Source organism: Sardina pilchardus, chromosome 6 (assembly GCF_963854185.1).
Source record: "Sardina pilchardus chromosome 6, fSarPil1.1, whole genome shotgun sequence".
NCBI classification, from domain to species: Eukaryota; Metazoa; Chordata; class Actinopteri; order Clupeiformes; family Clupeidae; genus Sardina; species Sardina pilchardus.
In genome coordinates, this window is record NC_084999.1 from 33,071,166 (window position 1) to 33,143,254 (window position 72,089).

At 42.8% G+C, this 72,089-nt stretch overlaps 2 protein-coding genes across 3 annotated transcripts; one reads left to right on the forward strand and one right to left on the reverse strand.

Annotated features, from left to right (window-relative positions):
* The first annotated feature begins 2,550 nt into the window (after positions 1–2,550).
* On the forward strand, positions 2,551–12,076 carry LOC134082194 (uncharacterized). 2 transcript variants are annotated; one of them, XM_062537839.1, is made up of 9 exons: positions 2,551–3,143; positions 3,615–3,707; positions 9,906–10,086; positions 10,204–10,280; positions 10,375–10,555; positions 10,640–10,888; positions 10,995–11,166; positions 11,263–11,411; positions 11,510–12,076. In XM_062537839.1, the coding sequence occupies exons 1-9, from the start codon at positions 2,874–2,876 to the stop codon at positions 11,677–11,679; spliced, it is 1,542 nt and encodes a 513-aa protein (XP_062393823.1). In that variant the 5' UTR covers positions 2,551–2,873; the 3' UTR covers positions 11,680–12,076. The 2 variants fall into 2 exon arrangements, with proteins under 2 accessions (XP_062393823.1, XP_062393824.1); XM_062537840.1 differs by lacking the exons at positions 2,551–3,143; positions 3,615–3,707 and adding an exon at positions 9,555–9,816.
* A 108-nt stretch (positions 12,077–12,184) lies between these two features.
* On the reverse strand, positions 12,185–13,835 carry LOC134083469 (P2X purinoceptor 7-like). Its single transcript, XM_062539794.1, has 4 exons — positions 13,499–13,835; positions 13,217–13,286; positions 12,630–12,784; positions 12,185–12,341 (listed from the first exon to the last, which is right to left on the reverse strand). Exons 1-4 carry the CDS (start codon positions 13,618–13,620, stop codon positions 12,185–12,187), a joined length of 504 nt encoding a protein of 167 aa, XP_062395778.1. The 5' UTR covers positions 13,621–13,835.
* Positions 13,836–72,089: the final 58,254 nt, after the last annotated feature.

A 72,089-nucleotide genomic window follows, 5' to 3' on the forward strand; every position in this document is an offset into this window, starting at 1 on the left:
AAAAGGCCTGCAGCCAGAGATGGCAGAACATGATCCTGCATGGGACACCAGCCACCCAGGACAAAACAGAGACACGTAAGTGAAATAGTGGACCAGAATCAACACATTTGAATTTCAGGATGGTTAGGTTAATGTTTGGGCTGAGACACTTGTTCATTTCTGAGACACTCAGTAAATGACTTGGTCTTAGAGCCTCAATCATGAAGCATGTTTTATATTGGAATACTGAAAAACTGGACCTGGAATAGAATTGGAATTGGAACCCAAGCTGTACCATGTAACTGATACGTTTTTGGAATGAATGCATTTTGATAGGCACCGAGTCCAACAGCCCGACTGTTCCTGAACTGGGCAATGATGACTTGGAGGACAAAGTGCAAATTGAAAACAAAGAGAAGGGAGATGTGCAAGGTATGAAGCTGCTCGAAACTCAAATGAATAACTTTGTAACAGAGTAAAACAGAAATATTACAATATTATATTTAGAAATGAATAGCTATTAGGAAGCCCTATAACCCAGGATACAGCAAAGTTGAATTAATGCATGTCCTCTTTACATTATGGCACAGGATCTGTTGCAGAGGATGAGCACCTGCCTCCATTTGCAAGACTTGATGCTCGCAATGATGCATCAGAAGACTCCATCTCTGTCTATTATTGTTTGATTAGCTCTTTTATTATCATTTGGTTTATAATTGGCCTTTCTTCCCCTAACTACTAAATCAAATAAAGTATTTTGCCCATTAAAGATGTTGCTGAATCACTCAAACAAAATGACTCCGGTCCAGTGTTTTCTATAATTTAGGACTTTTATATAACAGTCCGCTAAGGCCCATATAAAACAACTGAGAAATATTATTTTATACATTAAATATGAATTGGAAATACAGTAATGCCCGTCCCTGTGTGTATGTGTGTGTGTGTGTGTGTGTGTGTGTCTGTGTTCAAAAATGCAACAAATGCATTTCCAAAGTAACTTGACCTGCAAATTATTGTGAATGTGGCCGCACATCTGGGCATTGAGCCAAAAAGTAAGTTGCCTATATGTAAGCAAGTAAGTAAGTAAAGCAACAAAAAATGCACATGGTGGGACCAAGTTATTGTAAAGAATTATTTATTTTTTTGGTCAATCCATCTTGATGCTGCTTTAGGTAGAGCTTGTATTTATCAGGTTGGTAAGGGATAGTTGTAATCTATCTACCAAATTAATCTGGTAGCTAGCACATCAGCTAGCTCTGCTATCAGTATGGATGGTTAATGTCGGTTACTTTCCAATGAGCAATAAAATGCCAGGTATGTAGATATTATGTTTATATAGTGGATCAATACAAATAACATTTGTTTGAGCTCCACATTCATTTGACTATATTGGGCGTCTAGTTCAAAAACATTTTTCTACACGGGAGGGCTACCCCTCCTCTGACCGGTATTTTGGCAACTAGTGCCCTGAATGAGTTTGACTCAACCATAATGGCAGCATATCCTCCACTACATACCTGGTTTACAGTTAGTTCAGTTTTGGTCTTAGACTAAATGTGTGGTGGGGACAAGCTTCAGTTGTTTAGGTTTTGTGGCACTGTCTCCTTTTCCTTTGGTGATCTTGGCCACTAATTTCGTGGAAGCATGTATACTTTTTAAAGATGTTTAAGTACCCTAAGTGCTTGGCACCGTCGTGGATAGGCACTTTTGCCCAGGGTATAGTGTGCACATCACGGTTGCATTTGAGCCAAAGACCTTCCTTTACTTTCTTGGAGGGAAAAGTAATGGCTATACTTCCATTTACAGAAAGCTACTTTTGGGTTATTTGGGATCGCCTTCCTGTCTCTCATTGATTGACTGGCTTGTGTTGCTCGTTGTGTGTAATCACAAATTCCTTGCAATGTTTCAGCTTGTAACACAAACTGCTCCTTACCTCGAAATCAGAACACATCTTAGCCCTGAGGACTAAGGACTAAAGACTCAAACACTTAATTGATCAAAGGTGCTGAGTGAGTGAGTGTGTGCGGCCACATAGGTTCAGATATGAATGCGTTTGAAGAGATCACATGTTACCTTGGTGGCTGTTCCAGAATAAATAACCAATCTTTTCCAGTTAGGGCTCCGAAACCCTGGAACAGCCCTTACAGCATTAATTCTGTGCCGTCAGCATCAGGCTTTATATCTGCCCTTAAGACACACTTGCCAAATAGCGTTCCTGGATTTTTTATTTTAGGAATATGTAATTTACTACATATTGTTTTTCACTACTACTGTCTATTCTTTGTGCACAGTACATAAATGACACAGGGTACTGTACAATGTATTTAAATCATTTTAAACCTATTTAAATTAGTGTCTCTGAATGTTTTGCTGTTTTTAGCACTGTGTGGAAATAAAATCTTGAAAAATACTATGTAAATAAATAAATAAATAATAATAATAATAATAATAATAAAAATAAAGTATGGTATCCTAATAATTATTATAGTAAAAATAATAATAATAATAATAATTATTATTATCATCATTAGGCTATCATAGTCTACAGAGCTGATTAAAGGGGCACTATTATGCTTTTTCGTTTTTTCCTTGTCCTATTGTGGATTACACAGCTTTTGGTGTATGTAAATGGTCGGCAAAGACACAATAACAAAAGTAACCACTAGGGGGGAGTAAATGAATACCGCAAACAGACATTACTGCGCTGCCTAGAAACGGCTCGTTGCGAATTTCAGCCGCGGCTTTATTTTAGTTCCGGTACGAGGTGACGTAACCATGTACTTTTGCTGGGAGTAAATGGGACAGCGTCATCAGATGATTTCACAATCAGTCAGAGTAGCCGTTCGATTTCGTGTCTTGTAGCAAGCTAGTTTAGCAAGTTTAGGTTTTCAGCAATGGGTCGAAGATGTTTTCTGCGTTGTGAAGGGGTGTCTCCCTTGTATGCCTTGCCAAAGGCAGAGCCTTCACGTACCCGTTGGCTTGATTTTATTTTTAATTATATTCCTCTAACTTTACCGATCATTTTCCTGTGTCCCCGTCATTTTACGGATGACTGCTTCACCAACCTGCGTTTGTTCAGCACTGGATTTGCAAAGATGCTAGCTCTGAGGGAAAATGCTGTACCAACTTTATGTGGCCCCATGGGTGAAGATGTCCCTCGACATGTAAGTTAACCTATTGTGATATTAACAAAAGTTGTTGTGTTGTGTGTAAAGTTAACGTTAGTTAGGGTAATTAACCCTACAAGTTTGCAAGCTTAGATTAGCTAACTAACGTTAGTGTTCGCGAGGCTGACCCGAGTTGGCGGTCTGATTTGAACTTGCCTCAGCTAAATCTCAAAAGCAAGTTATGTGTTTTAATTAACTAAGGTGTAGTTAGCTCTGATCGTAAGGCTACCATGGTGAAGTAGAGAGAATTATGTCTGTAGTCTTGATGACTAATCTTTCACTGGTGTAGATCAATAAATTAGTTTTTTCGCGGGGATCCGTCAAGTTCTAAACGGTCTCATGAATTAACGTTAGCTATGCGAGGGGAACTATTTGGTTAAATGGCTAACGTTAGCGTTCCTGTTTAAGATGTTAACTGTTAGGTTGTATACAATTATTTTCGTAACATATTTGGTCTAATAATTACAGGACTCCAGTGCCCCATCTCTCCCCTTCCGACACGTCGGATGTCAGACCGACTCGCCTCAGCTTAATTCGGCGGGAACCCAGACGAGCCACACTGTGGGAATGCATTCTGTGGCTGTACAAAGTGCGCCATTGAAGACGACTTCAGTCGGCACACAGTTGTCCATGGGATCGCTGAAAACGGCACACGAGAAGCAAAGGTATATAGCCACTGAACGTTGTTAGTGTCAGAAACAAATGTGGATATTTATATATTTGAAAATGTCTTGTATTGTGTGATGTACTAGTTGTTAACCGAGGTCTACTCTTTTTGTAATAAGTTTGTTTATATTATTCGTAGGTATCCAGACAAAGGTGCCTCTTTTCAGTTTAACAGACTCACTACTGGCGTCTACGCCAGTAAAGGGCCCAGGCTGCCGACCTAGCAAGCGACCACGGCTTGAGCTGGAGGATGAGGAGATGGAGGAGAGTGACTCTTCAACTGAATTTCTTAAGGAGCCTCTGGACTCGACTTACAACCCTGGAGATTCTGTACTTACAGAGGAATCTGACATCTCGTAAGTTTATAGTATTGACTGTAAAGCAATATTGGCTATGATTCATCATACACGGGACATGATGGTACAATGTCCATTGTGCCATTGGATGGTAACAACATGAGTTGCCTTGATGTTGAGAGTGGCGTGGGGTCATGGGGAAGATGTTAATTTTGGGACACATCATCAGTAGTGTACCTTTGAATCAGGGGGTGTTTCGGCCTTTCAACACTAGACACCCTCATCAAAGGTGGCCAGCTACAGGTGGATCAAGCCTGAGCTTGTGTCCCATGCCCAATCGCTGGCCCACGGGACTATGCATGGCAGGGACGTCCTCTCCCCTGAGTCAGGCCTAGATCTGACCGCATACCTTGTTCTCTCCCTTCCTGGAGAGTTCTGGAACTGCAGGTGGGAGGTGATGCTGGGGTGGGGGTGGGATGGGGGATTAGTGAATGGGTTCTGAAGATGGGAGATGATGTTGGGGTGGGGGGTGGAGTGGGGGATCAGTGAATGGGTTCTGAAGTTCTTTGAGCCCAGCACTGGTCCCTCCTCTTCAACCATATCCACTGGCTGCTTCTTTCGGCTGTTTCAGAGACTGATTTAATTGTCTGTCGCAAAGTCAGACCTTGGATGCCCAGGTGTTTGAGCAGCCTAATGGTGGATGATGCCACAAACCCTCTGCATCCCACCTCAACTGGATAGACATTTGTATGCCACCCTCGTTGTTGCGCATCTGCAGCTAATTCCGTGTAGCGCAGTTTCTTACGCTCATAGGCCTCCTCAGTTGAACTCTCCCATGGGACTGTGAGTTCAATGATGTTAACAGCTTTGATTGAGGGGGACCAGAGCACCAAGTCTGGCCTAAGGGTGGTAGCTGCTATCTCTGGTGGAAAAACTAGTTGCTTCCCAATATCAACCAGCATCTTCCAATCCCGGGCCCTTGCTAGCTTTCCGACTTCTGGCTTGGCTGGGGGGTGGTTAGGCTTAGTTTGTCCCTCACGGATAAAGGTTGGCGCTGTGATGGAGTTGACTAACCTTATGGGCAAGGAGTTGATAGCTTTCCTCTTGGTCTCAAGAGCCGCTGCCAAATCCTTGAGAACCTGATTGTGCCTCCAGGTGTAGCGGCCCTGTGTGAGGCTGGTCTTACAGCCAGTTAGGATATGTTTGAGTGTTGCCGGAGTTGGGCAGAGGGTACAAGTTGGGTCTTCACCATACCACACGTGGAGGTTCTTTGGAGATGGGAGCACATCATAAGTAGCTCTGATAATGAAGCTGATACTGCTTGCCTCCATTTCCCAGAGCTGCCTCCAGCTGAGCACCCTTCTCTCCAGGCCTTCCCACCTCATCCATTGTCCCTGTTTGGCTAGGGAGACGGCTTTTGCGTTTCTTTCTGCTTCCTCCTGACGGCGAACCTCCTCCACCACCATTTTCCTCCTTTCTGCCGATGACGCCTTCTGCCAAGTTGGTTTACTTGGCACAAGGCCAAAGCCTCCTCTCCCCAGTTGGACATGGCCCACAATGTCACTGTGCTTCAGGGCTGACATGGCCTGCTGTGCCGCAGCGGATGGTGTCCATTTCCGTCCAGTCACCAAGGCTGGTGCAGCATTGCTGATGGTCTGATCCCTGGAGTCCCTCAATGTCATCAGGAGCCTCACTTTAGAGCACTTGTACTCTTCAGTGAGGCCCGTGATGGGCAATTCAAGGACCCCCTTTCCATAAAGGCTGATGTTGGTCAGACAGCGTGGGACACCAAGCCATTTTTTCACATATGAAGACACAGTTCGCTCCATCTTCTCCACAGTTGTTATTGGGACCTCATAGATGGTAAGTGGCCACATCACTCGAGGTAGAAGCCCAAATTGCAAGCACCAGAGTTTGAGCTTCCCTGGCAGAAGAGTCTTGTTGATGTTTTCCAGACTGTTAGTCATGTCCTGTTTTATTTGTTTCACTTGGTCTTTGTCCCTGAGGCTTGCGTTGTACCATCTGCCCAGGCTCTTGACAGGTTGCTCGGACACCGTTGGTATGGGGTCATCACCAATACAGAATCTCACGTTTTTTAGCTCTCCCTTGACTATTGAGATGCTCCGTGACTTGCTTGGTTTGATTTTCATCCGGGCCCACTTGATGTTCTCCTGCAGTTTACCAAGTAGCCGCCTGGTGCACGCTGCAGTAGTGGTCAGAGTGGTCATATCATCCATATACGCTCGGATGGGTGGCAGGCGGATCCCGTTCTTGGTTCGTTCGCCCCCCACCACCCATTTTGAGGCCCTGATGATAACCTCCATTGCCATAGTAAAGGCCAGGGGCGAGATTGTACAGCCTGCCATGATGCCTATCTCTAGGCGAAGCCAAGATGTTGTGAAGTCCGCTGTTGTGAAGCACAATTGCAGGTCTTCAAAATAGGCCTTCACCAGTGTAGTGATGGGTGATGGAATATGGAAAAAGTTGAAAGATTCCCAGAGCAGGTTGTGGGGGACGGATCCAAAGGCATTGGCCAGGTCAAGAAAGGTGACATGGAGGTCTCGTTTGTCCTTCTTTGCCGCTTGAATCTGGTGCCAGATCATACTAGTATGCTCCAAGCAACCAGAGAACCCAGGAATGCCGGCCTTCTGTATAGATGTATCAACATATTTATTCTTCTCTAGGTAAGCGGAAAGCCTCTGTGCAATCATGCTAAAGAAGATTTTCCCCTCAACGTTCAGAAGACAGATTGGCCGGAATTGACTGATGTCTGATGCATCCTTCTCCTTGGGAATTAACACCCCTCCAGCCCTTCGCCATGCCTTAGGTATTATCCCCTTCTGCCACACTATTCTCATGAGCTTCCACAGATGCCGGAGAACATCTGGTGCATTCTTGTAGAGCTTATACGGCACCCCATTCGGCCCAGGGGCTGATGCTGATCTTGTACGCCGTATTGTGTTCTCCACTTCCTTCCACTTTGGGGGGCCAGTCTCCAGGTTGTATTCAGGAGGCTGAATAGGTGGGATATCATGAGGGATCACGAGCTGCTCGTGCCTTCTTGAGTCATGATGGACCGTTTCCAGATGTTTTTCCAGCTCCTGTTTCGAACTTTTCAGGATTCCGCTTTTGTCCTTATCGAAAAGGCCTTTAACGAACTTGAAGGGGTTTTTATAGAACTGTGCTCTTGTGTGTTCCTTCCTCTTGCGAAGTTTCCGCAAGTTCTCCGCTCTACGCAAGGTTGCAAGTCGGGATTTGATGTCCCCCTGGAGTAGCATAAGACCATCCCTAGCTGTATCAGAGGCCTTCTTCCACTGCTTCCTCAGCTGTCTTCTCTCCCTGACCAGTCTTTCGATCTCTTGCTGCCTCCTAGATTTGACTGGTGTTGAAGTTGCCTTGCTGTTTCTCTGTTCCTTCACTCCGAATCGCTCCTCTCCATACTGATAGATGATGTCACCCATCCTTTCCAACTTTTTCTCTGCAGTGCCCACCTGTTGTTCCAGGATTTTTATCAGGTCATGGTTGACCGTTTCCCACTCTCTTTTTTCAACAGCTTTGGGCCACTTCACTCTTGGTCTGTGCCCTTTGATCTTCTCCTCCTTAGGAGGCCTCTGTGGCTGGGTAGGCTCCTCCATCAGCATTTCTGTGCTTGTATCCTCCTCAGTGGCAGGGGTGTTGATGCTCTGCGAACTTTGGTTTTTGTCCGGTCGCTGTGCTTCAATCGACTGACTTGACTGGGTACTCCGTAAGAAGTACTGGTCAACGGGAGGCCCTTGTCTCTGCCCCCTCAAGCACCCTCTCTTTCCTTGATGGGTCCTTAGCCCTCTGAATGATGTTACTTTCGCCCAGCCACAGGGGCACACCTGAAGTGAGAGTCCTGTTGCTGTTGTGGTCATCTCATGTGCTGTGTTCTTACTCGTAGTCATGTCCATTCCAGGGTCTGTGGCCATATTGTCAGTCATTGAGCCATCTTGCGCCCCCGCTCTCGCAGGCTCTAGGGGTATTTTTTCCTGTTCACTTTCTGTAGCACTTGGCGGGTGCCTCCAACAAGCTGAAACAGCGTTGGAGACTGCCGTCATGGGTAGCTGGCCCATGACAGCCCCAGTGGGGTCTATTCCCTCCAGTCAGCTGTCTCTCCATGCTGTCACATAGACTTTCCTATGTTGTCAGCTGTCCTTTCACAGCGGTCACTGGACGGGTCCAGATATTCAGATTCATCATACACGGGACATGATGGTACAATGTCCATTGTGCCATTGGATGGTAACAACATGAGTTGCCTTGATGTTGAGAGTGGCGTGGGGTCATGGGGAAGATGTTAATTTTGGGACACATCATCAGTAGTGTACCTTTGAATCAGGGGGTGTTTCGGCCTTTCAACACTAGACACCCTCATCAAAGGTGGCCAGCTACAGGTGGATCAAGCCTGAGCTTGTGTCCCATGCCCAATCGCTGGCCCACGGGACTATGCATGGCAGGGACGTCCTCTCCCCTGAGTCAGGCCTAGATCTGACCGCATACCTTGTTCTCTCCCTTCCTGGAGAGTTCTGGAACTGCAGGTGGGAGGTGATGCTGGGGTGGGGGTGGGATGGGGGATTAGTGAATGGGTTCTGAAGATGGGAGATGATGTTGGGGTGGGGGGTGGAGTGGGGGATCAGTGAATGGGTTCTGAAGTTCTTTGAGCCCAGCACTGGTCCCTCCTCTTCAACCATATCCACTGGCTGCTTCTTTCGGCTGTTTCAGAGACTGATTTAATTGTCTGTCGCAAAGTCAGACCTTGGATGCCCAGGTGTTTGAGCAGCCTAATGGTGGATGATGCCACAAACCCTCTGCATCCCACCTCAACTGGATAGACATTTGTATGCCACCCTCGTTGTTGCGCATCTGCAGCTAATTCCGTGTAGCGCAGTTTCTTACGCTCATAGGCCTCCTCAGTTGAACTCTCCCATGGGACTGTGAGTGCAATGATGTTAACAGCTTTGATTGAGGGGGACCAGAGCACCAAGTCTGGCCTAAGGGTGGTAGCTGCTATCTCTGGTGGAAAAACTAGTTGCTTCCCAATATCAACCAGCATCTTCCAATCCCGGGCCCTTGCTAGCTTTCCGACTTCTGGCTTGGCTGGGGGGTGGTTAGGCTTAGTTTGTCCCTCACGGATAAAGGTTGGCGCTGTGATGGAGTTGACTAACCTTATGGGCAAGGAGTTGATAGCTTTCCTCTTGGTCTCAAGAGCCGCTGCCAAATCCTTGAGAACCTGATTGTGCCTCCAGGTGTAGCGGCCCTGTGTGAGGCTGGTCTTACAGCCAGTTAGGATATGTTTGAGTGTTGCCGGAGTTGGGCAGAGGGTACTATGGTTACCAGCTATACAATACTGTTGCTATTATTCTAGAAAACCCAATTTGAAAGCTAATATTATGTTTTGTTTCTGCTCTGTTAGGTTTGAGACACAGTCCATACATGATGAGGAAAAGTATATTGTTTTTGAAAGCTGCCTCAAACAGCTGTTTGAAAACTGTCCCGTGTGTAAGAAGGGTTGTAATCTCCAACGTCGAAGGATGGGAACTTATGTGGCTTTCAGTCAGCGGTGTCCACACTGCAGTTACTTCAGAGACTGGGAGAGTCAGCCCATGGTTGGAAGTACCCCAGTCGGCAACTTACAACTTTCGGCTGCGACCTACTTTACTGGGACCTCCTTCATCCAACTGGAAAAGGTAAAAATGTAACCATTTCAAACATGCAAATCTCACTATTGATAGACTAAACCGGTCTTCAGCGCCTCTTATTTGCCTTTTCTTTAAAGCTCTGCAAGGCCATGCAACTGCAGATATTTCGGTATGACACCTTCAGAAGGCATGCAAGGAATTACATGGAACCGGCCATTGTTCACAAGTGGAAAATGGATCAGCATGATAATTTCCAGCATCAATTGCGCCTTGGTGGCGTGGTTGCAGTGGGAGGAGACATGAGGGCTGATTCTCCAGGTTTGTAGAAATTTGAAATAGTCTTGCAAGTAAATAATTAGTTTGCATTCTGAATCATATGACATTCCTTGGAGGTGTGCTGAAAAGCTTCATGCATTCCAATACATATATTTTTAGGGCACTCAGCAAAGTTTGGCAGCTACTCACTGATGAATCTGGAGAGCAACACTATTATGGACATCCAACTGGTTCAGGTATGTTTCTCTCTTTAGATTTGTTTGAATTTAAATCTTTAAAATCTGTGATTTTGTCTCATGTTTTTTGTTTGTAATGACCTGTAATTACCAGAGCAATGAAGTAGGTGGCAGCTATCACATGGAGAAGGAGGGACTGAAAAGATGCTTAGATCACCTGGAGTTGAATGGATTGAAGGTGGAGTACATTGTAACAGACCGTCATCCACAGATCCAGAAATTTCTGAGGGAACGCAGCTTAACTCAGTTCTATGACGTTTGGCACTTTGAGAAAGGTAAATTGTCTTTCTAATTCATATCCTAAACTTTGAAGTAATGAATTAACAGATCGTCATATAATTAGTGTGTGTGGTAAATAGGTTTGTCCAAAAAGCTTGAGAAAGCTTCGCACAACGAAGACTGTGATGTCCTGAAGAAGTGGCTGCAGAGCATAAAAAACCATGTCTACTGGTGTGCCACATCATCAAGCACTGGACCAGAAAAGGTGGCAAAGTGGACATCACTGCTAAACCACCTACAAAATGTTCATGTCCATGAAGACCCCATTTTCCCCAAATGTCTGCATCCTGACCACGCCTCAAGGGATCCCAATAAATGGCTGCAACCTGGTATGTGCAAAATTAACATTACTCAGAAAATCAAGTGTTACATTTTTCACACATTGTTATGATTCAAGGGGTTAATATTTCATTGTGTGTTCTTATTTTACTGAAGGGTCAGTTGCACTTCACAAAGCTGAGAAAATATTGCTCAACAAGAGAGTCCTGAAGGATGTAGAGAAACTCAGCCACCATCACCAGACCTCATCACTGGAGTCTTTCCACAGCCTGATACTGCGTTTCGCACCAAAGAATGTAGTTTTCCCCTTCATGGGAATGTTGTGCAGGTAATACACAATGTCATGATTTTAAAAGTTAGGGATTGACATAACTGTCAGTCATTTCATGTATTTAATAATGTTGCTGTGTTGTTGTTCCCATAGGTTGTATTTAGCAGCAATGCACCACAACGAAAATGCTACACGGGAACAAGCCACAACGTCTACTGGACAGGCAGTTTTCAAGGTTGTTTTTCCAAAGTCGAAGAAAGGGGAAGGCACTGTGAAGCCCGTGAAAACAAAACCAACCTTCAGTAAGTTTGTAAAAGATTTTTTTAAAACACACATAAAACAGTTTACAGATTGTTATGGACACATTTTTTGGATTTGAATGCTATACTGTGTGTTCTAGACTATGTACGTGAACTCATGAGGCTGCTCATGCAAGAAGTTTTTGAAGACCCCACATCATTTGCAGAGGAAATGAACGCCATCCCCATCCCTCCAGACCTCTCAGCAGAATTTCCCAAAACCCCAAAGGCTGAGCTGATTGCCCGTCATGTCTCCCGCTTCAAACAATAGGTAGTCTGAAGCCTGTGTAATTACCAGACGGGAACGGCTGACGTATTCACTGCATCACTCTTAAATAACTTTACTTTTTTAATGTTTTAGTTTTATACTCTATGGAAGTTATACACTATTGTCAACAATGTTTACATACCTACAAATGACATAAGAATAATGCTTTTGTTTTGTTTAGTAAGAGCTTATTACAGCTAAAGTAACTTACTATTCCTCTGTTCTGTGCCAAACAGGTCAATAATCATATTTTGTAAATGTTGTAGATAATATTTTATAGACTGCATGGGTTTAGACACACAGGCTCTAGGCCTGAATCTTCTGACATGCACATTACAGTTACTGGCACATGTCTCATTTGTCTTTGTACCTAATAAAGAACATAAGACAAAATAACGAACTACTGTTTAACAAGTGACCTTGGCATCATTGTTGAGTGCTGCATGGACAATACTGATTCAGGAAGCGATATGTGTTATCCAGTCAGACTTTTATTTACGAAACCGATTCAGTCAATAGGTGGTCTGAAGCCTGTGTAGTCACCAGACTGGAACTTCTGCCGTATCCGCTGCACCACACATGATGGGATGACAACCCGACGACTACGTCCTAAATAACCCCAGCACCAGCTTACAAAGCTGCGGTAGGCAAGATGCCTGAAACCCCTGAGAGACAAGGAACAGAACTCTCAGTTCAACGATTTTCAAATGAAGTGTTTAGTTCCAAAATGCTGTATCCACCATTTTAATGAAATTTCGTCACTCACATTTTGTTTTGGCATATAATTTCACTAGAACTGTAAATGGACATTGTTATTGGATTTGTCTTCACTCAATCAAAACAAATTGACTTATTACCTGAAATACTTAACTAACATGCCTTTTTAATATTTTAGTTTAATTTTCATACTCCAACTTTGTTTTGATAAGAGTTTTATAGTCAAAATAACTTACTCTTCCTCTGTTCTGTGTCTAACAGGTCCAAAATCATATTTATAAATGTTGTAGACATTTTGCAGACTGTATGGGTTCAGACATACAGGCTCTAGGCCTGGATGCTCTGTCATGCAGATCATTGGTACTGGCACTTGGCCCATTCGTCTTAGCACCTAACAAGCAACAAGATATAAGAATGTGGAGACTATTGATTCAAGAAGCAACATACGTTTTCCAGTCAGACTTTTATTTACAAATAAATGTTATCACTGATTCGTTTTTTACATAATTAGTACAACACAGTATGCAGCTGGCTGAGACTACAGTGAATTGTATCATTACAACAGAGATATTTTATTAGCTTTTTGAACATAACGATGACTTAAGTATGCAGCTGGCTGAGACTACAGTGAACTTGTGAGATCATCTTACCATTACTGTAGCATGGTAGCGATGTTATAAACATGCGTGATTAACTAAACGTTTTTTGTAGTAGTACGTAAGGGGATGTTATGCTAGGCTAGGGTGACGAGATCATTCTCAACAAACGGTGTAGTAGCTTAGCCCATAGATAGATGGCTAGCCTGAAGTTGCGTCAGCTTTACCTTTGCGATTTCCCTGCAGCAGATGTTCTCCGCTTCAGTGGGCATAGTGGTACAATTCCCACAGGTGCACCTAAGTAACAAAGATGTTATAAGTTATAACTGGACAAACAAACGCAGTTTGACACACTTATATTCCCTGTCAGGGAGGCAAATAAAGCTTGTTGTCGAGGCTTGAACAGTAGGCTACGAGTATGGGCTAAGACAGACGCTAGAGATACATTTCGTAAATCAGGTGTGGGTAATACATTACTTAATTACATAAATAAATAAACAAAAACTTACCACAGTGAAACGTCCTGGCCCAATCGACGACCAGCATCGTCCTCGTCAATGAGTTCATCAGCTCCATTGTCGCTTTCGGGGTCGGATTCTGGCTCAAATTGATAAGGTAGCACTGACGCCATAATAGCCTACTGTGTAAAATGTGTGACGGGACGTCTTTGTCAGCACCAAGATTCTAAGTGCCTCAAAATTCTCAGCAACTGAGCGTTTCACATAGGGGTTGCATACTGATAGACATAAGAGGAAAAATAATTTGGCCGACGACACTTCAACGCTGTAAATCAATTCCATTAGACCTAACAGATTAAATAATAAACAGTAAATAATAGCATAATAGTGCCCCTTTAAGCAAAACCAGAGCCATATATAGATGGCTCTGAGCAAAACCTCATCAGGCATCATCAATTATGACATCATGCTAATGCCTATGACATCATCGGCTGAGAGTTCATCTTTGAACATTCAAAGAAAACATTTTGTCACTTTGACACAGACTGATGAAGAGACAGCACTGAGGAAAGCATTCTTCCTGCTATTGCTTCTTTTTTATACAATTACTTCACAGTTTCCAATTAAAGCAAAACGTAAGAAAGGGCCTCAAATGGAGTCCCGTGGATGCTTCAGGGATGCCCTGAGGTCTGTCTGGGCCAGCATCAGGAGCATGGTCAGGCAAAGAGGCACAAAACAACGCCGCAGGAACTTGCGCATTAGCAAACTACAGGCCATGGAGAAGATGGACCAGAAGTGGAACACGGGACTGAACAGAAAAGTTCCCAAGTCTGGATCCAACACCTCCAACCAGGAAAGGGGAAGAGAGCAACTTGTGGCCGCTGGATGGAAGCCGAAGAGGGGAGAAAGCAAACTGGTGAGGTGCAAAGTCCAGGAGAAAATGGACGTCACCCTGCAGGCTTTCCAGGACTCAAGGAAACCCCTGAAGGTCCAGCTGAGAGCCCAGAGGTCCCACTGTCGGGGTGACATGGAGGACGTAGAGAAGGAAAAGTCCAACCAGGACCACAAGACTGGTGAGACCAATCCCCTGAGTAAAAACAGGAAGAGTATGAGAGACTAAAGTAGTGTAATTCAGCAGTGTTTGAAGTGACGGCTGACCGAATATTTCCATTACCATTTCAGTAGCCTGCTTGCCCCTGAGGGGAAAAAAGGCCTGCAGCCCGAAATGGCAGGATGTGATCCTGGGATGGACACCACCAGTCGTCCAGGAAAACATGGAGAAGTGTAAGTGAACTTGAGAAAAACAGTAAAAATAGAATAAACGATCACGTGGAATGCTTTAGCGTAATTCAGCAACTCTGTCTGATCTTTTCTACAGGCTGTGTACTCCTGTCAGGCAAAAAGGCCTGCAGCCAGAGATGGCAGAACATGATCCTGCATGGGACACCAGCCATCCAGGACAAAACAGAGACACGTAAGTGAAATAGTGGACCGGAATCAACACATTTGAATTTCAGGATGGTTAGGTTAATGTTTGGGCTGAGACACTTGTTCATTTGTGAGACAGTCAGTAAATGACTTGGTCTTAGAGCCTCAATCATGAAGCATGTTTTATATTAGAATACTGAAAAACTGGACCTGGAATAGAATTGGAATTGGAACCCAAGCTGTACCATGTAACTGATAAGTTTTTGGAATGAATGCATTTTGATAGGCACCGAGTCCAACAGCCCGACTGTTCCTGAACTGGGCAATGATGACTTGGAGGACAAAGTGCAAATTGAGAACAAAGAGAAGGGAGATGTGCAAGGTATGTAGCTGCTCGAAACTCAAATGAATAACTTTGTAACAGAGTAAAACAGAAATATTACAAAATTACATTTAGAAATTAATAGCTATTAGGAAGCCCTATAACCCAGGATACAGCAAAGTTGAATTAATGCATGTCCTCTTTACATTATGGCACAGGATCTGTTGCAGAGGATGAGCACCTGCCTCCATTTGCAAGACTTGATGCTCGCAATGATGCATCAGAGGACTCCATCTCTGTCTATTATTGTTTGATTAGCTCTTTTATTATCATTTGGTTTATAATTGGTCTTTCTTCCCCTAACTACTAAATCAAATAAAGTATTTTGCCCATTAAAGATGTTGCTGAATCACTCAAACAAAATAACCCCGGTCCAGTGTTTTCTGTAATTTAGGACTTTTATATAACAGTTCGCTAAGGCCCATATAAAACTACTGAGAAATATTATTTTATACATTAAATATGAATTGGAAATAATGCCCGTCCCTGTGTATGTGTGTGCGTGTGTTCAAAAATACAACAAATGCATTTCAAAAGTATTTGACCTGCAAATTATTGTGAATGTGGCCGCACATCTGGGCATTGAGCCAAAAAGTAAGTTGCCTATATGTAAGCAAGTAAAGCAACAAAAAAGGCACATGGTGGGACCAAGTTATTGTAAAGAATTATTTATTTTGTTGGTCCACAATCCATCTTGATGCTGCTTTAGGTAGAGCTTGTATTTATCAGGTTGGTAAGGGATAGTTGTAATCTATCTACCAAATTAATCTGGTAGCTAGCGCATCAGCTAGCTCTGCTATCAGTATGGATGGTTAATGTCAGTTACTTTCCAATGAGCAATAAAATGCCAGGTAATGTACAGTATGTGTTCAATCACATCGTCCTGCCCGTCTACATTTTTAGATCTGATGGACAATGATGATCAGGAGAAGAGAGAGAAGAAGGAGAAGATAAACAGAGAATGGAAAGAAGAGGAGGAGGGAGAGAATGAGATGGGAAAAGAGAAAGAGAGAGAGCTAAAAGAGAAAGAAGAGAGAAAGGAGCTAGAAAATGAACAGCTGAAGTTGGACAAGAAGGAATTCAAGAAAGGCATAGAGGAGAAGGAGGAGAGAGAAGAATGTGTGGTGGAGGTAGAGGACGAGAGAAAGGAGGAAAATGCGGATGAGACCATCACTTTGGTGAGATCACTGGTAGTCTCCTATGGTGAGTGTTAAGATAAAGCGCAGCAACATTGAATGGGTACTGTAGATCATTCTTCCAGTTTTACAGTATATTATATAGGTAGCCATGGAGGTTAATCCTAGCTAATGTCAGATGTACAGAATCCTAACATGTACTGTAGATGTACATGTTACCTCATTTATTACTGGATACAAATGATCACCCTTCTGATCTAAATACAGACTTGACCCAGAATATAGAGGATCAAGAGGAGAAACCAGATGTGATGATAGTGGAAAGGGAGATGATGGAAGATGATGGTACAGAGGAGAGGATGGAGGATGAGAGACAGAATGAGATGGAAGAGGGAAAATGGGTTGAATTGAAAGAAGGGGAGAGAAAGGAAACGGAGGACAAAGAGAAGAAAGAGAAAGAAAACATGAAGAAGGAGCAAGAGGAGGTGAAGGAGTGTGTGGTGGAGATAGAAGAGAAGGAGGTGCAAGATAATGAGACTGTGGACATGGAGAGCGCATTGGGTAAGTATTATGCATATGGCACAGAAGAGTTGATCATTCATTTACTAACTTTGCATGACCCTACCAAACTCTTGAGGATTCATAGAGATTTTTGTCTGTTAACTGTATCCCCATTTTTTCAAGTCTATAATGACAGAATAAAATGTGCTACAAATGATCTTGTCTTACTATCTGAATGAATAGATCTGACACAGAATGGGAGTCAAGGGAAGAGAAAGGAGACAGCTGTGGCAGAGAAGGCCATGATGAACAAAGACAAGAAAGAAGAGAGGAAAGAGGATGATGATGAAGAGGTAGTGATTAAAGAAAAGGGAGAGGATCCGGAGGAGGTGCAGGGGGAGCAGAAAGCAGAGGACATGAAGGTGAAGGAGGAGCAGGAGTGTACAGTATGGTGGAGAAGGAGCAGAAAAAGGAGGATGCAACTGATGGGACTGTGCCATGGAGATAAGACCAGACATTTCCCTGAGTGAGTTTTAAGACCAGAGTGAGTTTTAAAGGAACACTTTTTCATATTAAACTACGTTATTCCCCTAATTAAGACGAGTTGATACATACCTCTCACGTTTCAATGCGTTCACTCACTGGCTCTGGCGCGCGGCACAACTTTGATAGCACTTAGCTAGCCCAATGTATTCATTAGGATCCAAAAAGAGATAAAGTTAGAGGCAACCAAACACCTCCATGTTTTCCCTATTAAAATACAGTTACACGAGTAGTCACACGACCAAGTAAGGTGAGACAAAATAAAATGTGGTGCATTTCTAAGCAGATAAGAGGGATAACTATATTGTGTGGCGCAGTAATATCCTCACTCTTGCACTTTCAGTTTCACTTTGGAGTGAGGATATTACTGTGCAGAGTCTAAGTGCTCCCAATATTATTCCGCCACACAATATAGTGTGGTGGAATAACGTTAGCATCAGTTACACATAGTATCTAGATGGTAGTGATGCGCGGGTGGGCTTTTTTTTAAAACCCGCCCCAACCCGACTCCTCAGGAGATCCAAACCGCCCCGCCCAATCCGCAAAAATATGTTCGAATTGTGACCCAAATCCGACCCGACCCGCGGAAAGGAAAAACGCACATAACGTCTTTCGTAGCCTATATAATTAGCCTAATTCTCCCACATGAGGACAACAACGGGTTACAATAATCGGTCATTTTGACAATCTGCGCTCTTCCACGCCATAATCTGCAGCCTAGACATAGGCTACATAGCCAGTGTTAAATCTCATCTTCATGGACATAACAAGTTTCCATTCATATTTCCCCTTCCAACTTCATAGCCTACTTTTGCGTGAAACACTAGCATTTAGGCTAACAAGCACAGCTGTTTATTCGTGTACATGACAGAAGCAAGGTGTTCTCGCATTGTGCACAACCCTCGATATCCCAGATCATAGGCTCCATGTCCATAAAGTAGCGAATGCGTGATTGACTCAGTCACGCATGGCGCAATTGGGTGCTGAATTTAGGAGAAATTATGTTTTGCGCTCGACCGCACCTCCTGTGTATTGCAGGCGCATCGCCACCAAATATGTCCGAAGTTAACAAGTGAGAAATGTGCATTTTTACTTTTTTGACCCGACCCACCCGCAATATTTAGAAAAAACTACTAGGCCTACCCAAATCCGCCCGACCCGCGGGTAAACCCGCGGATATCCGCGGGTAACGGGCTGATCCGCCCATCACTACTAGATGGTAAGAAGGGCCCAATCCCAATGTCAGGACTCACAGACTCGCGGATTTTGGTGCGCGTTCTCGCGAAATTCGTAAGGGCTAGGGCTGTCCCAATGTGGAATTACAACGAGCGTGAGGGCTCGAGTACACACTTACAGAGCCCTTTCCGTGAGTCCGCATCGGTGCAGACTTCACCTAAGGGAATTACCCACAGTTCAAAGCGTTGTGACGTTTACAGCGGAGGCCATAGGGAAATCCGGAAACTACAAAGTAAACAACAGCACGAGGAAATATAGCATACACAACAACAGAACGGAACGAGCGCATCATGCAGCAACCGCAACCAATGAGCCAACAGAAGAAGAAGAAAATTTCTTTTAATGTACATGTAAGTAGCCTCCCCCTAATGTTTAGCTGTCATTTAAAGAGACCCTATGCAACTTTTCATAGTCATAAAATCGCTCAGAAATCGTTGTTTTGCTTGACTGACCAGTTTCATCGAAAACAGTAAGTGTCCCTATCCGCTATTGCAACCTTGCAGTTTCTGCAGGAGACGTATCGTCTCCTGTTTACATCTGGAAGTCTGAGACGCGTAAAGAACAAGAAGAACCACGCTTGCAATTTATATATAGCCTATATATGTATAAATATACGCGCTAAAGCTGTCGGGGAAGATCTGCAGAGAAATATGCAAGCATAAAACGAGCGAAAACGAAAAACGAAACCGAAACCAGAGATGAAATAGCCAATCCTGCCTAGTTCCTCTTTAACATGTCACATTCCAACAATTGTCATTATTTTCCAACAGGGACTGATCAACAAACCATGCAGTTTATTCAATCACGACAGGATCACGAGCACAGACATGTTCACCGGACACAGACATGCGTCTGCGGATGGTTTCGTGTAAGTACAGTAGGCTAGTTTGGGCTGGCTCTAAATCAGAATTAATGTCTTTCCATGGCTATCTTAATAGCATAAATGAAAATATCAAATTGTCCCTGGAATTTGACCAGCAAAGAATCTGTTTCTTAGATTTAGAAATATACAAGGACAAGGAAGGTTTTTTACATTCTACTATCTATAGAAAACCTACACGCCAAAAGTTTTCATCCTAGACATTTAAAAGATAACATACCCTATATGGTCAATTCCAGAGACTTAAAGGATAATTCTGGTGTGAAATTGAGCTTAACTGTACCGAAACATGTTAAGGTGTACTCACACGTGTTTTAGACGCACCTTTGGTCACCCCCAGCATTCCGAACTCCTCCGTTTTCAGCCTAGCTTGCAGTAGGCTTGAATCTATTAGATTGGGCATCACATAGCCTGTGCAGCTAAATCGCTATTTTTAAACCATTAAAAAGGTTCCAAGTAACTCCACACTGCATTGGTTGACGTCTGAGGGTCCTGACATTTAAAACGAGATACTTAGAACTTTGGAAGTGCACAGGAAGTTTATTAAAAAAAGACTGTTTATTCAAGCAGTACTTTCATAGAATCTCTCCGCTGTGAGTACACCTTAACATGTTTCGGTACAGTTAAGCTCAATTTCACACCGGAATTCTCCTTTAAAAGAATCTGCGACGAAACAGATGAATTTGAGAACAAAGCTATAGAAATGGAAAATAGATTTATTCAAAGAGGTTATGGAAAAGAAGTTCTCAGTAATGCCAAAGATAAAGCAAAAAACTTACATCGACAATCACTGCTGAAAAATGGCAACTCTAAACAAAACTCCGAAAGGGTTTTCTTCTCCACAAAATTTAGTACAGAAGCACACCAAATCAAAATATTATTAAAAAAAACTGGAACTTACTACAATGTGATGTCTCTTTGAGCAATACATTTCAGGACCTCCCTATATTCAGCTTTAAACGCTCACCCACTATGAGTGATAAACTTGTCCATAGTTATCTGCCAGCACCTCCTAAAAACACATGGCTGGCAGTAAGACCACAAGGCTGTTTTAAATGTGGAGTATGTAATCACTGTTCCAGTGTAATGAAATGTAAGAGCTTTGTTGATACACATGAAAAAAGAACATATGAAATACAACATTTTATCAACTGTAAAACAACACATGTGATTTATAAACTGGAATGTCCACTCTGCAATGTATTTTACATTGGCAGAACTAAACGCCGTTTTTAATCAATGAATTGCCAAGTAGAATAAAGGCTTTTTAACATTTCTACTAGATGAGTGCCTTGGTATCTTTAAATTTTTTGGAGGCTAGTTTGTTTGTTTATTTTTTGAACTATTCCGGAAACAATTTGGCAATGGATAACTCGCCAAGCCAGAGGCACATGCACTAGGCACGTATGTGTGTGTGGCTTCGCTACTGTGCTTGTGTAACAACATCCCTCTGTAGGCTACCTTTGTTTTTAAATTGTCATACAATGGTTGGCCAAGTTATCCGTTTTTAATCCAACAGAGAGATCTTAAAACAAACAGGAATGGAGGACATAGTCACACCATACCAAGCGAAAAGAAAATGGGAAAATGTAAAGAAGTACAGGGTGAATTGTTATCATTAGCTTACTGTATATGAATGGGCTACTGGAACACATGGGCTTTTTGGGGGTGTTTGTTTACTCCACACTGATGGTGTCTTTCACAATATCCAAGTAATAAGTATTATCAAAACGTTTAATGTGATAACATAAGCTTGTGTGAAACTGAAACAACTTCAACTGCTTTACATAGAACCTGATCCTACCACAAACTGGTGCAGGAACAGAGGGAGGCAAGGCAACACCTGGTACCTGGCCTTTCTTTGCAGCAATGCACCAGGTTCTTGGCCAGAGAGACTCCACCAGGCCCCTGAATTTCCACAGCAGTGGAATCCGAGGCTGATGACGACGACACACCAAACACTGATGTACAGCCATCCACCTCTACTGTAGAGCCTGCACAGCCATCCACCTCTACTGTAGGCCTACAGCCTGCACAGCCATCCACCTCTACTGTAGAGCCTGCACAGCCATCCACTACTCCAAAGACCAGGAAAAGAAAAAATGAGGTTGTGGAGTATTTAAAAGAATACACAGACAGACAGGAAAGGAGACAGATGGAGCTGGATGAAAGAGAGCGTGAGAGGAGAAGGGAAAATCAAATTGATACTTTGATAGGTATATTTGGGGAATTGGTGAAAAAGAAAACCTGATTTGTTTTGGATGTCATCTTTTAGTTGTTACAGTATATGAACCCTAGGGGTTGTTTTATTTACATTTTTGAATGGCAACTTTGAGTTGGCCCTCATCTGCATGTGTGGTGTTTAAATTGTGAATTGTCAGGTCCCTTTCCACAGATGTATAAAATCAAGCACCTTGATTATCAATGCAGACGGCATGGTGCTTGATTAATACACCTGTGGAAAGGGATCTGACGAAACCCATGAATTCTGTGACAAAACAAAGTACTGGAATGGAGTGTGTTAACATTAATGACTTGGTAGATTTTTATCCATTAACTTTGTACATAATTGGACACGGGTCATTCCACTGAAACAGTGTTTTGTCAAAGTGATCTTGGCCATGTTTGAATAGTTAAAAAAAATATATAAAAAGTTGTAGTTGTCCAGAAATGGTGAATGGAATGATAATTTTAGCCCGATAGTGGAAAAAGCACTTGCCCAATAAAACATGTATTTGAGCGTATTATATTATTTTACACTCATATTTACTGCGAGCATGTGTGATATTATCTCTGCTCGCGCACGCATCAGGAAACTGGAAAGTGAGGAAAAAGATTCTCTGAGCAAGGAGAAATCTGATCGGTGCGCCAAACAGTCACTCGAAAATTACTCTGCTCTCTCGAAGTTAAAGTGTAACTGCACCCTAAAACATGTTTTTTGAGCTGTTGATTGATTGAAATTACTCGTAAGTGGTGAACTACACTTACCAGGGTTAATATTGACAAAAATCGCGTTTCCCGAGAAAAGTAACATTTTCGTATGATTTTGCATTGGAGATAGCTCTCTGTGCCTTCTACAGGTTGAAACATGCCATGGCATTTTGGTCCAAAATTCTATTGGAATTCTGGCGTAGTCCTGCACTTCTCTGGCGAGCCTACGTCACCGGGACGTTACAAATTAGGAATGAATGCCCCAACACCTGCTGCCCTGATTAGCCTACCTGTGATAAGCCATGATGGAGGAACTGGAAAAAGAGAAATGTATGAGAAGAACAGCAGAGAGGGCTGTTGCACAGCAGAAAAAGAAATATGCAGCATTAAGGCAGAGGAACAGTTTGACAGAAAAACAACTTCAAGCAATGTTCACAAAAGATCAAATTCAAGCTATAGGACAAAAGCACAAAGGTGGAATACGTTGGGGGAATGAAACAATACAAAAACCCCATACACGTCAGATTCACTGCAGGCACAACAGGAGACCATTACAAGACCTGCACATACCCTTACCAAACATCAGAACAATTCAAAGGCGGATGCAGCGAGGAGTCTTACAGGAGGTGTTTGAAATGTTAAAGCTGAAGACAGATGGCATGAACCACATGGAGCATGACTGTGTACTCACCTTAGATGGCCATCACACCAAGTGTGGAGCTGTACATGGGGACAGGGAAGCTCGTTGGTGACGTCACACTGCCTGGTCGCAAAGGCCGTGCAACTCATGCATGGGTATTCATGTTGGCAGGAGTTACCACACGAGAAAATGAAGGTAAGCTCTGCCATGCATGTCTTTAGCAAAGCGACTAGTGCTGGCCTCAAGTACCTGGTTCAGGAGGAGCAACGTCCTGGTTCCTTGAGAAGGTAGACCACTGGTTCGACGTTATGTCCTCCCTCCATGTCATAATGGCCCTGAGCCATTATGCCCATTTTTATTGTAGATTTGAGTTGCATGATTTTAATAAAGAAAGAGCCGGCTTAAAAAAACCCTTGTCAGGCTTCAGTGACTCGTGGGTTCTTCTAATGTTCACACAGAGGCGATTGCTCATTGAGTGCAGGGGAGGCTTAGCCTGGGTTTCCCCATACTGCCTTGCGCGGTGATTTCTTTCACACTGCTAAGGCTGGAAACTAACGCCCCCATTTTCGCCTGATGTTGGAGGCCAATCACAGAACAGGGGAGAAAGCAAGACCATGATGAGCTATGCCATGCATGGAGGTATTATAAGAACTGGAGAGAGGGACTAAGTCCCGCCCCCATTCATTTCAATGGCCGATGCTAGGCTAGCTACTTCAGCCAAAAAAGTTTGAAATTGGCCGCAGCCATCTTTGAGAAAATGGCGTTCCATGGGTGTCCATTTCCGTCACCAGCTAGAATGAGCCAATTAGGTTCCACGTTACAACGAGACTACATAGGTACATCGTTGATGAAGATTGGAGAGTGAGAGAAGGTGTTCGTGAACGCGCTCCTATCGTTACAGGCGCAAATGTATTTAATTATTTGAGTTGGGATGGTGGTGGAGAAGTTAGTATACACATAAATATGATCCCCACAGTAAATGCTTTGAACTGACTGTAGCCGTTATGTGCGCAATAGGCTGTCTACCCGACGAAAATGACTCTTAATAAGTAGACATGGGATGTAAGAAACGTGGATACCAGATATGCTATTTGTGCTGCACCCAGTGTGAATTTGCAGTTTAAACCCACATTTGTAGACAGACGAAATGAAGCCAACGCATATTATGCTTACCGGTAGAAGCGCGCATCCATGTGTTATGTTTCGAGCAGCATGCATTTTAAGTCTGCTGTCACTGTCGGAAACTTTTGCCGTTATCTACTGTAGGCTGTGACCCCCAACGCTGCGTTGTTATGAACTAGGCTACAGGTCTGCAGCTGAGCGTTTTAAAATAGTTTTCATAGCCTAGCCTACACGACAGCGAGTAGGTTAATAATTGGGTTTAGTTAGATAATTTCTTCGCATTTCCTAGAATGTCTTATCATACCTTGCCAACTCATACATAGTCTAATGCAAATAATAGTAACCTATTAGAACAACGTTTGCTTTTTTATTTAATTCACAAAGCCTGGTATAATGATAATCCACAGGCATCAAGTATCGGTAACTTAATCCTAGTCGTCAGTCATTTTATTTATGTCTTCAAGAATGCGTTATCAACATGGACGCGCGAGGACGCTCGTGCCGAAATCGAAACTCGTTCATGAGCTGAGACAGCTTGTGCAAGAGCTGTCTCGTGCATGCGCTGGTGCCGGATATGGTACAACCATGGAACGCCATTTTTTCAAAGATGTCGGCGGCCAAATGACATGCTAACTGGCTGAAGCTAACCCTCCAAATCCTGACCCCCTGATGCCATGGAGGTATAGAGCTCCACAGTCCCACCCACAGCTTTGTCCGGAAGTAAAAATCCAATACAATTTCTCCATTGACAACTGGAGAATAAGCCATAAAACCGTAACCGTCCATGGTAGACTTAAAACCAGCTACGATGTGACTAAGCGATTATACCTGCTCATATAGATGTCAAAAGTTAACGGGGCATCAACCTTTTGAGAAAACAATGTTTTATTCACGATTTAACGAGAGAGTACTACACTACCCAACACCCTACCGTGTAAAACTGGTGAAAGCAGAGCCTTTGATTGGTAGAGATCGCCGTTGCTATGGCAATCCCAAACAAACTGTACTCAACTTTTCCCGCGCCTATCGTCCAGCTTCGTCTCGCTGGAACTTCAAAACATAAAATGGCTGCAGGGCTGTCAGGACCGATGTGTGGTCTTCCGAAAAAGAACGGGTTTCTCATCTTGAAGGTTGAATTTACTCAATGGAAACGGTAGGAAGTAATCATCCTCTTTTCTTAGATTAATATGGAACCATGTTAAACTATCGTTAGGCTGCAAATGTTGGAAATGTGTGTACGTTTGCAAAGCATCACGGGATTTGAGTTTTCTAATTCGGAATTTAAGATATGTACACAGTCTTGTACCTTTCGCTTTTTTACATTTTCTGTTCATTTTTTCACTCGAAATTATAAGTTATATGCGTATGAGTCACATCGTAGCTGGTTAGCCTAAGGCATGGTCTAAAACTCTTTATATACGGATTTTTCCAGAAGTCAATGGGAGAAATGAATGAGAAATTTACTTCCGGACAAGCACCTCTCTCGGAGGAGGGGCGGGACTGTGGAGCTCTATTATAAGAACTGGAGAAAGTGAACAAGTCCCGCCCCCATTCATTTCAATGGGAATGCTAGGCTAGTGAAAATTGCCAAAATTGAACGATTTCCTCAGGCTTCAACATGGCGTTTCAAGGGGCTTGTTTCCGGTGCCGTTTTACTTAGCCAATTAAGTGCCAGGTTATTGATTGACGTAAGGTACAGAAGGAGAGCTCGTGCCCACACTAAGCTCGTGCATGAGCTGAGAGTGGAACAGCCACCAATCAGCATGAGGAAAACTATGGGAAAACGGCACCGGACATGATGTATTTCTGGAAAATGGCGACGAGGAAGTGCCTTGCTAATCGGCGAAGCTAATCAGTCAAATCCTGACCCCCTGAGCTATGCAGAGACGCATTTGATTGACAGCCCAATGAACGGATCTGGGCATTTTTTCAAATACGAGAAAATGGACGTCTGGTTGCCAGACCACGTCTCATTTGAGAAGTGGGAGGCGTTAGCCAGGCTAGGGGAGGCTCAGCCTCCTCTAAAATATCACAGAATTGCATCAAAGAATGCCTATTATGGGCTATACATTAGCAAGCCTAATATTACAACTAGAACATGCTAAAAACATGTTCAACTTCATGGCTATATTGTTTTGCAACAAGGTTTTGCCTGTCATCTATCGTGATTTCGCACACCTAATACATTGCTGTGACGACACGATCCATTAAAAGCCCCATAGAGGCTCGGCTTCACTGGACTTAAAATGGCACTACGGAGTGGGCTGGTCTCAGTGCAGAAAAAGCTAGATGAATATTGGATAAACGCAGCGAAATAGTAATTTCCAGGGAAGCCCGGCCTCTCTGGGGGTGAATGGGACAGTGGGATGGCTCGGATGCCGAGCTTCTGTATAATGATTGGAGGAACCGTCATAGTGGCTGGATTTTTTTTGATCGTCAGCATATTTCACGATTGCACAGGAAGTTTCAACAGAGACAGGCTCTGGTTTCAAGTTCAGGGATGCGTGAAAGTTACGGAACCTTACAGGGTTGGCAGCAGGTGAAGTCGAGAGGCAAGGCTCACATTTTTAATTCTATATCCTATCCTATCAATAAAACCGTAATGTGGAGTTACAGAGTTCGTGATTTGCTTTTGTTTCAGTTGTGTATTTAGGCTAAGTTGTAGGCTAGCCACATAGCTCGCTATAATAATTGTGTCGCTTGGCTAAATTATGCTAATGTTTACTTGAATTTTATAACCTATTTGATAGCCTTCCCCACCATGGGAGATTCAAAATAAAACAGCAAGGCAGATGAACGTAGAATAGTCTCGTACTATAACTGTAATAACTCTAGAAGGCTACCAAATAGCATATTTAACCCCCCAAAGTGAACTGGTAAAATGTAAGCTTAGTTCTAATCTAGCCAGCTGCCATGTCTCAGAACCCTAACATATCTACTGTTTAGTCTATTCTGTTTTAGGATACATTTCCCCCTCAAATAACAATATAGCAGCAATAATATTAATTTAATAGTTGACCTTTTTTTTTTTTAATCAGAGCTTCCCCTATTTCAATGAGCAGCAACCGCCACTGCAGAGATCCCTCTCGGGGCTGGCAAAGCTGAAGACCTCCCACGGTCGCTCCCAAGGAGCATCTGAGTCGAAGTCCACAAACCTGCCCGCTGGGTCTTTCATTGGCTGTCACGGCTTTGACCAAGACCCAAATGCGAGGCAGGACTCGAAGAGTTACGTGAAACAGACTTAACTGAAGAAACCAAGAACAGAAACAACTGAGACCAACATACAATGACCAAGCAAAGAACCAAACAAAACCAAGACCTTAAATACACGACACTAACAAGGTTAACAAGACACAGGTGAACAAAGAACAAGGTAACACAAGAGACAGGTGAATACAGGGCTGGAAATCATAATTAAACTAACAAGGACCAGGTGAGGGGCGGAGACACCGGCACAGGAAACAAATGGCAAAACAAACAAAGGAACACCAGAGAATGTCTAAAGGCCCGATCACATTGTAGACGGCATGCGCTGCGCTCACCGCTAGGTTGCTCTTGGTTGAGATAACGTTGTACGATTTTTGTTGCTGTTACCGCTCCTATTTCTATGGTTACTGCTGGGCTCCGCGCAAAAGAGCATTCACTTACAGCGCGCCGCGGTCAAAGTTCAATTACTTCAACTTTGACCGCGGTACGCGCAACAGCGGCAAAGCGGTAAAATGCCGCCGGCGCTGCGCTTTGCTGCGCTTAGCGGCAGAGCCGCTTTTGCGCTCTCAACCCATTGAAATGAATGGGTTTCATAGCGCATGCCGCCTGTAATCTGATCGGGCCTTAATAAGGGGAGAAGGACCACTAGCGAAATACTTCCGCATGGTACTGCAACTAGAGGGCGATCGCGAGCAAGTGATGAATGAATGGGTAGCAATGGAGCTGAACCCCCCAGTACCACATTTGTCGTTATATAATTTTTTCTCCTAAAATTGCATTAATGCATGCGATGCAGGATAACTTGACTTGACAATCAGCTGACCAATACAATTTTCAATATGTGTTGTTATTCCTAAAAACCCTTTCAAAGTTTTCATGTCACGTGACACAAGCGAACCACTTTACGGCCATAGACCTAAAAGAAGGTTCAGCTTCACGACGGTCGTAATCGGTCGCGATTGTCGCGAGCATCCATGAGCTAAATGCTAGCATGTTACAGGGAAAACGGCCCATCCTATGAAAAGCAGAAAGGACATGAGTGAATTTTTATTTCATTTCCAGTGGAAAACCTATACTCAGGTAGCTACTACGACAATGTACATTAAGAAATGAAGTTGTCAACTGTGAAAAAAACGAGTTCTAGCCGCTTAGCCCCATACACCACAATTCATTTATCACTTGCTCGGCAACGCCCCTAGCGGAATTTCAACAGATTGCAGGAACAATCCGGTACAATGGAGTTAATAGGAAGTGGACCGGCTCTCCCTAAAGGGGCTCTGGGAACACCATAGAATGGCCCTTTCCGAAACGGATCCCTACTCACTTCGACTCGGTTAGCGATTGAACTTCCTTTTCAAGTTCACTCGTGGGTGCGGAGAACACTCGCATTTAAAGGGTTAGGGGGTTAAAACAGCGCTACATTTCGGATGCACTTGAAGGGAGAAGGAAATTGATGTCATATTAGTTTTCATAGAAATTATGAAGGCAATATAATATTAAATCACCAATTAAGATGTTCTGGACACCCCTGTGTATTAGGATATACATCCCTCTTCTCTCCTTTCAAACTAAACATGAGTTTTTACAATGTAGCTTAAATCACGCTTTTGTCTGTAAATGCTGTCATACGGACCAAAAAACAACTGGCAGGGAGATACGCGAGCTGCACGAACACTTGAAAACGGTTGCACCTGCGTTTCAAGACAGCATCGATGCTGACTTGCTCCTGGAGGCGTGGTAGCCCCTCTCCCTAGGCACTTCACTTGACTCAAAATTTGTTTCAGATGATACTTAATGTGCCGGACCCTCGCGTGAACGCGCAAACGAAGTGGAAGTGTGTAGGACTAGGGTTTAGGAGCACGTTTCGGAAAGGGATACTTAATGTGCCGGACCCTCGCGTGAACGCGCAAACGAAGTGGAAGTGTGTAGGACTAGGGTTTAGGAGCACGTTTCGGAAAGGGCCAATGTCTAATAAGGGGAGAACGACTACTCGCTGAATACTTCCGCATGGTACTGCAACTAGAAGGTAAGGTAAGGTAGGTACTTTTATTTATATAGCGCATTTAATGTGCACTGAGTGCAACCCAAAGCGCTTTACACACAGAGACAGTGCCGAAACGGAGTGGCGTAGTCGCCAGCGTACCCATGACAACACAACAAACAAATTCACAAAATAACAAAACACAAGATGCCGGACGGAGTGGCGTAATCGCCAGCGTACCCGTGACACCAAGACATGTAAGACAGACAAACAAACACAAATCAAATAAATAAATAGATAATAAAAGCAAACAAAATGAGAAAAGTCCACGCCAACTTAGTCCAAATTGACTGCATCAGTAGACGGCCGAGAAAGGTCCCAGGGCAATAGATGTTGCACAGTCCCGTAGCTGATCAGACCAACCCGGCGGAATTCGCTAGGCAGAGCGCAGGCAGGCCGTCTGGAGAGCACCAGAAGCTGAGGCACAAGCAGCAGAAGCACCGAGCAGCCTGAAGTCGAGAGCGACCCTGCAGGTTAGCAACATGTTGTCCCTGGCCTCCAACGTTAGCGCTGCTCGATCCAGACAGACTCAGTCCAGGCAGCAGCTCGGCAGTCGCAGCAGCAACTCCCGCAGTTGGTATCGATCGCCCGCGGTTGGTAGCCATATGGTCCTCAGCTCAGCTGTCCTGATCAGACGGTGAGGTGCAGCGCACGGAAGGAGGATGTGAGAGGCCCAGGGCAAAAATCGTCAGCGGTCTTCGAACCATAGGACATAGAAGACGATCGCGAGCAAGTGGAGAATGAATGGAGTTTCTCCATTAAGTAAGGGATAATGTATAGAACGTAGATAATGTATAGAATGTATAGAACGCCGGTCATTATCGGAAAATAATTCCCTTCAGGACGAAGCAAAACCCCTCCGCTGCGCATCGGGGTTCAGTTCATCCTGTCGGGAATTATTTTCCGATAATGACCGGCGTTCTATACATTATCCCTTACTTAATATGATATTGGTCCACTCTTTGCAGCTATAACAGCTTCAATTCTTCTGGGAAGGCGTTCCACAAGGTTTAGGAGTGTGATTATGGAATGTTTTGACCATAGAGCTCCACAGTCCCGCCCACAGCCTTGTCCGGAAGAAAAAATCCGATACAATTTCTCCATTGACAATTGGAGAATAAGCCATAACATCGTAACCGTCCATGGTAGACTTAAAACCAGCTACGATGTGACTAAGCGATTATACCTGCTCATATAGATGTCAAAAGTTAATGGGGGCATCAACCTTGTTTTGAGAAAACAATGCTTTATTCACGATTTAACGAGAGAGTACTACACTACCCGACACCCTAACGTGTAAACTGGTGAAAGCAGAGCCTTTGATTGGTAGAGATCGCCGTTGCCATGGCAATCCCAAACAAACTGTACTCAACTTTTCCCGCGCCTATCGTCCAGCTATGTCTCCCTGGAACTTCAAAACTTAAAATGGCTGCAGGGCTGTCAGGACCATGGGTCAGGACCGATGTGTGGTCTTCCGAAAAAGAACGGTTTTCTCATCTTGAAGGTTGAATTTACTCAATGGAAACGGTAGGAAGTAATCATCTTCTTTTCTCAGATTAATATGGAACCATGTTAAACTATCGTTAGGCTGCAAATGTTGGAAATGTGTGTACGTTTGCAAAGCATCATGGGATTTGAGTTCTCTATCTCGGAATTTAAGATATGTACAGAGTCTTGTACCTTTAGCTTTTTTTACATTTTCGGTTCATTTTTTCACTCGAAGTTATATGCTTATGAGTCACATCGTAGCTGGTTAGCCTAAGGCATAGTCTAAAACTCTTTATATCCGAATTTTTCCAGAAGTCAATGGGAGAAATGAATGAGAAATTTACTTCCGGACAAGCACCTCTCTCGGAGGAGGGGCGGGACTGTGGAGCTCTATTCTTCCAGAAGCCTATTTGTCAGGTCACATGATGTTGGACGAGGTCAGGATTCTGTGTAGGCCAGTCAAGTTCATCCTGCACAGAGTCCTGACCTCAAGCTAACAGAACATCTTTGGGATGAAATAGAGCGAAAACTGAGAGCCAGTCTCCTCGTTACAACATCAGTGTGTGACCTCACAAATGCACTTCTGGAAGAATGGTTGAAAAATTCCCAAGAACACATACCTAAACCTTGTGAAAAGACTTCCCAGAGGAGTTGAGATTGTTATAGCTGCAAAGAGTGAACCGATGTCATTTTAAACCCTATGGATTAAGAATGGGACTTAGCTTCATATGCATGGGATGCATGGGATGTCACATCGGGTATCCGACGTTCATTCCGACATACCAGCACTCCGACATTGACGTCCAATTGTCGTAGTGGAGGCATGTCTCCTTATGGGAAAAAGTCCCACCACTCCGACATATTTTTTTTTCATGGTCGCAGTGGCGGTATTTAACTTTTTTTTTCAAACAACGTGCCATTCCGACATGAGGTAATTAATTATGAAGGTATAATTTTTTGAAGATATTTGTCTATCTTCTGGTTGCTAGGTGACGGTAAACAAACTCGTAATTCTTGATTTTGCTTACAAACGGACGGTTTTACCCGTTCACTGAACAAGTTTATGGGAATTTGGCACCACGTTTCCATCAAAAAGATTGTTTTTAAAAATCCTAACTTGTTAGATTTAGGTAGGCCATCCCATCTGTTTCTGCACGCTAGGCTACAGGTTTGGGTGCAAATAAGAAAATGCCTCCATATCACTATAGGCTACACCCGGGTGCAAATAATCACTCCGAAATATGTTTTCTCACTCTGTGAAAAGAAAATCTACAAATTGTGCGTCCTTCTCCTTTATATTGATGAGGAAACAAGCGGAGGTTAGGCTATATGAGCAGGGATGTGTGGGCGCGATCCAGATCCAGATCCGGCCGCCTTGTTTTGTTTTCGATCGATGCTCTCTGTGTGCACAAGTACAAATCGGTTTTGCACATCGCTAGGTGGAATAATTGGTGCAAAAGTATTCGTCCCCGGAAAACAGCGACGGAAACTCGCAGATGTAGACTCAAGCACTTGTATCAATTCACTTGTAGTCGTGCAAGACTTTTATTAATGAGAAAATATTTCACAGATGCACAACTTCTGTTGCATTAGTTCACATTTGGGTTTACAAATGCACGAATGTTGTGCATGTTCTCAGACTATGAAACACGGATGTGCGAATGTGTTTTGCCCCAATCGTTGCAGTGTAAGTGGGGCAAAAGTCTCGAGGGGATGAGGCCAGGAACTTGTGATGCACAGGTGAGAATTCGTGTATCTGTAAAACGGTTTTGTGAACTTGTAAAACGGATTCGTGAACCCGTAGCCCTATTTTGTGTTAACAAGGTATGAAAAAAATATGTACAACTTCAAATGTACGGTTACACATTTGTGACTTTAGTGTGCGAATGCGAAATCTGCAGTTAAATGTGCTCGTGACTTTTGCCCCAATTATACCTTCATAATTAATAGGCTATTAATGTTACAGTTATTATTTTCCTGTCACTTCGTCTGTTTTATGACCTAGAAGGTTGTATTTGGCATCTGTGGATAGCTCTAGCTCTCCTCTTTTATCTGACATGCAAGCCATATATTTTTTACCATGGTTTCACGAGTAGCCTAAATCAAATGAAAGTAGCGGTAGCCGAAGCTATATGACATTCTTATTTGTTTGTCACTTCGTCTGTTTTTATAACACAAAAGGATCGATGTGTTTGGTATCAATGGAAAGCTCTGTTTCTTCTCTTTCATTTGATATGCGTGTCTGTTGCCTGCGATGCCTGGTCCCGGAGTAATCCAAGCGAGAGCAGTGGCTGCGTGGCGCAATATAGACTGTAAATATGATAGGCCTATACTTTGATTTAAATTCATGATTTTATTTTATTTTCATACTTGATCGTACAGACACTGTCTAGTCTCGTTAAAGCCCCGGTTCTGCTCTTTCATGCAATATAGGTCTCATCTCGCTATGACTAATAATCGCGGAGCAATGTACAGAGAAAAATGGGTGTGTTTTTTGACGCACTTTGCGTCCGTCGGGCTCATAGGGTCCGTTAAATTGTCTTGGAAAAAAATAGGATTTGTAAATTGTCGGAATGGGGGTACTAAAATGTGTCGGATTGGCAGCATGTCTAAATAGCAGCATGTCGAAATAGAGGCATGTCTAAATGGAAGCATGTCGTAGTGGTGGCATGTCTGAGTGGCAGCATGTAACCGTCACATCGCTTCATATGCATGTAAAGGCAGTGACCAAAATACTTTTGGCAATATATTGTATGTCAGATAGGCCATAACTGCTTTTTTTTTTTTATTATCATAGCATTACTATGAGAAGGTGAGGTTATATGAGCAGAAATATCAGGACTGTGCCTTCCATATAAGTGCATAAAATGTCTGTACCTCCATCACAACTGTATTTATTTTAATGGATTACTCTGATGTAGGCTAGCAGTATTTTTACTGTCATAGCATTACTATGAGAAGGTGCGGTTTCTCATGTTTGTTTTAGCCTACTCAAATCAACCAATCTTTAATTCAACTCATTTAATAGAACTTTTGAAGAACAGAACAGAATATGAACAGAAATATCAGGACTATGCCTTCCACTTAAGTACATACAACGTCTGTACCTCCATCACAACTGTAGTTTGAAAAAAGTGTATTATGGCTAATTAATTTAGCATGCATCACGGCACCCGAGGGTGCTACAGCACCCAGTTTGAAAAAACCCAGATGTAGGCTAGCAGTAATTCAAGCTACAGACAATTTTAACACGAGCTAAGTTCTCAACGGATATATATATAAAAATATATAATACCAGTCATTCCCATCCCTTCTGAAACTCCTCCACGCATCATTTTTCAAATTGATGTCTCTGTATGAATCTAGCGTTAGATCATACAGGCCGGGGAACGAAGAAACCATCAGAATCAGCTTCTCCTCCATTGTTGCTTTGCGGAACTAAAGTTTGATCGACTTGTTTCTGTGAACGTTTGACACGGTGACGCTTCTGTATCGGTGGTAGCATGCTACTATTTAGCATCTGGAAGAAGTCTTAAACATCACTTTGCAGGTATTTTCAAGTCACAAGAACGATGTTTTTAGAATTAACAGTATTTATTTGTCGGCTTCAATAACAAAATATTTGAGATACAATGGCAAACAAATCAGATATATACAGAAATACGATGTCCTGAAGCGGTTTCCGACATCTTGGATGACTTTCTTCGACTCGAACAACCAACGTACATACGTCACGCTACCCCACGCTGCCTTCACTCCGATTGGCAGTCGCTTTGTCGCTTCGCTCAACATTTGCATAAAATAGCCCTCTTGTCTATTTTGGCCCCGCCTTGCTCACGACAGCGGCAAGCTCAACGCTTGTCTCTGGCAAAAGTTCACTCCCATTGAAAATGAACGGCAGCCTGTCTCTTTGTCGCTGTCGCTTGTAGCGTGTGTGACTGCAGGGTAATAACAAAAAGTGGACGATCTAAGCTTTCTCGTGGTGCCACTTACATGTTTCTAGGATAAAAACTCGCGGAGTGTCAGACGTGTGTTTGGAACAGACACATCCCACCGGTGGGATGGCCGACCGTTACGGGTTAAAAGAGGCCTTCCTGTCTGCGCGGCTGGCTAGCCTCGCTCAGCACATATACTTTTGCTTACGCTACACTCCATCCTATAATGATGAACACTACACATTTGGTTCACCATTACACTTGCTGATTCTCCTTTATTTATGTAATAAACATTCATTGTTAAATAGCATCGGTGTGGTCTCCCTTCATGTCGTTACCACTGTTAGAGCCCAGTGGTCTTGACACTGTCTACGACACAGCCCTAAACATCTTTTTTATCCCAGTTTACTCCTTTACCTGTGCATCTTTACCCTTCACATGATCCACATGCACCACATTCTTTTTTCCAGGCTTTGCTGTGTTTGGAGTCTTGGGGATTGGGAGTTTTTTAGGTGGATTAAAGTATTTGGATTTGGACTTGGGCCGTCCAGCAGAGCTGTCCCGTTTGTTCCACTGCTCTACCGGATCATCTTCTGGCCGGCAAGAATGTTTCACGTTTCTATTCAAAATCTCCATGGGGAGGTTATGTTGCATTATATGCTCAAATATATCTTCCCTGCATAGAGGTGAACATCTTTGTAATAAATTCTGCTGGTCTGAGTTCTGTTCCTTTTGCCCAAGATCGAATGCTATACCAGCCCAAACCACAGTTCTACGTGGCAATTGGTGTCCCTACTTTTGGTGCTCTGGTTTGTTTCTTTGGAACTTTGGCCATGCCTTGAGAGATCCCCAAGTATTAACCCACTCCACATTGGAAATATATCCATGTATGTTTTGGTGAGCAGGTTAATTATCCCTGGGCAGTAGTACTGGTTCCTCTTCTCCACTGCTTCATCGGACATGACATCACCAGAAGCCGGCTCTCTTGTGCGGTAAAAACAACTATAGAAGGGTGACCTGCCAAGAACACCCTTGGTGGGCATTTCAGTGATGCGGACACTCTCCTTTATGTCTTCGATGTCTTCTAGCACATTGTTTCCCAAAGACTGGGTCGCGAAAGATTTTTTTTGGGTCGCCTTGTCACGATGTAGCTATACCTTTCTGACACATGAGGGAGCTGACACATGAGAAATGCTTGCTTGGTTGTCGAAAAAGAAGGGTAATGATGATAAATCAGCAAAGGTCAGTGCACTTCAGGAAAAACGAGGGGAGTCAGGTGCCTATCCGCAATGAAGCTGCTGCAACTAGTGTTAGCACTGAAAATGCAGAGGCTGTACGTGAAAATGAGTCTAGCATTACTGCTGCAGCGCTGGGATCTGAGCCTCCTGCAAAGAAAAGAAAAATAGCGGCAACGGCAAGGCCGTACAAAGACTATTTTTTGAATTATGGCTTTGTTAATTGTGCCGGTCCAAGCCAGGATGCACGGCCAATGTGTGTCATCTGCAGTGAAAAACTGGCGAACGAGAGTTTGAAGCCAACTAAACTTAAGAGACATTTAGAAACACTGCACCCTGAGTTTATCGACAAACCCTTGGATTTCTTTCAAAGAAAGGCACTGGAGATCAAATTATCTGCAAACGTTCTCCGGAAAAATGTAACATTAAATGACAAAGCCCAACTTGCCTCTTACCTGGTTGCTCACCGTGTGGCCATTGAGAAACAGCCACACACCATCGCTGAAAAATTAATTTTGCCTGCTGCAATTGATATGGTTAGCGCAGTCATTGACGAGAAGTCTGCTGAAAAATTAAAATGCATCCCAATGAGTAACAACACTGTCTCCCAAAGAATACATGACATTGGAGACAACCTCGAAGAGCAGCTTGTTACCCGATTAAAGACAGCAGGATGTTTCTCAATACAGCTTGATGAGAGCACTGACGTCTCGGATTGCGCAACCTTGCTGGTTTACGTTAGGTATGCGTGGGAAATTGAATTTATGGAGGACTTGTTGTGTTGTTTGAATATTCCTACGGGAACTACAGGAGAGCAGATATTTCGTATCTTGAACGATTATGTGGTTAAGTGTGGACTTGACTGGGGCAATTGTGAAGGCATAACGAGCGATGGGGCCGCAAACATGACAGGCAAGAATAGTGGAGTTGTCAGACGAATAAAGGAGGCAGCAGGCAAGGAGATTACATGGAATCATTGTTTCATACACCGCCAGGCATTGGCATGCAAGGGTATACCCCCCGACCTTGACAAAACACTTGGCGAAGTTATTCGGGTTGTAAACTTCATCGAGGCAAGCGCTCTTAACAACCGGTTGTTTGATCAACTATGCACAGACATGGGAGCAGAACACACACACTTATTGTTTCACACTGAAGTGCGCTGGTTGTCAAAAGGCAGAGTTTTGACCAGATGCTATGAACTTAAAAACGAAACCCATGCGTTCCTCCTACTGAAAAAGTCCGCTCTTGCCGAATTATTCACGGATGATTGGCTGCTCAAATTGTCTTATCTGGCCGATATATTTTCATCGCTCAACGAACTAAATTTGAAACTACAGGGACGGCATGACAATGTTTTCCTTAATTGGAAAAATGTTCAGGCTTTTCAAAAGTCCTTGAAGTTGTGGCTTGCACGACTCAGAAGGCCAGACCCGAGTCTGTACATGTTCCCCACTGTGTTGCAGCACATAGAAGAACATGATGTTGCGGCCACACATTTGAAACACCTGTCTGCTCTTATTCAGACTCATCTCGCTGCGCTTATTGAGAATTTTGATCGCTATTTCCCAACAGAGAGATATGACATTCTCAATGACAAAAGGTGGATCCAAAATCCCTTCGAATTTGAGAGTCCTGAGTCTTTGCTTGAGCTGACGCTTAGTCCTGCAGAAGAAACGGAGTTGTTGCAACTCAGCTGCGATCGCACTCTGCAAAGACGCTATGGATCTGTGACCTTATCATTCTGGATAAGCATTTCATCCGAATATCCTGTCCTCAGTAGGGCCAGTATTGCTATGCTTATTCCTTTCACTACAACATATATGTGCGAATTGGGATTTTCTGTGCTCACAAAAATGAAAACAAAGCACAGAAATAGACTGAATGCTGCGTCTAATATGCGTGTTGCGCTCTCCTCCTGCACCCCGGACTGGAACGCGCTACAAAAGCGCAGACAGGCCCATCTATCCCATTAGATTAGCACGGTTGAAATGATGTGAGCCAACATGAAAAGCCATGTTTTGTATAATATGTAATATCTTTGTAATTATTTTATTGATTATTTTGTGCCAATTGCTGGTCAAATTGAATATTGTTTTTATATAGCCTCTATATATGTCCACATTTTAATGTCCAAATAGGCTTATTGGATACCTTATTATTTTTATACCTTATTATAGTACTAATTGTTCAGAGAGGGGTCAATTGCACTCCATTGTTTAAAATGTGAGGCCTAGTACTAATTGCTCAAAAAGGGGTCAATTGCACTGTCCATTGTTTAAAATTTGAGGCCTAGTACTAATTGTTCAGAGAGTGGTCAATTGCACTGTTTTCCATTGTTTAACATTTGAGTAGGCATAGTAGGCTACTAATTGTTCAGAGAAGGGTCAATTACATTTTTCCATTGTTTAAAACTTGAAGTAGGCCTGGTATTAATTGTTCAGAGAGGCCTGATGATTACTCAGCCTGAGACTCTCTCACTTGCTTCTAATGTCGGTGTGCACAACTCTGAATCAAAGAGTATACACATATGGTAGAAGACCTCAAGAGCTTCTGCTAAGGTTGTGCAGTTCTGAAGACAGGCAAAGCTGTAAGTTGTATACTCCTGTATGCCCCTGTCTTTAGTGTGTTTCCCAAAACCCTGTGCCACGGCCTTGATGATGTGCGCACAGAGCACAAGTGAAGGACAGTGAATTGTGGAAATTCCTGACAGTCAGTGTTCCCAGACACAATTTCGTGGGCTTTGTTAAGGTATGCTGACACATTTTCTTGATTAAGTGTCATCAGCACACTATGTATTAAAGGAACACTTCCGTTTTTTATATTAAACTATGTTATTCCCTTAATTAAGACGAGTTGATACATACCTCTCACGTTTCAATGCATGCACTCACTGGCTCTGGCGCACAGCGCAACTTTGATAGCACTTAGCTAGCCCAATGCATTCGTTAGGATCCAAACAGAGATGAAGTTAGAAGCGACCAAACACCTCCATTAAAATACAGTTACACAAGTAGTCACACGACCAAGTATGGTGAGACAAAATAAAACATGGTTAAGCTAAGTGCTATCAAAGTTGCGCTGCATGCCAGAGCCAGTGAGTGCACGCATTGAAACATGAGAGGTATCCCAGTGGGCATTTGATGTCAATTTGACATCAATATGACATCAAACATTGATGTCAAAATTACGTCACAAAATAGGTCTAGGATGAAAGTCATATTGACGTCAATGTACTGATGTCAATTTGATGTCAAGATTTTGACCTCTGCTGATGTCATTTTGATGTTTTTTTTTATGTCATGTTTTGTCGGGATTTGATGTCAATTCAACATGTATTTGATGTCATGATGGTTGATTACTAGGGCTGGGACTCGATTAAAAAAATGAATCTAATTAATTATAGGCTTTGTAATTAATTAATCGAAATTAATCGCATATAAATATATGACCTGAGAACAGTGAGAAGTATTTTTTTTCACATACATTTTTAGTATAGCCTACTATTGGATAATGACTGAATACATAGGCCTAAGCTTAAGCAACAAAAATATTGTTTATTAATAAGTCCAACAGACCAGTGCAATTTTTGCCATAAAGTCTAGCAATACCATATTTAGAAATAGTACATTTTCAGAAATTCAGGTAGCCTATAGATAGCTAGACCTTCTGTAAACTATAATACTGTGATATCCTGTTAAAGGTTGGGTACGGAATTAGCAAAACGGACGGCAGAGTTTGAACATATACAACCTCAAGTCCCGCCCTCCATGCACGAGCGACAATTCAAATGCGCAGCGCGAGAGCGAGCCAGGCTAAATGAAATGCCAGCCTGGCGTCTACAGCCAGCTCTAGTCTCCATAAAATCACTCACATCAACTTCCCCAATTACATTCTTTATTCACCTCCAAAGGGTTGTAGTACATATGGTTCAGTAGCCATAGGTGTGTATATTTGAACAGAATCTGGTTTGTTCTTACCAGAGCGATTATCTCCTGAAATATCCGAGTTTAGTGCTGGTCCGTGGTTCGCCTATTCCACCGTAGTTCCAAGCTGTTAAGTTTCGATTTCATGTTTACAGCACTCTTCGTGTCACGGTAAAATGTAATTTTTGCTACATAGCTCATTTATTGCGTGGGTGATTGAGTTTCCGTAGGTATCCGCTGCCTTAGTTAGTTTGTATAGAAATGAAGTGACACATACAACAAGAGGGGAACATGGACGTGCAGCAGCAGGCAGTTGGTTTCGTTTCAGCACTGACTCGCGGTCACCAGCTTTCGAAAGGGTCGCGCGCGGTGGGGAGGAGTAAGACGTTAGATTGACGAACGAGCTGTGAAATGATGGTATGGGGTGAGGAATTCTATTGGCTGGAGTTTTTCGAGCCCTGCCCGTTCCGCAGATGATTGACGTGTTTAATTTCCATTTCAGTGCTTCCAACTTAGTGGCTATAAGTGGGTTAGGAATAGGATTTCAAGTGATTTTGCAAAAATGGCCAACAAAGCTAATTCCATACCCTACCTTTAATTGTGTGTCATCTGTTACCTTGAGTTGAGTTCATGAAATTGTTGTGTCCCTTTAAGGGGAACTGGGGGGTGGAGCTTACGTGTGTGCGTGTGTGCTTGTATGCGGTTCTGAGTGTGAAGTTTCTTTTAGGTCTCTGGAAGTTGGACATGGAATTAGATGCGGTGGATTACTGTTAGGAATTAGATGCGGTGGATTACTGTTATAAGCGTGAGTTGTGCCTGTAACAGCAACTCGGTTGCTATTTGTTTAATAAATAAAGCTCAGAGGTTTCCCTCAAGTGTCTGGAGTATCACAATACTTTGTCCACACTAGCTGCTTTATGTTTTGCACTGAGGTGATGCCTGCGGTGATAAGCAAATTCCTTGTTGCACACAACCATGCTCTTATCGACGCTTCCATCCGTTCGTTTTTTGTAACAACATTTCCCATCCACGGGGCCAACCAACGCGGTCACATCAGCTTCTTTGTTCATGTTCACTGTGCCACTGTGGTTTGTTTTGTCTGAACCAAACCAGAGCCCGTCTACTTATTAGACATTAGTAGACGGGCTCTGACCGAACTCATGCGCGTTACTTGGTGCTCCAGTATAATCGGTCCGTCTGAAACTCATCCAGTGAGAAACGTTCCGCGGTACAAAAACAAAAAGGCATACGATTAAAATGCGTCAATTTTTTTAACGCATTAATGTTTGTGTAATTAATTAATCGTAATTAACGCGTTAAAGTCCCGGCCCTATTGATTACGTTTTGATGCTATTTTGATATCATTCAATATCAGGCTTTGATGTCAATTCAACATTTATTTGACATCAAGATGTCATGATGTTGATGTCATTTCCATGCCAAGCTTTGTTGGCATTTGATGTCAATTCAACATTTATTTGATGTCAAGATGTCATGATGTTGATGTTGTTTTAATGCTATTTTGCTATCATTCAATATCAAGCTTCGCTGTCAATTCAACATAAATCCAAAATCAAACATTAATGACAAAAGTATGGACATTTATTGACAAATTTTGATATAATTTCAATGTCAAGAAGCACTCAATTTCCACCTAAATGTACAATGACTGTATGACCATTAACATAAATAACGCTTAGTACCCATCAGTAGTAGGCTACTCTATATAGACAACTAAAGAAAACCAACATTATAGTCTAATCACATGCAGTAGTCAGAGGTGCAGATGTGTACTAATATAACGGATCAAGTCAAACCTTTTGTTAATATGTGTTAGTGTCATATGTGACTGCAAGGTGAAACCAGTCGCTTTTGGTAAAATTTACAAAATTAAGTTATTGTGCTCACGTTAACGGCCATAAACTAAGCTTTCCAACGATATGTATATCGAGGGTATTGCAAAAAGTATCGCTATGATAACTGCATCCAAAGTAGGCATGGTTTTTCCTTCATGATATGGCAGAAGAGGAGAAATCACCTTTTTAAGTAAATTGTCACGCTAATGTATTGAATCTTCACTTAAATAAAGTCAGGGTTTAACAGTCAAAACGTATGTTTTTCCGTGAAATTTGTTCACAATGTGAAAGTGTGTAGACTGTATACTGTTGGATTATGCGAAAATGTGAAATTCAACATTTTAACCCGTACGTTTGTTTACCGTGGATTTTCTCAAAATAGCACCAAGCGCAAAGCGACTGATTTCGTCTTGCAGGGTCACATATGTCAGGATCTCATTTCACTGCTATAATCAGTCCACATTTTGCACTGAATTGTAGAATATGAACATGCCATTCATTCAAAGGGAGAAAGCAAGGTTTTCAAAACATCACATTCGTCCGGGCTCTTCCCTATGTAGGCTAGTGGCAGAGCTGCCACTCATCTGGCGTAATAATCAAGGCAACTTACAAACTACTGGCACTACTTCTGCTTGTTGTCTATGGGGACTATTTTCAGATGCTGCGTACGATATCACTGCGCCTATGGTACGTTTGCAAGTTGCCTTGATTATTACGCCAGATGAGAGTGTAGTTCCATGTCAAATCAGCCTAGAAAAACGCCAGGTTTCATTTTCAGTTGGTCTTATTGCACTTTCTAACTTGAGAGGAGACACGTTTTAAATGGGAAAATTACCAGAAATCTTAGTCACTTTTAAACATGAAGCTAGCAGGCGAGAAGCTAATGGTCTAATTCGATTCAATGATCTATGCTAGGCTGAAGCTAAAAATTGTATCGCCAGACTCACAGAATGGCTGGATGAACGGGAACAAGGTAAATATCGATTGTTTTGCTCGAGGGGAGGTGGAAAATGAGCGCATTTCCAAAAATGGCGGAATATCCCTTTAAGAAAAAAAGCCCATACATTTAAAGATATTAACAGCACAACTTCAGAGACTGACCTTTTCATCACATTGTTTACATTTTCCCTCAGGGTTGCTCCACCAATGTTTGACATCTGAGCTGTCTAAAGAAGAATTTTGCAAATATGCAGAAATGTATATGAGGTACAAGAATGTGTGAATAAGATATTGCATGTGGAATAATTACATCTGTTTGCAAAGGTTTGTTTTCCTTTTTCGTAGTAACCTACCATGAGTTTTTGTTTTTCTCGGCTGGCTAGCTGTTGAAGCTGGTCTACAGAGTCAATAATCTCTAAATGGAACTGGGAATGCGGAGGCTCGTAAAAGCGCCCAGCTTCACAGAGCTTTGCTCTCATATCAGCCAGTAGATACAGCACTCGCTTTTGGAACTCTGAAAGTCAGACCACAGACAGCGATACCACATCATATTTTGTACAAGTGTTTTTTTTTCCAATGCAGTAGGTATTTTTGTTTGAACACACTTACTTTTCTCTTCCATTGGGAACACATCTTCTCTGGAACGATGAAATGGTGCATGTGCCGTTTCCCCGGTCTGGGACCTGGAACATTTAATTTATTTATATTTGTAGCCGGACGAGTCCTTACCTGGAGCATAGTGCTAGTTGGCTGTCTCATTCCTGCCCCGTCTACTTCGTAAGTGGGTAATTGGCAGCTTGCTCCATAAAAAAGGAGAGCTGGGCTATCCATGGCAGACGTCCACTTTGTCCAGGGACGACTCTGGCCGACCTTTCGCCTATCCCTGACGTTTGGTTATGTGTCCTTCCACCGCTTGCTCCAGGTAGGCTTGAGTCTTTGTTCGTGGCATGTTCGCTGGTATGAGTCCTTACCTGGAGCATAGTGCTAGTTGGAAGGACACAGGAGGCTCGCCATTTTCAAATTTGAAAATCGGTATAATCAACATTCAACACTTGTTGCACTCAAGGTAATTAATTATGTTCATGGTGAACAATGTTGTAAAATATCAAGATATTACTGCAAGTGTGTCACTTATCGGAACTCTACATATTGTCGGCCGCTACCTGAGTTTACCAAAATGGCGCCTATGGAGTCATAGAACGCACTTCAACGTATCGTATTATCCGGCCTGTGATCTATCTTGCTCTGTTGTAGAATCTTTGATGTACAATGTGAAAAGGCCGACAATAGGACGACACCAGGCCAACGCTACACTCTGAGCGTGGTAAACTAAATTGGATATTTCAGGCGATAAGACCATCATCAGACCATGCCTTGTCATTGCATTTATTTTTGTAACAATTGACGGAAGCATTCGCCTGTCACAGCCAATCGAAATTGGTGGCGAAGCCGCCAAACAGGAAGTGAACTCATAGCTCAGAAACCTTTGCATCGATCAAAACCAAACTTGGTATATGGACTCGTGACTCCATCGGGAGGACGGGCAAGACATTTGGTGACCTTTGACCTCTGGAGTGCGAAGCCGCCAAACAGGAAGTGAGCTCATATCTCAGCAACCATTGCATCTATCGAAATCAAACTTAGTACATAGAATCATGACCCCATCGGGAGAACACCCAAGAAATTTGGTGACCTTTGACCTCTAGGACAGCTGCAGCTAGCAAAAATGCAAGTTGGCTTGTAATTTTTGATGTGCTAGACATCAAACTTGCTCTGATAGTATACGGCCATGTCTGATTGCGGCATTGAGCCAACAGCGTCGGGTTGCTGTGGTTACTCCGGCCTACTGCTTGGCCCCCACATTGCTGCTTGCAGCTATATTTATGAATACATTTCACGCCACTAGGGTACGTCAAGGGGAGGGGTCACGCCCCACGTCATCAAGGTGAAGTTTCATAGTGATATCTGCTTGTTAATTTTTTTTACCCTATTCACCTGTAGTACAGTATATCCGCCTTATAGTCAACTCATTGGACAAGAAAGGCTTAATATACGAAATTGCCCAAGGGATATCACCGGGCACCCTCTTAAATCTTAAAGAGCTACCCCCTAGTCTACTAGATTCTGCAAAAAAAAAACTTTAACCGACAAAACCAGGTTCACCTAAATTATGGCATTTGGCTGCCAGACTAATAATACTGAAAAAACCCTACAACTTATTGTTTTTTCACCGATAGCAATCGTGGTGGTCTTGTTTGTCAGCTGATTGTCTCCTCCCAAGTCTTTCGCCTTTACTTCACTTACGTTTTCATATCCAACTAAGCACAAAAAAACCCCTGCTTGGTTGTCTTGTCAGTTACGGTGCGGTCACACACTTGCGCCAACGTATGACGGTAGGCGTGCCTGCGGACGTGCCGTCACAGTGGCAGCAGCCAGTTATATTCGTTCCCGCGGGCACAATAACATTTCAAGAAAATGGCAGATGACAGCTTGACTCTGGTTGTACTTCTCTATGCATTGTATTATGCATTGCATAAAAACCACGTTCGTCCACGTCTATTGGGTCCACCCTATATTGGGGAGACGCAGGCAGCGAGGGGAGTTCCACAGGCTCGTCCAGGAATTCCGTTTTCATGGCTGCTTATTTGAGCAGTACTTTCGTATGACGAGGGACCACTTCGACGAGCTGCTCGGGAAAGTTGGCCCTCTCATCACGCGAGCCGACACAGGGATGAGGTTGGCCATCGGACCTGGTGAATGGCTCGCTATCTGCCTATGGTAAGATTGATCTATTTATCTATGCAGTGTGTGGCAAGAGCAGTATTTTGGATAGCCTGACTACGCCACTCTGGGAATTTCACCCAGAGGAATATTGCTTCAATGTTAACCAGGTTTACTAACGGCACACAAGTTCGTTTTACTAAATAGAGAGACGTGGGTCCATAATAATATGTCTTTTATTTACACAAACACACACACACAGGGAGGAGGACACTGAGGCTTACCAGTGGAGGAGGCTAGCTAGGGCAAGTTACATCCAATGCAGAATCACCCAAAGGCACACATGCTCAAAATTCATATGCACAGCAGCACAGCAACATGATTTAAGTGAGTTGACACACTGAAAAAGGGACGCCACCACCACAAGTACTGCCCCTCCACCTTTGGCGCTCAGCTCCTGGGGAAGTAGGGAAGACAGAACTAAAATGAGTGACACAAGAATATACAAAAAGATTGACACAACTGACACAAGCTACATACAGTACATAAACACATAACTCGGAGAGGTCGCAGCCATCTCACTAGACGATTACCAGTGTGGAGGACAGACGTACACGTAACCGCACATACACTCAGTCCAACAAGTGGCGCACATTGACACTAAACCAGTCAGTCAATTGGCTCAGATAGCGCGTCAAGCTAGGCCAAGCGACACACAACAGCAGGCAAAGCAGGGGTCGGCAAAGCAACAGTGTTTCCTTCACATGAGCGGGGGTGTTATTGTAGTTCCGTTAACATCAACTTGCAGCCCCTGCGACACACCAAACTAGAAATGCAATTCCAAGGAATTACCAGTGCATGAAAATGCAGAAATAGATAGATAATGTAGATATGGTTACTAAGGTGTAGCTAGGGTAAACATGGTGGTTGCATAGTTTACAGAGAGTTGATAGTGTGAAGGTAGACTGTTTAAAGATGAAACATTCCAGTTCTAACTTAAGTAATGATTTCTATTCATGTTAAAATGTTGATTAGCTAACTTAGCTAATGACTTCTAGCAGTTACGCTAAAAATGTTAATTATGTTAGCAATGCTAACTTTACTAACAATGCTAACCAGGTTGATTAGCTAACTTAACCAATGATTTCTAGCAGCAATGTTAAAAATGCTAACTATGCTAACAATGCTAAATTTACTAACAATGCTAACCAGGTTGATTAGCTAACTTAGTTGATGATTTTTTGCAGTTATGCTAAAAATGCTAACTATGCTAACAATAATAGCTATGCTAACCATGCTAGCTAGCTAACTTGCTAGTGAGGACTTTTATTTTGAAACATTTGTTGCTAGGGTATCCATGGTGGCCACTATCAGGAAACAAGAAGTTACTGCAGTATAATCATGTTGGTTGCTATGGAAACGGTCATAAACGCTTAATTTTAATGGTTGCTATGTTGGTTGCTAGGTACATGGAGGTTTCATGTAGTTGACTGGAGGCATAGTGGATGATAACTGACAGTTGGAATGGTTGAACAGTTCAATAGTTGAGTAGTTTCAATGGTTAAATGATTTAATAGTGTATTATTGCAGTGAGGACTTTTATTTTGAAACAGTTGTGGACAGAGGAAACAGTTAACAGGATATGTAGTCTTCTATGAGACTGTATGCTTAAAGCCAGAGAAACTGACAGTTGGTGCCCAGGTGGCCGGCCACCTGGCCTAAGATTCTAATTGCTGCCGTGATGTCATAATGAGCAATGTTAAGTCTATGGGGGAAATTGTAATAGTTTTTAACTAATAGTTTAAAAAGTATAAAAGTTACAAAGTTGAAAAATACAAAGCAGGCATGGCATAAGCAAGACCTACGCAACAACGTTTGAATGAAGTTTCTACGTTAAACGGTTGAAGCTGAATTGGCTGCGTTAGAAGAAGAAGTTTAACTAGAAATGCAATTCCAAGGAATTACCAGTGCATGAAAATGCTAAAATAGATAGATAATTTAGATATGGTTACTAAGGTGTAGCTAGGGTAAACATGGTGGTTGCATAGTTTACAGAGATTTGATAGTGTGAAGGTAGACAGTTTAAAGATTAACCATTCCAGTTCTAACTTAACTAATGATTTCTATTCATGTTAAAATGTTGATTAGCTAACTTAGCTAATGATTTCTAGCAGTTACGCTAAAAATGCTAATTATGCTAGCAATGCTAACTTTACTAACAATGCTAACCAGGTTGATTAGCTAACTTAACCGATGATTTCTATCAGTAATGCTAAAAATGCTAACTATGCTAACAATGCTAAATTTGCTAACAATGCTAACCAGGTTGATTAGCTAACTTAGTTGATGATTTTTTGCAGTTATGCTAAAAATGCTAACTATGCTAACAATGCTAATATGCTAACCATGCTAACTAGCTAACTTGCTAGTGAGGACTTTTATTTTGAAACATTTATTGCTAGGGTATCCATGGTGGCCACTATCAGGAAACAAGAAGTTACTGCAGTATAATCATGTTGGTTGCTATGGAAACGGTCATAAACACTTAATTTTAATGGTTGCTATATTGGTTGCTAGGTACATGGAGGTTTCATGTAGTTGACTGGAGGCATAGTGGATGATAACTGACAGTTGGAATGGTTGAACAGTTCAATAGTTGAGTAGTTTCAATGGTTAAATGATTTAATAGTGTATTATTGCAGTGAGGACTTTTATTTTGAAACAGTTGTGGACAGAGGAAACAGTTAACAGGATATGTAGTCTTCACAGAGAATGTATGCTTAAAGCCAGAGAAACTGACAGTTGGTGCCCAGGTGGCCGGCCACCTGGCGTAAGATTCTAATTGCTGCCGTGATGTCATAATGAGCAATGTTAAGTCTATGGGGGGAATTGTAATAGTTTTTAACTAATAGTTTAAAAAGTATAAAAGTTACAAAGTTGAAAAATACTTTGCCCACATCGCGTAAGTAAGACCTACGCGACAAAATTCGAATGGAGTTTCTACGTTAAGCGGTTGAAGCTGAATTGCGTGCGTTAGAAGAAAAACTAGAAATGCAATTCCAAGGAATTACCAGTTCATGAAATTGCAAAAATAGATAGATAATGTAGATTTGGTTACTAAGGTGTAGCTAGGGTAAACATGGTGGTTGCATAGTTTACAGAGAGTTGATAGTGTGAAGGTAGACAGTTTAAAGATGAAACATTCCAGTTCTAACTTAACTAATGATTTCTATTCATGTTAAAATGTTGATTAGCTAACTTAGCTAATGTTTTCTAGCAGTTACGCTAAAAATGCTAGCAATGCTAACTTTACTAACAATGCTAACCAGGTTGATTAGTTAACTTAACCGATGATTTCTAGCAGTGATGCTTAAAATGCTAACTATGCTAACAATGCTACATTTGCTAACAATGCTAACCAGGTTGATTAGCTAACTTAGTTGATGATTTTTTGCAGTTATGCTAAAAATGCTAACTATGCTAACAATGCTAACTATGCTAACCATGCTAACTAGCTAACTTGCTAGTGAGGACTTTTATTTTGAAACATTTGTTGCTAGGGTATCCATGGTGGCCACTTTCAGGAAACAAGAAGTTACTGCAGTATAATCATGTTGTTTGCTATGGAAACGGTCATAAACGCTTAATTTTAATGGTTGCTTTGTTGGTTGCTAGGTACATGGAGGTTTCATGTAGTTGACTGGAGGCATAGTGGATGATAACTGACAGTTGGAATGGTTGAACAGTTCAATAGTTGAGTAGTTTCAATGATTAAATGATTTAATAGTGTATTATTGCAGTGAGGACTTTTATTTTGAAACAGTTGTGGACAGAGGAAACAGTTAACAGGATATGTAGTCTTCTGAGAGACTGTATGCTTAAAGCCAGAGAAACTGACAGTTGGTGCCCAGGTGGCCGGCCACCTGGCGTAAGATTCTAATTGCTGCCGTGATGTCATAATGAGCAATGTTAAGTCTATGGGGAAATAGCTCAATGTTAAATCTATGGGGAAATCGTTTTTTAATTCATAGTTTAAAAAGTATAAAAGTTACAAAGTTGAAAAATACAAAGCACACATGGCATAAGCAAGACCTACGCAACAACGTTTGAATGAAGTTTCTACGTTAAACGGTTGAAGCTGAATTGCGAGCGTTAGAAGAAGAAGTTTAAAGATAAGAAGAATAGGAAGAACAGTACAGTGCATTTTCATGCACTGTAATAATAAGAAGATGAAGTTTAAGAATAGGAAGAACAGTACAGTGCATTTTCATGCACTGTAATAATAAGAAGATGAAGTTTAAGAATAGGAAGAACAGTACAGTGCATTTTCATGCACTGTAATAAGAATAAACAGCATAACAGTAGAGTGCATTTTCATGCACTCTAATAATAAGAAGTTGAAGCCTAGGAAGAACAGTACAGTGCATTTTCATGCACTGTAATAATAAGAAGACTTGGAATAACAGTATAGTGGATTTTCATGCACTATAATAATGGCATTGCCGTTAGAATCAAAAGAGCCACGAAAGGTAAAAACCACCTCCAAAAGAGACTACCTACCGAAGGGGAGGCAGCAACCCATTCAGGTAGCGCCCAACAGCGTTCCACCCACTCCAGCTGGTGATCGCCTAAAACAAAGCAAGCATTTACCATCCCACACGTCACGTAGGCTACATCAAAGAAACCTCGATCGGAAGGCAAATAGTTAACATACCAACTGCGTTACGCGAGCTAGCATTTTCCAGACAGCAGACCCACAGTAGAGGATCTGGGAGAACCAGGAAGCAGGGCTTGCACTCCGTGTCAGTCACACGTTAAAACACACTGCCACCTGGCTTTTATAAAAACAACCGTGCACCACGATTGGCTGACAACTAATTGTTTGACAATCAGCAGGGGTAGCCTACCTGATGGTGCCCACAGTATACCATACTGCTACAATCGCATGACATGTTTAATATGTTCATAACTAATTCTGAAAACATACTGCCATTAATGATAAAAACAGGTGGTAACAAACATGAGTGGACAGCACAACAAACGTTCTAATTATCTCCAAACTCAATATTTTAACTAGACCAGCCTATCACCTTAATCAATCAGGACATTGTGGTGTGTATTTTCTGTTGTAACCAGCTGTTATGGTTTATTATGTCGAGGACAAAAAAGAAATCTGCTACACAAGTTTATAAAAGTTTATAGCATTGCCCCATGAAAAGATATAACAGAATATTGGAATATTTTAATAATATGTACTCATCTTTATGATATACTGTATGCATGCAATATAATGCAATATATCTTACCAACCAATCTAGTTATCTGGCTACTGGTGACTCCTACAGGACCATCGCTTTCAGTTACCGGGTTGCCAGGGCCATCTGGACTGCCCTGATGGAGGAGACTATGCCTGCACCAACCACGGAGGACTGGAGGGAAATTGCAGCTGTGTTCCAGGAGCGCTGGCAGTTCCCAAATTGCATCGGGGCTATCGATGGGAAGCATGTAGTGCTGCAGTCTCCAGCCAATTCGGGGTCTTTATTCTTCAACTATAAGTCCACCTACTCCCTGGTACTCCTGGCGGTTGTGGATGCCGACTACCTCTTCAGTGTAGTCGACGTAGGAGTCTATGGTAGGAGCAGTGAAAGTGGCACTCTGCTCAACTCCGCTTTTGGTGAGGGCCTGCGAGATGGCATTCTTGGCATTCCGGCAGATGCCATCATCACTGGGGCAGAAGACCGTGGCCCACTCCCATTTGTGTTTGTGGGGGATGAAGCCTTTCCTTTGATGACAAACCTGCTGCGTCCATTCCCTGGTCGTCAAGTGCCACTGCAGAGGAGAGTATACAACTATCGCCTCAGCAAGGTTGGTGGTTGAGTGCGCTTTTGGCATCCTCTCTGCTAGGTGGCGCATGTATCGCTGCGTCATCACCACCAGCCCTGAGGTAGCAGAGGCATGTGTGAAGGCCACATGTGTGTTGCACAACTTCCTCTGGATCAGGAGTCTTGAGAAGGAGAGGAGAAGATGCACACAACGCGAGCCAGAGGATCCTGATGACCCCGACTCTGCACCTCCTGCGGCATCTGTTGACCTTGGACCCCCGGAATCTCTGTGCAGCGCCCCAAGATTAGGCTCAAACAACGCCAGCCGTAGAGCCATCCAGTTACGCAAGACGTTCTGCTCCTACTTCAACGAGGAGGGGGCTGTCTACTGGCAGCCAACAGCCTAATAGAGTTCCGGGGGATGACGTTGTTAGGGGGACCGGAAACTGTGCGCACAGCCATTTTGGCAGCATTTGGCAAACTGGCAGACTGTTGTGATAGAGGAGGCTAAACATGGTCGATAACTGTTGTGCACCAGGTTGCACAAATAAACGAGGGAAAAAGAAAGGTGTCATTTTACCGCATTCCTAAAGATGCGGAGAGGCGAGCTAAGTGGATCAGCATCAGAACCATCAAAACAAGACTGAAAGATGGGACCCCCCAGCCGTTGGATTCCGCTTGTGCAGCGATCACTTCATACCAGGTAAGTTACAGAATGAGCATACAAAGGTTACTAACAGTGTCTTCATTATTTAATAGGCTATAATTGTGGTTTACGACCATTAAACCACAACAGGCTACGACATAGCTAGTTGAATTATAGCATGCAATTTGTGGGGCTATCAATGTCATGTTTCGTAAGCTAGCAAGTGCTAACGTAGTAAACAAACCCAAGTTAACACTAAAATGTTTGTATTTATTTTGTAGGGAGACAGAGTGATAATCCCTTGAGTCCGGACTTTGTTCCACCTATTTTCAACCACGTTCCATCTCAAGAGAAGAGGAAAAGAAAAATGAGACTAGAGGTTTTCAACAGACGGCAGAAAGCAAAGCTACAGAAGATTGCTTTGTCAGCTCTATCTGCGAAATCCACCCCTCCCAGGTGAATATATCAAAGTTCCTTAATCTGTTCGACCCCACTTCAATTATAAATCCAAATCCTGTCTCCTCATCATTGTGTTTTGACTGACACACCGGAGTCTTTACAACCACACTTCAGCCTAAAAATATACAGTCCTAACCCTTCCCAACAAGTATACTGCAGAAAACAGCAAGTGATTGACAAAACAAAAAAAACAATCTGTCATCGGTAGTGTATATAAGATTCTAGAACAGAGCAAGATTGATCAGTTGCGTCAAAAGAATGAAGTACGCTCAGAGTTCGACAGGGCGCCATTATGGTAAGCTCAGCGCAACATTTCAGACACAGTTCCAATCATATAAACCCACCTAAACAGCTGTTTTTGCCTTTATCAGCTGTTTTGTTTTTTGTTTACTCGTTAATGATCTGGCCGTGTGAAAGGCACGATTTATTATTTTTCAACTTTCCACTGAATAAGGATATATCCTTTATTTAGTCAGATAATAGTTATTGTGCTGGTTATAGATGGTTGGTTATAGTTATTTAGCAGACGCCTTTGTCCAAAGCCACATACAAACAACAATACAAATTAAATTAACAGTGACCAAAAATAGGGAGAATACCAATATTATCAATAAAACTGTATAAAACAATCATTTTAAGCATAACATAATGAGAAATAAAACAATAGATCACATCAATTCCCTTTGAGAGATACTGTTAAGGTAGCCAGCAGGTAAACTAACTTAGCTACGTTATATTATCATCATTTTTCTTTTTTTCTACCCGTAGGTTAAGTTAGTAACCTTTGTGTACGGTGTCGTGGCCACATACAGTGGGTACGGGTTGAGAATGCACCTTTCCCCATTTCCCTCCCTAATATCCACCGTTACTGAGGAACCAAGTCTCTGCAGGGATCGTGGGCCAAATTGTTCATGTCGCGCAATCGTTTTAAGGCTCTGTTGGCTGCCCTGCATGTAGTAGATCCGGCTACAGAAAACAATCAAGATCGTCTTAGGAAACTACGTTATTTGATGGACCACCTCAAAAGTAAATGTTTGGAGTTATTCCACCACGGTCAGCACCTTTACTTAGCATAGATGAACACATGGTAAAATCTAAAGGTCGTTCAGGATTTAAGCAGTATATGTAAGGGAAACCAGTTATGTGGGGTTTCAAACTGTGGGTGATGGCAACATCAGATTCAGGGAATACTTTGGACTTTAATATTTACACAGGTGGTCGTGATGGTTGTGTCTTAGATTTAGCCTCAAAAGTTGTAGAGGAGCTAAGAGACTCAGCCTTTTAGAGATAGTGGTCACACCATTTGGATGGATAACTTAACTTCTACACCTCACCAACCCTTATGGTTAAACTTAGAGAATGGGGCCTAAATGCATGCGGAACATGTCGGATTACCCGTAAAAAAATCCCGGACGACTTACAAGATATTTAAAAAATGGGAGCGGAGGGCAAGTCGTGGGGACATGAGGTGGCGTAGAATAGAGGGTAATGTCTTAGCAGTACAGTGGAAGGACACTCGTGCAGTAACCTGCCTGTCCAATTTCCACGATTCGACAGATGTGTGTAGACTAGTGAAGAGCAATTCGGTTTGGGACAAAAAAGTTGTACGTCAGCCTATAGGGGTACGTGATTACAACAAAAATAGGGGGGGCGTTGATAGGTCAGACCAAATGATAGTAGTACATATTGTGTTCTCCAAAAAACACAGAAGTGGTGGAAAACGCTTTTTCTCCACTTCGTGGACATTGCCGTCAATAGTTTCTTATTATTTCAAGATTGGCAGCGCAATGCAGAATCTGGTGTTGAACCTAGGCTAGGTAGCTACAGCCAGATAGACTTTAGAGAAAATCTATGACGACAACTGGCAGGCATTTCTATCAGAAAATAACAAGTTTTTTGAAACAACGAAAACAGAAAGGATGGAAGCGCCAAAGCTAGGAGTTATTTCAGTTGGAACAAGGTAGTACCTAAAGCCGGAAAAAACGCTTTGAACGTTTCATTGTGGGCGGGTGTGTGCTGGTGTGTGTGTCTCGGTATGCGAGCTGAGTCAGTAACTAAGTTAGAAACTTTGTGGTTGCAATGCAATTTCACATTGCCAACCAACTAAGTTGCCAACAGGTTAGCGTTAGCAACTATCGTTATAACTTTTTTAATACTTCATGAAGGTCTAAAATTTAACCCATGATGGTCTAAAAAAGATCTGATCTGATCAAGTGAAGTGCAGCAAATTTAAAAATAATGGGAAATCAATGGACGAACATTGGCGGACGCAAGCGTACCATTAGCTTCTTCGCCTTTACACTTTTCACTGCTAGCACGTGGAGTAGGTTGTGGTCGTCTTGTTAGCTCTTGCTGCTCATTTTTCACTGCTAGCAATCCTCGTGATTGTCTCCTGAAGTCTTAGCCTATGAAAACGATCATTTCTCTTGACAGAAACGATTTAATTTTACTTAACTTTTTTTTATATGTAAAACAACTAGATTATAATACTGAAAAAAAAAACTCTACAACTTATCGTCTTTTCACCGATAGCAATCGTGGTTGTCTTGTTGGTCAGCTCTTTACCTGCTCAAATTTTGCTAAACTGCTAGCAATCTCTGTGATTGTCTCCCAGTCTTTTTGCCTATAAACTTTTCACTGCTAGCAATCACGTGGAGTAGGTTGTGGTCGACTTGTTAGCTCTTTTGCAAATTTTTCACTGCTAGGAATTTACTTCCCTTTTTTTAATATATAAAACAACTAGACTATAATACTGGAAAAAAACTATAAGTTGTATGGGTTTTTTCACCGATAGAATCACGGTCATCTTGGTCAGTTCTCCGAGCAAGCAAATAACGTTCTGCTAACTTTAATAACGTTAGCTTTTGGTTCCCCTGTGGTTAGTTTTTCAGTAACTTACTAATAATTAAATAACGTTATCTCCAGGTTGTCAAAAATAAACGTTCCCCTAACGTTTTTACAACTAAAAAAAGAAACGTTATATTATGGTTGAAGCCCAGCAAACAAATAACGTTAGCCGTTGGTTCTCCTGTGGTTAGTTTTTCAGTAACCTTCTAATACCCTGGAGAGAACATTAGCTCCAGGTTATCGAAGTTCCCCGAACGTTTTTACAACTAAAAAAAGAAACGTTATATTCTGGTTGCATTTCTCTTTTCACACAATGTTGCTACTTAGTTGTTTTTTGGTATCTTTTTCAAATAACCATATAGAAAGCTATTTTCTGGTTGTGTGCTTGGGGTTTATTGTTGATTATTCGACATCAGTATAGGCTTATTCTATTCTTCCCCCTCTGTTGGATTGATATGCCTACCAGAGTCTACCTAGCAAGTGTAACGGGTGTAAACGAAGCCTCACACATTGACTGAACTCTTGGGGGGCAGTGATGGCTTGTCTGTGTCTGTGCGTGTGTATCTGCAGTACGTCCCTCCGCAGGTGTTCCAAATATACGGGCTGATTAACAGCTCACGGGATTGGTGGCGATGGTGCATAAAAGCAAACCGAAGTTTCCTTCCAGCAGACGGGTACCTACGGAGACGTGAGGCGAACGAACGCACCGGCCACCAAGACTGCAGCCCGACGCAAGACTACTCAACGCTCTCAAACGCCTTACTAAAGGGAAGTGATTCTGCCCTCGCCTCCAGCGTGTGTGTGTGTGTGTGGGTGAGCGAGAACTCTGATCTGATTAGCCTGGTTTTAAGAGTCTGCCTCTTTACCTCTTCACAGTCTCCGGAGACCATCGCTACAGCTGGCCGAATATCAAAGATCGCTCTACGCACGCAATCTCCTGCCTTAAGGAAAGTTATTCAACTAAACTCAACTTAGTGTGAATGGTCCACGGCCTGAACTATACGTGCATTGATTGTACTTCCTTGTTCCTATAGCCCAAGCTGCAGCTCCCGCTGTCAACCTGCGAGTGGGCGTGACCCAAAGGACTGTGTCTATTGCCTCTCGTTCTGGACGTCTGCGCCTGTTGACAAGCCGTGGGTTGGGCCGTGAGTAGGATCGGACTGTGTTGCATTCCTGCTCACGTTGTTGTTGAGCGAGTGACTCTTGTGTTGACTCTCTAGAGCTTAGGTTCCCCAACTGGCTGCCCGCAGGGTTATGTTATTGACTGCTTGTAAGGTCGGGTGCGTTTGATGCTGTGGGTGCTATTACAATCCTGTATTAAGCCAGAGTCATTTGTGAATAACTATATTCACTCTTACGTTTGCTGTGGTGTCCTTAGCTTCTCCTGTGTGCTGTGTGTTGCCGTGATACTAAAGTGGTGTGCAATTTGAGTCTTTTGTATCGCTCAGTGTTTATTATAGGACTTGTGATAATGCCCGAGCGTAGCCCTCGTTGCCACTAGGGGGCGCCAAATAATAGTTAATTAGATTGGTCAGACACTGCGTAGTAATTACTGACTGTGGTAGTTTTGTATATTTATCTGTCAAATCACCAATTGACTGTGTGAATGTATTGACTTTGGTACCGGTAATTGTTTGTATTTTGCACATACTGATTCGTAAACGGTTGCGAGTTTATGATCTCTATTTTACTATTTGCAACCCTCTAAGCTATTGTATTTTTGCACACTGTGTGAGGATCGTCTATTGCTTGTATTTTGCACATACTGACTACGGGTTGCCATATGCTTGTATTTTGCACATACTGACCTAACCACTGTTGGATACTTGCACATAGTGATTTGTAATTTATTGCTAACAATTTGCACATACTGAGAACTGCCACTAGGCTTACTGCGTTGACATTGTCCCAGTCTAGTCCCCACCTATTTCTGCAGATTTGCACATAATTGTATTGTCACTGTCGGAGTCATGCCAGTTTTGTGAACTTACTAACCTGTGAATTGATCAATTATTTATTCCCTTCTGTGGTCTCTTTTTAATACTGAACTGTGTCATTAATTTGAGCTGTTAATAAAAAGAAACATTTTACTATACAATTGTCGTTGTATTGTTGTGTATCCAAGGGTCAAATAAAAGTTAAACCTGCTACGGTTACACAAGAAGGGGCAGCGTGAAGGGTTGAGAGAAGCTATCATCTCGGGTCCGTGAAAAAAACCCAGCCAGCTCAGGTGTGTTGGCGTGTTATCAGACTCTGTAGCCTACCTCGCTAACTTTAAGACTTGGATAACACAGAGATAAAGTTACTCACGTAGGCTACTGGCTGTATGGTATCAAATCACGTTCTTCACATCGTTTTCCATGCATTTGTTCCACACTTAAGGGTCTGAGGCCTTTCAGGCACTCTGAAGCAGTTTGCTACCACTTCAGATTTTTAAGTTTTTTGTCTAACTGACAAAACTGGTTCGATTAACCTTCCGAGGACGTTGCCTAGTGACACGCAGGAGCACACCCCCTTTCCTCGGAAGGCGACCTCGTCTGCTCGTCGAACTCAGAGTAGACCGAGGGAAGTATCCGAGACAGATTCCAAGATGGCTGCGCCCATATTCATTTGTAAATATTAACTGTTTTCATTGTGTTTGGACCGCTTTGGTGGTTTAAATGACGATTTCAATCACTACAATGCCGTACTGCATCTGTATCACTGCCTATGGGAATGGAAATAGGCCTTGTGCGTGCTATATTGAATGAGGACTTGTTTAACTGGTGTTGGTAAATGTACCTAGCGTTGCTAACAGAAGCTAAACACGTCTGGAACTTGGCCAGTGCTTCCGCAAAACGTGACGTCTATGTTCGGACGCGCCAAAGATAATTAAAACGGTTGAAGTGCAGACGTGACATCACACCCGAGATCCGAGGCAGCTCGGAGAGCATAAACGAACGCACTATAAACCCCGTCAACGTGTTGCAACATTCTTTCTAAAAGACGATTTGGTGATGGTTTCCATAACAACGGCAAGATCAACTAGCAGACTGCTGGCGTGTAGTTATGGTGCATTCCAGACAGCATTGAAACTAGTGGGACGTGGGATGTATCCTACCTCCAACTACGAAAGGTGCACTGGAACGCCTGTCGAAGTGGGACCTCCTACTTGCGAACTCGTAGGAGCTTGACCTGCCCCGACCTCAATAAAATTAAGTCGGAGAATCATGGCGGCGCCCATGGAGACATGCTACGTGAGAGGTAACTTCAAGGAATACGCTATAAACTTTAGGGCAGGGCTGGTTAAGACACGGTAATTACATGGATTAAAGTTTTCCGTCATATGACGGATTTCCGTCAACCGGAGGCGCTAGAGGTCAATGATCATGAGATTGATGCAGATCCGGGGAGAAAATATTTGGGGGGGGGGGGGGATGCGGCGCGACTTCCCTTGCAAGCTGCAGTGATGGTTACACCTCTTGTTGAACCCTGTTTTGTGATAGGCCTGTGTTTTAGCCTATGTTAAAATCTTCGTTGTGCGCAAAATAAATAAATAAATAAATGCGGTCGTGCAACTGCGTTGATGAACATTAGGCTATATACTACTAGGCTACTACTATTAGGCTGCTGCTGCTACTACTAATAATAATCATCATCATCATCATGATACAATAATAAACGAGAGAAAGGCCAATTGACACAGATGAAAGAACAGTCTTGATTTATAGCCTACTTTGGAGCCGCATGCTTAACATAGCCTATTAGGCTTTTGTAGGTTAAACAAGCGTTGCAGAAGTTCAGGAAAGCTGTCGTTTTTTCGGTTTAATTAGTCTATGATTTGGGCTAATTATTCTTCATAAAAGTAAAATGAAAATAAACAGTAGTTTCGCCAGTTGTAATAGTAAGCTATAGAATAGCTTCAGGACAGATATCCACGCACTAGCTGCGCAAAGTTCTGCGTTGTTTGCGATGACTTCTTGTCCGCACTTGCTAGTTCCCCGATCTCATCAAATTAGACTACTTAGAGGTCGGCAGTGTTGGGGAGCTTAAAGATGAATAGTCAAAAAGAACATGGCTATAGCCTACTTTCGGTCATTATTAATATTAATAGAGTCGGGTGCGCCCGAAACGCAGAGACAGACAACGGAAAAGTGTGTGTCTGCGCCACGCCACTATTAGGCTATCCTACTGTTTAGTTTAACTGCTAATTTCTCTAAAAATAATTATAATAAGCCAACAAGGTTAATTTATACAATTCAAAAGGATCCAGTAGCTTAGGCTATGTCTATACAGTTGGCCTAATTTGTCTTCTTCAAAGAGAAAGTCGTAGGTCCGTTTCCAATAAACGAAACTTTTATATTAGGAGTCCTATGACTGACGCGTGTTCTTATAAAAATGTATTGTCTTCCAGTTAATATTCTTGGATGTTTATTGTAACAAACAGCACAGTTCTCATACAATTGACACGACCAACACGGTCAGAAATACCGTGGAACTCCTAACATTTCTGCCGTGCATCACGTTCTCCAACAACTAAAACGTCTTAAAGCGACATGCACCTTTAATTAAACAACATGTCACCTAATCACACTAAGTAAAGTTACACCAAACTATATCCTGACATCAGCAAACATCAGAATTCTTTAGCATATTACATTTCAAATCAATTATTCCAAATCTTCAATAACAGAGGCCTATCTGACGGTTAACCTATGGCTGTGAGTTTTCATGCATGTCTGGTGAGGATTGAGGAATGTTTTGGAGACATACGTGCATTTTAGGCATAATGCTGGCCCTAATCTCTGATTGAAAATGCACAGAATTTATGCATTTACATAACAGTATTTTTTTTTTGGGCGGGGGGGGGGGGGGGGGCAACGGGCTATGGCCGGCCCTCGGAGCACTCTTAATAAGCAACAGTGTGCAGTATTGAATAGCTAGGCCTACTTTAAAATGTGTTACTTGTAAACGGAGGGTACAATTAGTCTGTATGGCCCTATTTTATGTAGGTCTGCGCTAAGGCCCTTTGATTTGCCTCACTTGCGTGAGTCATTTTTTTATTTTTTTTTTGGACAAAAAAAATTTCAGTCAGATGAGTTTTTTTCACTTTAATCCATGTAATTAACTTGTTCTTCATATTATGACTTCAAATTGTGTCAACAAAGAATACAATGTATTGTGAAAGTAATTATACAGTTAGCCTAGCCTAATATGGTAACGCTACGGCTGTATGCTAACGTTACAGCGGTCACCCATGTTTTCTAAACCTCCCACTCCAAAATGTTTGGCACGCTTTGAAGTGGGAGGTAGGACATTTCAGGTAGGGTATGTCCCACCTCCCACTCTTTTGGATGAGGTCTGGAACGCAGCATAAGCCCGTAAGCTAGCGAACAAAGTCACCATGTTTAGCTAATGTCAAACAGTCCAAAACATTACGTTCGTGGGTGTGCTGCACTGATTGAACAAATACTATTTACTTACTGTTTTTTTTTTTTTTTTAAACACTGCTATAGGGTAAACCGGGTGGAAGAGCTAGGCTAGCCATAGTCCCTACTAGCCTAGGCAAACACCGATTTCATGCTAACTGAAAATCTGACGAAGAGTTGTGTTGGATTTATCCATGTACTGTTAGCGATTAGAGTGGCACCTGAAAATGATGCATTCATGTTTTTAAACCTTTATTTGTTACGAAAATATGATGACTCCAGCACAATTTTCAAAATTTCCCGGGGAGAAATCCCCGGACTTCCGTGAAAACAAACTCTGCCCTGCAGTCAACTCTTGACTCGCACTGGTTTCATTTGTGAAATACAGTCTTTCAGACATGCACAGAATGTCAACAGTTGGGCTGAGCAATCAAACCAAGTTATAATCTTGGTTATCTCCACCAGCCAGTTTGCTTACAAAAACAATTGTCTGTCTCAGTGCAAGTGGCTCCGGCTGTCCAAGTTAGCCTACAAGTTTACTGTTTTGTTGTTTACTGTTTTCACTTAGCCTATCCCACAATTCCCAGTCCCAATTTAAAACAAAATAAACCAAAATCCATCATAGTTCTGAACCGAGGACTTTGAATGGAATAAAAGCAGCCAGTTTTGAATTTTGAAACAATGTGGTTGGGACATTTCAGCTTAGGCTAGCCTGCTCTGCCGATGTTTTGAACAATAAAATGACTCTGACTCAATCGTTTATTATGGGGAAAAAGACACCGTAGACCAGAAAGTATTAGACCTAACCCGCTGTAAAACCTTAGCCGACACATTCAATACTTAACTGGCCGTACTCGTCGCAGTTCAGCAAGCAGCTAACAGTAAGTGAGAAAACATACGTGTTTTGAATGATCATTGCCTTAATCATTGACATTCATTCTATCCCTCAGTGCCCATATGTCGTCGCAGACGGAAAGTGTAAAGAAACGGAGCTAATCATTCAAACAACTAGATGGCTGTCACGATAAACCTACATATTTTTCCCCCTTTAAATGTTGTTGCTGGGAGGTTAGGGGAACGTTAGTGCAACCAAATATTGTAACGTTCCCTAAAGGTTAGGTACGGTGGCCCTGAAGTGCAAAACACAACACAAATAAGACAACACAACACAGAGAAATCATGGCCCCAAAGTGCACAACACAACACAAAAAGAGACGACACAACACAAAGAAGAGAAAAAACGTCCTCGAAGTGCACCATACAACGGCAAATCACACAACACAACACAAAAAGAGAAAACACGCCCCGAAGAGCACAACACAACGGCAAATCACAACACAACACAAAAAGAGAAAACACAACACAAAAAGAGAAAACACAGCCCCGAAGTACACAACACAACGGCAAATCACACAACACAACACAAATAAGATAACACAACACAATTAGAGAAACCTCGGCCCCGAAGTGCACAACACAACGGCAAATCACACAACACAACACAACACAACACAACACAACACAACACAAAAAGAGACAACACAACACAATTAAGAGACAACACAACGGAAGAGGTAGGTACCTTCGGGCCACATGAATCATCGCTGATTGGACAAAAGAACTGGGACACGTACGTACAGCCCGCAGAAAATAGCATGCTAGGTCTTCACATGTCCATAAGAACCCATAGTAATGGAATATCCACGTTGTGTTTTATTCATAATATGTTTGGTGTATAATCCAACTCATACAAAACCAACAAGTTCGAAACAAATCATCTGACTGCGAATTGAAATCAGGAAGTAGCCTAAAACAGCTTGTAACTCTGTCACCGTTCTAGATACCGTCATATACCATATATGGTAATTTTCGTGGGATCCCCCTGGTTACCGTGGTAGCTACCCCACATGTCTTTCTGCGACGAGATATTCGAAACCGGAGGAGATTGGGCAAGAGAGCTGTCAATCAGGCTCCCCAGCTTTGAATGACGACAGCACTAGTCAGCCACATGCCTCGTCATTGAAAACCGGATAATGTTGAAGCCAAGGGGTAGACGATTTCAGTGATATGCGACTTTACTTTATAAACCCTAGTAAAGTCCCCGTAACATTCATTAAAAGATTTAAAGAGACATGCAGGCTGAAATAATTTGAAGATTTAATGGTGCATACTGACAATAAAACTCTTATAACACAAGAACCCCTTTGAGTAGAAGCATAATATTGGTGTCAAATGAAAGCTAACATTCTGGAGATTTTTTTGATATCCACACTTGCATGACACTGACTGTCATAGAATCAAAGAAAAATTATAACTTCACACATTAATTTGCTTATTTAAGAGGTACCTACCTCTTCCGTTTTGGTTAATGCCGTTGTGTTGTCTCTTTTTGTGTTGTTGTCGCTTTTTGTGTTGTGTTGTGTGATTTGCCGTTGTGTTGTGCACTTCGGGGCCGAGGTTTCTCTAATTGTGTTGTGTTGTCTTATTTGTGTTGTGTTGTCTCTTTTTGTGTTGTGTTGTGTGATTTGCCGTTGTGTTGTGCACTTCGGGGCCGTGTTTTCTCTTTTTGTGTTGTGTTGTCTCTTTTTGTGTTGTTGTGTGATTTGCCGTTGTGTTGTGCACTTCGGGGTCGTTTTTTCTCTTTTTTGTGTTGTGTTGTCTCTTTTTGTGTTGTGTTGTGCACTTCGGGGCCGTGATTTCTCTCTTTGTGTTGTGTTGTCTTATTTGTGTTGTGTTGTCTTATTTGTGTTGTGTTTTGCACTTCAGGGCCACCGTAGTTAGGAGAACGTTCTGCTAACCAAAATGAATAACCAGAAAAAACCGTAGTATTTACATTAGGAAAACTTTCCTGGGGAATTATGGGGCAACATTCGCAACTTTCAGGCAACGTTCCCCTACCCAAGAAAAAATCGTTCTAAAAATGTTTTCGTTACCAGAAATTGTTAGCTGGGCTTTCTCTGCTCAAATTTTGAACATTTCTGATTTTTCACTGCTAGCAATCCCTGTGATTGTCTCCTCAAGCAGCCTACTTTCCTGCTGGATCCTGCAGCTAGCTGGCAACCGCGACTCAGAGGGGAGGTGATACACCGCTCTACAGTATTTTGGAAGTAATTGCAGTACTTTTTGGCCAAAATCCTACATAGTTCCTTTAAAGAGGAACAATGCAGGATTGGCGATTTCATCTCTGGTTTCGGTTTCGTTTTTCGTTTTCGCTCTTTTTATGCTTGCATATTTCTCTGCAGAGCTTCCCCGACAGCTTTAGCGTGTATATTTCTACATATATAGGCTATATATAAATATATAAATCGCAAGCGTGGTTTTCAACGGTCACGTCAAAGTATCCAAGTAGGCTATCTTGTGTTCGCATCAAAGTATCCAAGTTTCCAAGTGTTCGTAGATCCAAGTGTAGTTCAAAGTTGTCCATGTTTTAAATTCTTCTTGAACTTTTATTTCCGTGTCTCAGCAGACGTAGAGCTATTTCTTCTAATTCACTGGTTGATGGTTTTCTATTGTTTTCTCGTGTGCCCTCTGCTTTACATTGTGCATCACAATAGCAAGTGTCAAGTCATTGGGTTACACTCACATCATTCATGGCATCCTGAGCACCCAAGTTATAGCTACACATCTTTGGTATCCCAGAGTCCACATGAGGAAAGGAGACCTGAGGGACTGTGGTCTGCTCCACTTTCCCAGCTTCAGGGGGATTGTTTACCACAGACTTAAACTCAGAGTTGGACCTCTTAGACACAGAAGCTGTGCCTGTTAACAAAATACAATCATATGAACACACTGTGCTATGAGAATAGCCTGTTTTCAGGCTTTGAGGTGTGACTGGTTCACTTACCCTTCAGACGACTGTTACGGCATGAGTTCATCCCTGTCCTGACTGACCACCACACCGGTTAAGGCCTCCAGGGCTTCCCGTTCATGACGGCACAGCAGGCTGGACTCTGACCATAAAGAGAACTCCAACTGACCACTGGCAAATGAGGTTTGTCCATCTCCATCGTTCTGGAAGTCTGGGGCTTCCCATTCATGGCACAGTAAGCTGGACACAAACCATAAAGAGGAGTCCTCCAGCACTGGCAGTACTGACATACAACTCATTAAGTTCCCCAGTCCAGCGTGGTGTTTCAGGGAAACCCAAGAATAGCTCCAAAGAACTCTTAACAGGCCTCTCCATGAATTTGGAGATCATAGAGGAGAAGAAGACTTTGCACGGGTGTCGGTTGCTTGCTCTAGTATGGGTTTGGTCTGCCAGTCAGGGATAGATGATATTCTCCCCAAAAGGGTGTCCTGGAGCATCTGATAAACTGGGCAGCTAAGGGCCTTGGCGAAAGTGTAATGCGGCCCCTGCTGGACTCCCAAAAAGACTTTGCCCAAGTCGGCCAGTGGCACAAAATGTGGCAAAAAGTCTAAACTCTCACTATTTTCCATATGGCTCTTGTCAAATGGTGCCATGGAAACTACTGCGGTGGATATGTTGTCGGCCGTGATGGCCCCCTTCTCAGTCAAGCTTTCCATGAGGAGAAGGACGGCCCCATCATTGATGAGGTTGCAGCTGCGCCTATACATGCAGCTCTCAGTGGGGCTCTTCAGCCTCAGCGCAGCGTACAAGCTGCCTCATACTCAAGGCGGAGGACACACTGATCGGGGAAGGGCTTCCTGAGAGAAGCAGCCTCATGCATCATGGACTGTGCTCCACCCACTGCAAAGGTGACTATGGGCCAATCCCAATGTCCGGACTCATGGACTTTGGTGCGCGTTCTCGCAAAATTCGTAAGGGCTTAGGGCTGTCCCAATGTCGAATTACAACGGGCGTGAGGGTTTGAGTACACACTTACCGAGCCCTTGCTGTGAGTCTGCATTGGTGCAGACTTAACCTAAGGGAATTAACCCACAGTTCAAAGTGTTGTGACATTAACCATGGAGATCATAGAAAAATCCGGAAATGAAGGTAAACAACAGCACGACACACACGTGCATGGTGCAAATGTTAGCAACGTCTTGGTTAGTCCACCCTACCTTGGCGATGTTTACTGAGTACAGTTGAGACACTTTTTGCGTTTTGATTTTACACACAAAAATAGATAGTGAAAAGAAGTGAATTTCCACATGACGTTCTATGAGCTTGTAGAATATTTATCAATCAATAATACCCATAAGTAGTTTATATTTTCCACAATTAGCTCATAAACATAAGGTGCATTTTTGTCTCCACTGCGTCTCAACTGTACCCTGTGGTACAGTTGAAACACCCATTTTTAATTAAGTATAATAAACTAACCGTTCATTGCAAAATTTTATGAATAAACCCCTAGGAAAGTGTTTTTAATTTACCTTCATTCATTTAATTTACATTAGTATTTGGTAAAGGGGTTCGAAACATGTACAAAACATGTGACGCAGGAACTGATGGCCACCGTACTGTAGGAAATGGAATGTTGGAGTAATGACGTTAACAATACAATGTGTGTCTTTCATATTCCTCCAATTTAAACTTTGAGAGGGCAGTCACAACATGGCGAGACGACATGAGATCAAACCAGTGGTCCATCTTTTCCAGGAACCATGATGTGGTGAGGTTCGATTCAGGCCGCTGCTCCTCTTGTACTAGGTATTTTAAGGCAGCACTTGTTGCTTTGCTGAATACATGCATTGCTGAACTAACCTTAATCTTCTCAAAGTGGTTAGGCTCTAACACGCCCCTGGAGAGTTTTGGAGCCAGTTTCAGTGCCATACCCTCTTGGAAGGACACCAGATCCTGCAAGGGAGCAAGAGAGACCGTACTGGATGGCAGATTCTCCTTGTCCACGACATCTTGTGGTATGCTGATGGTGTGACCGCGCACAAGGGGACTCTTCAAATACTTCACAAGATGTGGAACGTCTGCCATGAAATAGAGCCGCTGGTGTGGCTCTACTTGATGAGGTATCCAGGGCTCATCACATGTCACCCCAAAAGCATGCTACATTGCTCTGTTGGGGCTCCCCATGTCACTGGTGACATTTATGACATGAAGCCCTACAGATGCTGCTGCCTCCACTATAGCCATGATGATGGGCATGTACACTGCACCCTTGGTGGAGTACCCACTGTAGTGGTAAGCCACAACCTGTTTCCACCTTGTCGTCACTCCTGCAAGCATGAAAACGCAACCATGTGTCGCTCTGCCGTCGTGGCCAGGCAGAGTGACACTACCAAACAGCTTGCCTGTTCCCATATGCAGCTCCACGCTTGGGGTGATTGACATCTCATCAAGGGTAAGTACACAATCCCTCTCCATCTTGCTCATGCCACCAACCTTCAGTTTCAGCATGTCAAAATCCTCTCCCAGCACCCCTGGCTCCAGTTTCACATGCTGCATTCTTCTTTGCAGGGTTTGAATGTTTGGCAGAGGAATCTTCAAATTTTGAAGGGTTTTGTATCCCGTTGTCCCTACTGTGAAACCGAATAGGGGTAAAAGGACTTTGTGAAAAGAAATGTTTTGAGGTGCTTTTTGAACATGTGCAGGGACGGGGCAGAGCGAACATGGAGTGGTAGGGTATTCCAGAGTGTGGGAGCATTGACAGAAAAAGCCCTGTCCCCAAAAGTCCGCAAACCTGGTGCGGGGTATGGCCAACAGGTCCTTGTCAGAGGACCACAGGGAGTGTGACTGAGTGTAGGGGTGGAGGAGATCAGTGAGGTATTGTGGTGAGAGTCCATGGAGAGATTTGTAGGTGAGCAGGAGGATCTTGTAGGAGATACGTGACTTGACTGGCAACCAATGAAGCTGAAGTGATATGTGATATGCATAACATACTTCGCAAAGTTTTTTGTTGTTGTTATTGACACCGTTAATGTTAAAGTTTTTCCTGCTGACCATCACCAGCCATCCAATGCTTTGCTCCGCGGAATGGGACAGCACTTTACTCTAAACAACCGGCAACATTAGACCAGCTTTAATCCATTCACTACGTAAATTCGGACTTGATGAGTTTTTTCCTAAACTTGTGTATGTATGGCTCAAACATTGTTGCTGCTCTTCGCAGTCACAAGGCTGAATTGCGCAGCTCATAACCTGAACATAGTACTGCATACCACACTTGGAAAACACACAGAGAAAGATCTGTTTGAAGAAGAGATATCTGGACTCACTGAGTCTGCCAAATCGCTTGTGACTTACTTTAAACAGTCACATCTCCAGAGTCGTCTGGAGAAAACTCTAAAAACATCCGTGGCGACACGGTGAAACTCGCTTTACACAATGCTGGACTCTATCAGCAGCCAGTACGAGGACATCCGTGTTCTCCTAGAGCGAGGAGAAGAAGATCATTTGACCCCTATTAGCATAGAGACTTTGCATGACATCGTGACTTTTTTGGTATGATTCAAAGAAGCAACTAAAGCCTTAGAATCCTCCAAAACTCCCACCACTCCCGCGGGTTCGGGTCGAAAATATAAGCAGATGACTACAGGGTCGGGTCGGTCCTCGGGCTTAATCTTTTCCACTCAGTGAAAAAAAAAAAAAAATGTATTAATCAAAGCTGCTGTTTACTAGCCTGGCTAGCGCCTACCACCTCTCAAATGAGACGTGGTCTGGCAACCAGATCCGTTCATTGGGCGCCACGGATGTCTATCAAATGCGTCTGTGCATAGCTCATCATGGTCTTGCTTTCCCCCCTGTTCTGTAATTGATCCCCTATCTCAGTCAAAATTTAGGGCAGTAGTTTCCAGACTGCCTTAGCAGCATGAATGAAATCAAGGCAAGGCAGGATGGGAACACCCAGGCTAGCTGTTTACCATGAATCATTGTGAATTAAGTATCTATCTTCCGTAAAGAAAGTCTAGCTGCTGCATGCAACATGCATGCAATCATGGAGCAGGGGCAGACATGACGCCGCTTCGTGCACGCCTTTAGCCTGGAGAAAAAGATTGAGTTGATGAAAAGTAAACTAGCCGCAGGTTCACCGTCGCTACTACAGGAGTGGGAAAATCAGAGGTCTGGAAAGTGTTTGGAGTGGGGCTGGATTCTGATGGAAATTCTACAGGTTATGTGCAATGCTCAGAAGGCAAGGTCCTGATGAAATATGACAGCAAAAAAAAAAAACAGAGACGTCCAGCCTGAGCCACCATACATTAAGCTGTGGGCATTCGGCCACCACCACGACGCAGCAGCAGCAATCAATGACAATTTCATGGCCCAAATGTCCCCCTTAAACAAAACAGGCAGTAACAGAAAAATTTTTTTACATGTGCACCATGGACATTAGGCCATTGTTATTTTGTTCAAGGAGACGACTTCTTAGAACTTGAACAGGAACTCATAAATGTTGGTGCAACACATGGCAGAATTACTGCAAGCTCTGTCCTTCCATCTCCCAACACAGTAGCAACACACTGTCGGAATTTGGCAGAGGAAAAAAGAGAAGAGTTTGCGAAGCAGGTGAAAGATCCTGAACAAAGGAGGAAAAGTGGGAATGTCTACAGATATGTGGACAGACCAACAGCAGCGTGTATCCCAAACTGGCTCAGTTGGCACGGCAGGTGCTCTGTGTGCCGGCCAGCAGCAGTGAGAGGGTATTCAGTGTGGCTGGCCATACCATTGAAGAGAGGAGAACACGCCTCAGTCCATCCACTGTGGACGCACTACTGTTCCTCCACAATGCCTTATAAGTATACAATTCTGTTTGTAGGCTGCAGTACAGGCTACTGTAGGCCTACTAAGGTACAATTTCATTTTAACTCATAATTTTCCAAGGTTCTGGGATTAATTGCACATATATTTTTGACACAGGGTTTCAAGTAATTGAAGAGAGAGGAGTCAGACGTGGGTGTTGATGCATGTTGTGGAGACGGCGGGTGATGACCCAACCCCTAAACCAAAGCGTACCCAGGTTGCCACTAGTAGCAGCTTCATCAAGCAATACTTGGAGAGGAAAGAGGCTAGCGAGAAAGAGAGAGGGAGAGAATGCGAAGAGGAAAGAGACAAATATTTTTTTTGTTGTTGGCAAGCTTGGCTCCAGCACTGAGGCAGTTACCTGCAGAAAAAGAGTCGCTTGTTAAAATGAGGTTCCAACAAATTCTGCATGAGGCACAGTTTGGTCAGATGACCAGTGTGTAACCACAGTTGTTCAACACTGGGAAAACACAAATGTACGGGGAACATCACACATACATACAACCAACTAACACATACATGAATTTGTGATTAAATAAAGTAATTCATTGAGTGTAAAATATTGTCATGTGATATCATTTACTGATCTTATTATGACCGCCGCTAGCGTAGCTAGCGAAGCGGTCATATAGTTGTTGTCAAGTTTTTTTTTTTTTTTTTTTTTTTTTCCCGTCATTTTTCGTCAACGATTCCCGGGACACCGTAACACCGGAGCGCATGAAACTTGGTGGGCATGTAGCCCCAGTAGAGTTCTATGGAAAATTTTCGTTTCGTCCCCGGGGGTCACTCCACCCCCGCGCTGCCCCCGCCCGAAGCCCAAAAATGACAGTTTTTCCTACATAACTACCTGAACCGTGGCACCGAGGATGACAAAATGTTTATGGTATGTTGTTCTCTAGAGCTTGCATCAACTTAGCTTATAACCAGTCATTTGTGATTTGCCCCCCCATCGTAAAAATTGAAAATGCAATGTAATATTGCTTTAATTGCCCCTATCTTCAGATGAGATGTTATGAACTGCACCAAATTTCATGTGTATGATTAACCTGACACCCTCTGGGAGTATGCCAAGTTTTGTGGAATTTCATCCATGGGGGGCTATAAAATAAATGGATTTATGTGTACATTCAGGACTGTATACCCATCGGCCAGTAGATGGTGGTATTATCTGGAGTCTAAATCCCCCCCTGGGGATTTCAAAAACTGTTCCAAACATCTCAATCTCTGCTAGTTTTTGTCCTAGAAACATATAAGTGACACCATTAGAAACCTTTAATCAACTAGTTTCCAAATATGTTTTAAAAGAGAATGGTTGCTCTGGGTGCAACAAACATGCAGGAACACACACACACACACACACACACACACACATAAATACACACACACACACGCATACCTACACACACACGCACCACTACATACACACATGTACATAAAACATTATACAAACACATGCACAAACACGCCCACACGCATGCACACATACACCCTTACACACACACACACACACACACCTACACACACACACACACATCTTTGAGTACATTTTGTGAGACCACCGGAGCTGAGAAGTGAGTGTGTGTGTGATGTACTATAGTGTGTGGGTGCGTTTCTGTGTGCCCATCTGTGTGTTTGCATGTGTGTATACAGTATGTGTGTATGTGCATGTTCTGTGTGTGTTCTCTTTCTTTCTCACAGTGACAGTGACGGCAGAGAACACAGTGAACATATACTCAGAGACACATTAAACACACACACTCACACTAGACAGAGAAGCACTCATACACAAAAGCAAGCGCACACATGCACACACTCATTTACATACATAAAAGTTGCAGTAGGGATGGAGTAGGCGATGGAAACACAAGCGTGATTGATATTTGCGGAGAGAATGTGCAGGACTGAGCGGCGGTCATATTGTGTATCGCTTTGCGGTACATCTAGTTTAAATAGTTACTGTTACTGTTAATTGTGACTTGGGTTAGAGCATGGCAACATGACAGGGTGACCACATGCAGATTGAATACAATAAGCACAATTATTACAATTAATAAATTATAAATAAGTCAAATATTAAGTATGCAACGGTGCACAATTACAGCAAGCCACGGCACACTTTATGATATTGGCTGCGGGTTTCCCCTGCAGGGGAGGAGAAATAGTGGCATAACGTGTCCCGATTTTGCATGGCTAGGACAGGTCCATGGTTCCCACGAAGAGGTGGGATGGCCTGCAAAGCTTGGCGTGCAGCTACATCACCTTCCTCATTGTCTTGCCCATCCTCTGCTGCTGCCTGGCCTGCATCAAGCCGCAGGTAGTTGCAGAGGACACATGTAGCCTTGATCACCTGCAGTAACAAAGAAAAAGGTGTAATCAGTAAGCATGTCTCATGACTAACAATTTTTTTTTACTTCATGACTGATACAACAGGTAGCCTAACTGATATACGGTGCAATATTTTACCTTGTCCACTGTATTTGGTGCAACCCGCAAACACCGTTGGTATACGTGCCATCTGTGCGTTAAAATGTATTTTCCGCCATCCGGCGGGCACTTGAGAGGCGGTAGTTGAAGATCCTCTGGTCATCGGGTAAGCGTCTCCCTGGGTATGGCTTCATGATGTGTGTCCTCAGAGGGAACACATCATCTGCCAC

Coding starts and splice junctions, on each gene's coding strand:
- LOC134082194 (XM_062537839.1), top strand. CDS start 2,874: ATGGGTCGAAGATGTTTTCTGCGTTGTGAAGGGGTGTCTCCCTTGTAT. Junction 3,708..9,905: donor GAACCCAGACGAGCCACACT/GTGGGAATGCAT, acceptor TTTTCTTTAAAG/CTCTGCAAGGCCATGCAACT. Junction 10,087..10,203: donor CATGAGGGCTGATTCTCCAG/GTTTGTAGAAAT, acceptor ATATATTTTTAG/GGCACTCAGCAAAGTTTGGC.
- LOC134083469 (XM_062539794.1), bottom strand. CDS start 13,620: ATGGCGTCAGTGCTACCTTATCAATTTGAGCCAGAATCCGACCCCGAA. Junction 13,287..13,498: donor GGCCAGGACGTTTCACTGTG/GTAAGTTTTTGT, acceptor TTTGTTACTTAG/GTGCACCTGTGGGAATTGTA. Junction 12,785..13,216: donor GCTGCAGGGAAATCGCAAAG/GTAAAGCTGACG, acceptor GTTGCTTGTTAG/GTGCTAAGACGAATGGGCCA.